We start from the raw sequence: 72,089 nt of genomic DNA on the forward strand, positions 1-72,089 counted from the left end.
GGGGAGTTGCGGCAATTAAAAGGAGGGATTGGGAAATTTTGGGTAGATATTTGGGTCTTATAAGATGCAGTGGTGGGGATAAAGGTGGGGTTTTTAGGGGAAAGAAAAGAGAAACAGAGGTAGAAGATGAGGATGAGGATGAGGAGGGAAAGAAGGGTTTTGGGTGAGAGGAGCTTTTGGGTTTTGCTGTGTTCTCGCTTCCATGCGTTTGCCATGGGAAATGAGTTATTTTCTCGTTAATGGATTTTCCGGGAAAATTGTGCAGTTTGATAGATCGGATCTCTGGTAGTGTGGAAAAATTAGAGTGAGATTTCGAGTCATTGAGTAAAGGAGTTGGAGAGGGGAGTGTGCTGGTTACCAATGATGAGTTGCCACGTCTAGAATAAAGGAATTTCTTTTGGGTTCATGAATAATGAATAATCCAAAAGATGGAACTTGTAGCAATATCAATATGGGTGGAATGTGAAGCCCAGCCAGAGAGGCTTCAACAAAATACAATACCCAAAAAGCCCGGACCAACTCGGGAAGCCGAACAACAACATAAAATAAAGGTTCCGAACCCAAAGTCTCCATTTCAAAGGAACCAACCACCACACCCGCGGGAGTTTCGGGACAGAAGACGGCGTTGCCAACCATGGAGACAGGATAGGAAAAAAGAAAGTGAAAGGTTCCATTGTTGAAGTGGCAAACAACTTAATAAGCGGGAGGTGTAATTAAAGAAAAGCTTGTTCAACTTTGTTAGATGTTTTATTATTGAACTAACTCTTTTTGAAGTGATGGTTAAAGTGTCAATGGTAGTATCTATTAATGCTAGCATTGCGACAGGCAACATAATTTTTTATTTTTAGAGTTGGTAATCTTTTCAACAAAATTAATTGGGCAACGACTTGATGATTTTGTGGACGTGTTGGCTCTTACTTGAAGATCCATATTTTGAAAATCTATTTTATATATTAACAAGTATTTGAAGATTGAATCAATTGGAATCAAGTAAATCGAATCCCTTATTTTATTGAATCAATTGGAATCAGGTACTATATATGCATTAATATTCGGGCAAATGACCAAAAAAAGCCTTTTTTTTTTTAAATTACCGAAATGGGCCAATTATTTAATTATTTACCGGAATGGTCCATTTTCCACGAAATCGCGTCCACGTCAACGCGATGCAGGGTACGCGCCAGGAAATCGCGTCCACGTACAAAAAAGTACAAAAAAGATTCAAATGGCACATCACATTCCTCAACAGTCAACTCTTTTAGCATAGAAAATGAATTCTTATGAAATTTGCTGTGCCATATCCTCTTTGCGTTCCTCAAATGGCAGATTGTGATTTTCTCCAAGTTAGGAAAAGCAACCTGCGTAATGATAGAAAGTGCTAATTACAATTAGAAATAACTTATATAAAATGTTAGCTCATCGATGCTTAGGCAAAGGCATCGGTAACTCATATAATTAAGACAGTTAGAATCATTGGTCGTTTGAGAAGAACTTAAATGAATTTAATATAAAATTATATTCAGTTGACTTTTCTGTACGTAACTATTAACATATACACACACTACAAATAATGATTTGAATGTTTCAAAATTTAATTTTAAATCGAAAAAATCAAAATTTAGGGACAAAAAGGGATCTTTTTTGACGAAAAGTGTGGCAAACCACCTTCGGCAGTTTGTCAGCGCGTAGATCTCGAAAATTTATTCGAAATAAAAAAAATCGTCTCAATCGGACAACCGAGCCAAAAGTTATGGCCTTTCAAAGTTTTCCAAGCTAAAAATGAGAAACTGTTCATCCACGTCAGCAAAATCGCGTCCTAGAGGGCGCGATTTGTGTCCACGTAAGCAAATCGCGCTGACGTGGACGCGATTTCGTGGAAAATGGACTATTTCGGTAAATAATTAAATAATTGGCCCATTTCGATAATTTTTGAAAAAAAAAGACTTTTTTTGATCATATGCCCGAATATTAATGCATATATAGTACCTGAATGAAATTCTCGCTTTAGTCTTCACTCCACATTTTACAATTGTCGTTTTAACAGTCTCCGATCACTAAATCAGCAGTCGGCGTTCTTTCTCAGAGAAAACAAACTTCAACCTCCTCATTACATCTAGGTAAGACGCTCAAAATCAATCCCCATAAGTAAACAACAATTATAACTTGCATTTTCTTAACCTATTTCAAAATAGAAAACAGTCAGACCTGAAGAAATTTAGGATTGAACAGAGATTAACACAGCCAGTCTTCTAGGCTTTTGTTTTCTCTACTGCCGAGGAAAATCTAAGATATATAAGATTTGGGTCTGATCAAGTGTAACATTTTCTAGACACCAAAGGGGAAAACTTAGACTATGAAAATCTTAAAAAAAATCATGAAAACAAAAAACACAAGTGAAGTCAAAAGAAAAGGAAGAAAACTTAGATTAGCATTTGATCTCTCAAATAATAATATAAAATTCCAACCTTAGTGAATAAACAAGACAAAGAAAGAACAAATGTAGAAAATAAAAATCAGGAAAGGAAGAAATAATATACCTAAATAGAAGGGCTTGAATAGATTTGATTAAATTACATAAATGAGACAAAATCTAATGTTGGAGTACGGTTCGGTGAGTGAGAGGCTTGATTTGATAAGGGTGAAGAATCAAAGAAAATGAGAAGAAAGATTGAGAGGTTCCTTTTTTCATAATCTCAAATTTAGTTTTTAATCTTTATTTTTTTTTTTTGTCGATTTTACTTTTAATCTTTTTTTAGTTAAATTCAACATTCAATCTTTTAAAAGATTCAAATTTAACCATAATTTTTTATAAAAGAATCGAAATGATGTTTTTTAATGAAAATATTGATTTCATTGTTATTTTTTAAACAAACATTTTGCATGATAATCCACATATATTTCATACCTTTTTTTTTGAATTTTTATGAACTTTTTATATTTTTAAAATTTTGATGTATTTTTATTTTTATAATTTATGAATTATTTGTTCACAAATGATGTGCATATGGACTGCCATGTGAATTGTCACACTAACAACATTAAAATTAATATTTTAATCGTAATTTCTATTAAAAAGTAATTTGACTATTTTTGAAAGGTTAAGGGCTAAATTTAATTTAAAAATAATAATCAAATTGACACAAAATGTAAATGTTAATGGCTTAATTCATCATTATGCTTTTTTTTAATTTTAATTTTTTATTTATTTAGGAATTTTTTACAACTTATTTAGGATTTTTTAAATAATATAGTAACAATGGTGTTTGATTTCAACTTTTTAAATGGGCTTTTCTTTAAAATGGATTAGTCCAACACTAATTTTTTAAAATAGATTTGTTTTATTTGATTTGATTTGGATAAATCAAGTTTTATATGGAAAAATTGAATCTGAATCAAATTATTAGGTTTAGGTAACAACATCAACTTCAAACCAAACATAATATTGTATAACTCAAATTGAACCAAACTGAATGTATCAGTTTGAATCTATTTTCTGTTTGTTCAGTTTCTTTACTTAGCTCTATCTATTGTTAGCGTCGTTAGTGAATTTCTAAATCAACTAATGAAAATTTGATATGTAGATTTTTTCCAAATCATCAAATCTACATTGAATAATATAACATCATGTGAAAATTTAAATGAAATAAAAAATTAATTAAATAACAAATAACAAAACATATAGTTAATAAAAAGAAATAAATACTTACATGAAAGTACTTTCATGGATAATAAAAATATTATTTTAAAATCAATTAAAATATTACTTGAAATGGAAAACTCTTTGAAGAAGATCACCAGTTAATAAAATGGAGAAGATGATGTTTTGCTTTTATAAGTTTTGTATTTACTTTTTTTATTAATAATATGTTTAGTTATTTGTTTTTAATTTAATTATTTTGTTTTATTTAGTTTTTCACATAACGTTATATTATCCATGTGGAATTGATTTGGAAAAAAATTACGTATCGAATTTTCTTGGTTGATTTAGCAATTCACTAATGGTGTTAATTCTATATACTATAATAAAACACATGTTGATAGTTCAAGTACTACATTATTAGACATTTTCAAAGTACAAATGCTACATTGGGTATTTTACGAAAGTGCATATACCATAAGAAATCACATATTGATAGTTCAAGTACTATATTAGACATTTTCAAAGTACATATATCAGATTAAATATTTTATGAAAGTATGTGTATCATAATAAAACTAATATTAATAGTTCAAAGTACATGTACTACATTCAATATTTTATGAAAGTATTAAGTAAGGAATATGATATTATCCCGAAGAAAAGTAAAAATAGATTCAATATTTATTTAATATAAAATATGATTAAAAACAATCCTGACACGTTCGACATGTAGGAATTGAATGATTTTTATTTTGGAAGAATTTAAAAGTTTACGATTAGGTCATTTCCTACTTCATATATTTATACCATGGTCCTTAATTTGGTTTTAATTTATTTAATTTAATCTTTGACTTTATTTTATTTTATATTGAATTTCATTTATAGTTGATACGATGATTTGATTTATTATGCTCTTGTACGTGTTTAACCAAGATACCATTATTATATGATTTAGTTAGTTTGAGTTATATTTTGCATGATTTAATATTTATAAGGATAAATTACTTGGTTAATCTGTTTTCATTTTATTAAAAAAAATCCTTTCAATTTCTTTATCGCTATTAGAAAATATTTTATTTAATCACCTAAACATTAAATTCTCATTTTGAAATTATTTTCTTAACTCATTTTTTTTTCTACGCGACTCTTTCACGCCCTTACGAAACTTGTAACTCATTTTGTTTGCTCATGTATGTAACTTGGCAACAAAATTATTTGGAATATGGACCATATGTTACTTCAAAAGAAGCAATTGCCATTTATACCACAACTGTGCATTGGTTGGAATCAAGAAATTTTTCTCCTATTCCATTTCTTCCTTTTTCTTACAAGTATGATACGAAGCTACTTATTCTTGCTCTAGAAAGGTTAAATGAACCTTATAGTGTAACGGTGGGATTAAACCAACTCCAAAGAGAAGAATTGGGGCTAATTAAATAGGATTATGATAACCCTTTGTTGATATACAGTATCAATAGAGATCAAAATTGAAGGTCAAGATGGAGGGGATGGTGTTTTGATCCAGAAAATAGAGAAGAAGCCCCCTCAAATGAAATGCCTAAGGTTACTTAAACTATGGGTATTTTGAATCGGATAATCAGGTCGGATCCCGAGTGGAATTCTTATATACTTTTTTATAGTTGTATAACAATTTGTCCTCATCTTATCAAAGAAAAGTTATAAAGTGACACAACTATAACAAAATATATAAGATCACTATTATGGGTAACTTTTATTTTGCATATGAACTTCTTTATATTTTATATCTTATTTGCCGGTTGGGATAGAGTTCATGGATTTGTGATTTAATTTTTATATTTTTATTTTTAATGATTTTATATTTTTATAAGAGGTGGGATCCAATTTATACTACTTTTTAATATATTTTTGTACAATTAATATTTTAACGATGCAACGTTTGAATTTATTGATATAATTGTACTTGTCATGCATGTAAATTTTCTAATTGATTCGATATCTCTATCATATCGATCTAAAATAATGTATAAATTAATATTTATTGAATGATTAAAGTTTTCTTTTACATAGAACAAATAGTTAGAAAATTTTAATTTATGTCAAATTTGACATACATAATCTATATGAATAGAATATGAAATATGACAGTTGGATCGTTAAAATATTAATCGTACAAAAATATATGATAGGATGTAAAACGTGTTTAGTTTTATATTGGTGTAAGTGGATCTCTTCCTTCTTATAATGTTATTAATTAGTCAAAATAGTTAATATAATCAACTATTTCAATTAAATTGTTGAAGTGAAAATTTTAAAATACTATTCTAACAAAAAGGTTCCATTTAGTATAATAAATGGGAGAAGTGTTTTTTTCAATTTATAATAATAGAGGGACCAAATTAGGTCAAATAAAATATACAGATTAAATCATAAATTTAAGCATAGTAAGGTGATCAATACCATAATATAGTCATTGAATGTATAATAAAAATTTAATTATTCAATTTATTTTTTACGAATTTATATATTACATATTTGAATATTAAGAGTGTGTTTGGTAAATAGAGTTTTGAGCCTTTTTTTAGTTGATTTGGGCACAAATGGAGGATTGGGTAATCAAACTCTCTAATTGTAGTATTTGGTGAATAGAGGTTTATAAGAGCTTATTGAGCTAAAACCTCCAAATCAGAAAACGCAGGGATGGATAATTTTTTTCACAGTTGATAAGGGATGAGATATGTAAAATGACATATTTGACCATGCTTTCTAAAAAATTACTCCATTTACCACATGCTCTCAAACCTAATAGGGGTGCCAAGATATCACCAGCCTCTATTGTAAAAAATATTCACTAATTAATTTATATACTCCTAATTTATTTTCAATTTACTTGTATAAAATGATTTTTTATGCAACTTAATTCTTTGGTTATAGTGTTTTATTTCAATAATTTCACTCAATAAAGACTAAAGTATTATAAACAAATAAATACTTAACAGTAAAATGTGTCATGCCCTTATTTGTCATTTTACACATATCAGCTTTCAGTTATCAGCTAAGTTTTACCAAATATTTTTAAATAAACAGTTAATAGAATCAATTAGTCAAACCAACCATTGTAATCAACAATCAATTATCACTATCGACCAATTGCCAAATAAAGCCTAAATTTATTATTTGGTATTAATTTATAGGAGTAGGAATATAAAGCATAGACTATTCATTATTACTTAAATTTATTTTGATTTTAAAATAGAAGTTTGACAAATAAATTTTAAATATATAAAGAATATAAAGAATTAAAATAAATTGTACCATTTAATTTTTATTCAATAATTCAACCAAAACAATTAACCTGACCCGAAGTTGAGAATCATATTAATCGTATTTTAAAAGAAAAGTTAAGTAAAGTTACACATAAGTTGTTTAAATGAATAGTTAATTTTAATGGGAGTTATTAAATATATAAATATAAATACCCTAATAATATTTTATTTTTATATTTTTAATTTATCATTCTTATATTATGTTTAATTATTGATATTTCCAACGTGATATTAAATTAAATAAAAAAATATTCTAATTGTGTAGATAAATAATAATATAGATTTAATATTGTTGAGGGGATTTATCTTTCGAGGGAGAAGTTTTCGAAGTATTGTTTTTCGAGAGTTGATGGACCTCTCAGTGTACTGATACTAGGCCGAAGGTGTCTACACTTGGTTTTATCCTTGAACTTTATATTCTACCTCCGCCAAGAACCTTGACGAGTTTACGAAGGGCTAGCACCTTCACCCACTAGCAAAATCACAAATTGGGCTTGGTGGGCTTTGAGCCCATGTCCTACAACTAGAATATAGGAGTTGAATGGAAAATTGGATACTAGCTCAAGTGGTAGCGTAATTACCCACAAGTGCCCTATATGTTGTAAGTACGAGTTCAAACCCTACCAAGTGCAAATGCTCATATTTCTTTGAAAGGAAGTTATGTGCTATGTACGGCCCAACCTGAAATGACACTCCCACTCTACTCAACCCCTTGCTTCTTTAGAAAACCTCAGGCACTCGGCCTTTTCACAAAGTTAGGAGGCAAAACCCTGATCAATGATAATACCAACACAGATGGATTCATATAATTCTTATATATATATATAATTCATCCTAGGTCTTCCTGTTCCATTATTTGGCTTATGTTTTTCATGTAACATTCAGACTGAATGACTTTATATTATGGATAACATAGGAGACATCTCAATTTCCCCCCAGAGAATCTTTAGAATTACCACTGCTTAGCTTTCAATTCGCCTCTGATCATCAAATGAAATGTGAATAACTCATCCTTCTCTCTTTGAAACAAGGGGTGCTTTTGATTCTGTCAGTGCTTGAAACAATTTTGTCTTCTCCATATTACTATATCTCTAGAGTCAATAATTTTATATGAGAAACTATTAAACTCAATCACTTTATGTCGTTACTCTTCTATTTTTTTAAACATTTGTACTTGATAAGATTTAAACCTGTACACATTTGTAAACAATTATACTACTCTCTACAAACAAAAAATGAAAGACAAAACCCGACCTAAGATAATATAACCTATTAAAAAATATATCAATTCTGAACAAACAATATGATTGACAAAAAGAAAACAAAAAACCACATAATCTTAAACATCCTTAAAAGGAATTCCCAAGATATGGCCACCCACTATCTATATCAGTGGCTGCAGTGCAGGCCATTAGACTAAGTGAAAGAACCCATTCCAAGATAATAATGTATCATCAACCGGCAAAGAAAGCAAATCAAACTGTCCATTTGTCAGTCGCTCTTTGTTTCACTAAAATTCAACAAAGCAGAATTTGTGTCATCATTAAAGTAATATTCAATGAATCTAACATTTTGAATATCAACCTCTGCACTCCATCCATTATAGGGTAATACAGATTTCATATTCCATGTCCCTGATGACTTTTTTCACATTCCATCATTTGAAATCATTAAGACAAGAGTAAACCAATTAAGTGAAATTGGATTCAATTCAAGGTGGTTTGAGTTGGATGGTCTTGAAGTTCAATAAGAACTTAAAAAGGGGGAGGGTTTAGTATATAGAAATGGTTGGATAAGCATGGCATCACCTAGATTGAGTGAAAAGAAAAACATATGTCAGCAAGAAGATCAATTTATTGGATTATTTCTTTTTGGCTTATGACGATTTTCTTAATTCGGATAACTTTTCTTTTTTGAATTTCGAGTAGAATCTAATGATTAAAACATGGTATGAAAGTAATTTTGTTTTAAATCAAAATATCATCATCTTCCTTTACATACATGCTTTTTTAAGATTAAATTAAGTTATTAGTCATTATACTTTCTAAAATTATAGATTTAACCCTTATATTTTAATTTGATCAACTTTAGTCTTTATACTTTTCGAGTTAATTAATTTTAGTTCTTATACTTTTAAAAATTTAAAATTTTAGTCCGACTCAAATAATAATATTTAAATCTATTTGGTTAAATCCAATTACTAATCTAGTATATACACACAATTGTAGTAGATTTGGTCCATATTTCAATTGAATAATTTTAAATCCCTATACTTTTCAAATTTTAGAATTTCAATCTTAACACAAATGGCAATCATTAACCCATTAACTGAATTTTTAGTAAGTAATTTGTGGAAATAATAAGTTAAAATGGCATTACACATATAATGATATACTTAGCTCATCGATTTTGAAAATAGTGAAGCTTAACTTAATTAATTTAACACTTATCGTTTCTTTGGTGATTGAAATTTTAGAATTTAAAAATAAAAAACTAAGAATATTATTAAAATAGAAATATTAAATCTAATTAAAAAAGTTAACTGTTTTAATTAACGGGTTTATATTTTATTACGTTATTGTAAATTTTTTATAATAATACGTTCTTTAAGATTTATTTTCTCAATATATATATTTTTAAGGTTAGTTGGAAAATAATGGATGCCATCACTTCTACACCTATGGACTCTTTGAATTTAAGTAAATTATTTGAAATGATTACATCACTTCCACACTTATGGGGTCTAATTCTTTTAAAAATATTTAAATTTTTATTGTAACAATATGATATAATTTTTAGCGGTCGGAATTTGATACTTAGGGATATCAAACTCTTAGTAAAATTTAAAAACATATAATTCATAATTCATAACCATTTATTTGAAGAAGAAATAGAAATTTTAATTGATCTTACCATCTATGGGTGTTGAGATTATCTTAAAAATATTAATTTTAAAACTTATAAATAGGCCATCCAACTTCTTAGTTTTTAATAGAAAATCCAAAATATTCCTCCTCTACATTCTACACTATCCTACACACTTAAGTATTTCTAAACTCTAATTTCCAATCATATCGTAATGGTTGTCAACTTATTGAGACGCGAACAAGGACATGTTGCTCAGAATGCAACATAATTAGACTATTCTCTTATGGTTTGAGGTCACAATAATAAAATAAATTTGCCTAACAACAAAATATTCCCTTAATTAACACAAGTCGTTTTCTCCCAATCTAGCCAAATTGGACAAGTTGTTTTCTTGTCGACATTCATATCCGCTTTGATTGAGCGATAGAGACCTAGGGCCTATGTGATTCATCTCCCATGTTGGATCCAGTATGTCCAGTATGTTGGTTTAATAAAATTACCCATAAATTACTTAATACCCTTTATATATTGTCATCAATGATTTTTGCACGCAAAGAAAAATGGAAGCAAATATTGGTTCACTGGTTATCTAATGTTTAACTAATACTAAACGATATTATATAGTTAGGTCGTAATATGGAAAGACAATTTATATTAGTAGATTGAACCTATACATGTTCTTAGCGTAATTGGAAATGAGCAAACCGATTGAAAGACTAATATGTCATATATCGAGTCCAATTAAAGAGATGTTTTATCTTGAGAATCGGAGCGGATGACTCCCAGAAGATAAATACATAAATGTTACTAACTAGACTAACAGTACATTGGATAGGACCCAAGTAGAATAGATTCTGAATCCGTTTATGGATTTATTCACTTGTGACATTTATAGTGTGACATACATTAATCCTAAGTGGATGATGGACTATGTATGTGTGACTTGTATACTTTGGTGTAAGTAAGAGTCTGAGTTCAAATAGGTAATGAATCAAAAGTTGGTGCGTTAGGTATATGACTTCTGCAGTATATAACATCATTTAAAATAGTGGAATTCATAGCCCAAGAAATGGGTATATGATATCCTCTCATTGGCATTACATGATAAATGAAAAGTAAACGTGACCATAAGTCATTTGTCTTTGTAATAAATGATTTAATTACTATTTGATAGTAATTGACTTTTTATAAAGGAAGATGTAATGATTATCATGAGATAAAATAGGATCATATTGGGAGAATGAATTTATCCTAAAGAGATTAAGAGTATCCTATGAGGGTAACATACTTATGACAAGGTCATTGGGCGAATACTAATCGAGTAGCTTTTGTAATGATATGTAATTAAGGAGAGCTTAGTCACAATACTATAGTGGAATGACTTCGTGACTAAATAAGTTTATAATTCATAGGAAAAAAGCTGGAACTTAATTAGAAATCATTTGAGCCCTAATTATATATGCCCAACCAGTCCCTTTGCTAGCTCATTGAAACAAAAAATGAATTGCATAAAGAATCAAATGAACAGAAATGGATGGAAACAATAGAGTTAAATAAATAGGTCACATTTGAAAATGAATGTGTTTTCTCACTAAGTAAAGAAATGACTTGAGAATTAATTTTGTAATAACCCATTTTGCCCGGGCCCAGAACTGATTAAACCCAATAATAATAATAAAATAGTCTCAGTCCATTACAACTAAATTAGCCCAAAATACAAACGGCCCAAATGGCCCAATGAAAGAAACCCTAGCTCAGCAGAATGGAAAAAAAATAGCAAACCCTAAGCCTAAGCGCCGCATGCCCAGGCTCCAGCGCCGCATGCCTTTGCCAGCCTCACGCACGCCGCCACCGCTCGAGATTCACCTATCACCGGCCATCCACGCGTCTGACATCTACAAAGCAAACCACACGCAACAACAGATAACTTAAATAGCAGGACGACAAAAAAGATAGAGACGAAAGGGCTGTAATTCGACTATAAAAGCCGAAATATATTCTTTGTATTTTCTTTTACACACATCAGGAAATTGAAAAAGCAGAAACCAAAATCAAAAAGGTTGATTGTAGTTATTTCTCTTCGTTTTTTATCCTTTTATTTGTTTTTTTTAACCCTTTTTTTAAAAAAATATATCAAAGAAAGTGAAAAGAAAAGGGTTACCTGAATCGGCCCTTAGGCACGCCGTCGATGGTCCTTCGCCGTCGCCAGATGTGGGTTTAGGGAGGGGCCAAAGCTTTTCTTTTTTTTTCTTTCTTTTTCGTTTCCCTATTCCAGGGCCTTGATCTAACACGCTTCAACGCACTGATAGGAGGCGCCCTCGCATAACTTCGACCACCGGGCAGTGGGGAAGTGGGACGGCGACAGGGTTCCAAGGCTAGGCCTGGAACCCTAGCAGAGAAAGGGGAGCCTCCCTTTTATTTTTTTGTGTTCTTTGCAGAAAATGAAACAGCAGAAAAAGTTAAATTTTTAGCTTTTATGGTGATTGTAAAACGGCGCCGTTTGAAGGAGGGAGATCTGCGCATTCTTGCCCTAATGGCTAATTTACGCAATTGGTCCCTCCAATTCTGCGGCACATTCAATGCATCCTTTTTATTTTACTTAATTTCAGCCACAGAATTTTGCTCCTGTTCCAATCTAGTCCTGCGCAAAACGATGCGCATAAGGGACGGGGATATTGCACAGTCAGTCCCTCATGTCATTAGCGCATCTTACTTCGGTCCTCTGTCACTTATTTATAAATCTGCAATTAAAGCCCCGAATCTTAGTCCATTTTTTAATTCAGTCCCTAGCCTGTTTATTTTTATTTTTATTTCATTTTAAAAAAAATAAACACAAAAAAGTTTTATTTAATATTCCATTTATTTACTTATTTATTTTCAATTTTTGGTCAAAATTACATTAGTTTTATTTTTAATTTGGCTTGTTTATTTTATTTTGTCATTATCATTACAATTTTATTCCATCATTTATTTATTTGTTATTTTAAATACTTTTCGGACTTTAGATTCATTAGTATTATATTTATTGTGGTTGTTATTATTGTTGATGTTATATTGTCATTTGCATTATTATTATTATTCACGCATGTTAACATTAGGATTTATTAGTATTAGTGCTATGTGTATATTTTATGATGCATATTATGTTATGGATTTTATATGTATGTTGTATATTCATTATAGGTCGTGTATGGCATCCTTTCCGTTTTAAACAATTTCTTTTCAAATATAATCAAAATTGCACGCATTTGGTTTTTAAATATTCCATTAATTCGTACTCAAAATTCAAAAGGGTAAAATTTCGAAAATAAAGGCAATATTTCGTATTTAGAAAATTCGAGAAATCGTGCCCTAACTTACTGAGCTTCGATTTTTCTCGCGTTGATCCTAAATAACCTAATATCCTTTTAAAATTAAAACAAATGAGGTTTAAATAAAAAATAAAAGGCAAACTTACTCTCAAAATACGAGATGTCGGGTCCTAACTTACTGGATGTGACATCTTATTACTTCGAGATAAGGAGGCATTTTCCATTTTTGATTTATTCGAGTAATTTTAAAATAACACAATATAAAGAGGGATCATATTTCTAAATTCTTTTCGAGTTTTTAATTTTTGACACCAATACATTAATTAATCAACTAGGTACAAATTTTTGGGCGTTACGAGGGTGCTAATCCTTCCTCGTACGTAACCGACTCTCGAGCCCGTTTTTTCTGAATTTCGCAGACCAAAAGCATTATTTTAATAAATCTAAACAATTTATTAAAACAACCATTTTACAATGTGACCCGATCACACCTCATCAAAAAAGATTGGTTGCGACTCCCATATTCGTTTTCATTTTTAAAATCCAAGTCAACCCCGTTTTCAAAAAAAATGGTGCCAACAAATTTAAGTTTTTTGAATTATTATTTAATCAAATAATTGAAATTAAAAAGTAGAATTTGTAACACCCTCACTCGATTGTTCGACGAATCTAGGTATGGAGTGTCACAAACAGGGCTTATTTGATTTGATGACCAAATTATTACTAACTAAATCAATTATAAGTGGTTTTATTAAATAAATACATATTCCACCCAAGAAAAACCTTAAAGAAAAGTTTACTAGCTCGAGTTTCCAGATTCTAAGGTGACTACTTATTTACAATACATTCAACCTTCAAGCAGAGTCCCTAATGGTACACCCTTCCTATTTGCATGACTTCAACAATGACAATGTATCCATGATTTCCACATAGTCTGGCTTGGTCCCTCCTCAAGTTCTTTGTCCTGCAAATCCTACAGCCACATGTCATAGCCTTGTAAGTTCGAATGAACTTATTTAGTTTCTTTATTATGTAAAATATACCCTGCCTTGTCTGTGATTCGAATAAATAATAATAGTAATAATTATACAACAAACTCCTTGTTTGTTAGAAACATTTTTCTTAGTCTGTCGTAGTGGACTTTTTCCTATTCCCAATCCTAACCTATGGCAGATAGATTGTTTCGTGATTTCTTTCTGGCTATTTTACTAGCCATTAACCAACCTTGATAGTTCCACTGAGTGTCTTGCCATTTCTATGGACTCTACCATTTCCTTTACTTAATTTCTTCCTACCACTTGTACTCAATGTGGGTGTCTTCTTCCTACCATTATGCCCTATTAATGAGGCCTTCTGGCCTATCTTTCGAAGACTCTTGGTGAGTATTTTCAACATCTTTAGCCCGTAGCAGACTCTTTCCTTATCTTAATCCTGTATAACTTGCTTACCTTCCATCCATTGGTATGACTAACACGGTCCCACGCCAACCTGGTAGATTAAATTCTATTTGGATTAAATAGAGTTCAAATTCTTCTTCGTATTCTGCTTTAGTCGTATGACCTTTCCTTTAAGCGTAGCACACCTATCTGCTACGATCCACTATGGCCTTCAGTACTCAGCCGAATGCCGCTGTGTGGCCATCTGAGTTCACAAGTCATCTTTCTTACTGCATTCCCACATGGCTAGCCATTTAGCTGATACTTCCTCGATGGTTTTTTTCCTTTAAGAGACATAGTCTTGACAGACACTTCTACTATCATGTGTGTTCTTCTTTGTCAATGGGTTCTAATCACCTGTCCCTTCTTTAGGGGCTAACCAGCGTATATATGATACACTACTAGTCTATACAATTTCTCTGAATGCCCTCGGCGTTTCTTAATAACGGATCCTTATCTACAATCTTTGGTTAAACAATTTTTCATTTTCCTGTACATTAGGCACCACTAGTACGTCAACTTCCATGACTACTTTTCGCTGGACTAACATCCTTATGCCTTATTGATTTACACGGCTACTATTTCCACAGTTCTTTCTAGCTTCCATTACATTTCGATTCATTAGTGGATTCTTTCGGCTCACTGCTAGACCATTGCAAGTTCATACTTTTATTTTCCTTGTTTGTAAGTTATCCCACGATTTCTATTCTGATTTTTGACTCGTGTTTATTATCTCAACGAACTCTCTATGTTGCCATAGTTAACATATGGTCTTACTCGTCAAATTCCAGGTCTGCTGTCCTGACAGACTCCATTGGTTGCCATAGCCGAACTATGGTCTTACCCTCATAATCTTCGTGTTTACTGTCTCAACAGATTATCCCGTGTTTAATGTCCAGTTAGACTATTTTGTGTTTAACATCTCGTCGAATTATCCAGTGTTCAATGTCCTATTAGTTTATCTCGTGTTTAACATCTCATCGAACTATCTCATGTTTAACATCCCGTTGGACTATCCCGTGTTTAACTTCCCGTTAAACTATCTCATATTTAACATCCCATTAAACTATCTATGATGTCGTAACATCTTTCAGCTAGGGTCTTACACAGTATAATCCCCATGTTTACTGTCCCAGCAGACTATCAAAGGATGCCATAATGTCTTTCAGCCATCGTTTTACTCATTTTCATCATGATGCCATAGCATCTTTCAGCTATGGTCTTACTAATTTCCATTCTGATGCTATAGTGCCTTTCAACTATGGTTTTACTCATTTTAGGCTTATAGTCTTCGATCGAATCCATGAAGTAGCCCTGATCTTTACTCTTCTCATCTCAATCTATCCATTCTTCCATTTCACTATCCTATACCTTGATGCTCAAAAACCGCAGTGTCTCATCTACAAGGCCTAGAGCTTCACTCATTACGGGTGCGCACAACAACACCGTATGGAGGTATCTAATAGAATTATCCCATTTCCCTTCTGAACTTTGCCTAAACCCAACAATGTTTCTCATACATACATTATATACATTTCATGGACGTAATATCATGGAATTATAGCTAATTCATGCTTACTAGGTTACTTTAGAAGATACTCATAGACCCATGCAACCTTTCAACATACTTAACAGTGGGTTTGAGTATAGAAACTCATTTGATACTCCTTCGTCTTGTTTTCTTAGCTCTTCCAAACGTCAAAGCTTCCATTCTCCCAAAAACTAAGTAAGAAAATCAATTTATAGGATAAACTTAGTGTTTTTGCTTTAAAACCTCAAATTTTTAGAAACTTGCAGAACCCTTAAAGTGGTTCTAAAAACTCTTAACTTTGTTTCCTAAGTCTTACGTACATTGAAGGGCTCAGAACCTTACCAGCTTATTGGGTTCTCTACTTTTCTGACTTTAACCTCACGATCATTGCTCAATGTAGAGCTTTCCAATACCTTTGCTTCCTTGGAGCAACCATGGAAGATAAAGAAGAGAGGAAAATGAAACAAATTGGAGAAAAAGTCTCTCAGGAAGTCACTCTCCAGTTATTTATAGCCCTTCTTGCGTGGTTTTCCACTGTATAACAACCATTCATCCATAATCATTTTATCCCCCCTAAGGAACTGATTGGTTCAAATCCAACCAAACCAGATTTGAATCTCAACTATGCTCAAACTAGCATATATATTTCTCAAATTTTCTAGTAGAGACCGGTAGCTTACAGTCTCTTTTAATTTAACCCTTAAAGGTTCAATTTTTCAGGTTTCAAGGGAAACTGGATGTGATAGAATCGGGTTGAAAAAATTATTTAATATATTTTTTATAGATTCTATTACAGTAAAATTACTAGGATTTTAAGGGTATGAGAGGCGACAACCCTTGTGTATTTAACTAGGGTGTTTCACCCTTTTCTCCTAGTTAAACTAAGAGATTTTTTTTCTATCAAATAAATATCATTCATGTTCTACTAATTCAACTAGAAGTTTTTTTATCTCTCCCTAAATTCACACATTATGAATTTAGCAAGTAAAAACACAACATTAAGGTTTTACTATTAAGATGCACTCATACAATAAAATTCCTCACATGAGTAGATTAAGTGCTTAGTTCTCTCTATACATTAACCCATACAAATCTCTCAACTAAATAGATTATTTTAATACTTACTAACATAAAATGATCTATCACAATCCCATTAAAATAGTAATAAGATAAGTTGAAGACAATATAATAACAAGTAATGTAAACATGGACACCTCTTTTGTTTTAGGAATCCAGATATATCAAGACTAATCTCGAGGTATTCTTGGATTGTCACAAAAGAGTTATATCGATAAAGTACTCAAAAGATTTGGCATGCAAGGTTGCAGACCAAGTGACACCCTTGTTGCTAAAGGAGACAAATTTAATCTTACTCAAAGCCCTAAAAGTAACCTTGAAATTTAGGAAATGCAAAAGATTCCCTATGCATCAACTATTGGGAGTCTAATGTATGATCAAGTATGTACGCATCTAAATATTACATACATTGTTGGAATGTTAGGCAGACATTTAAGCAACCCTGGGATGGACCATTGGATAGTAGCCAAGAGGGTTATAAGGTATCTTTAGATAACAAAAAATTTTCTACTCACATATCAGAGGTCTAGTAAGTTAGAGATCATCAGGTATACAGACTCCAATTTTGATGAAATATTGATGCAAAATTTTGTCATTATGGTGCAAATTGTGACAATAATTGGTAGCTTTTATTCCAATAACAACAGGAGCACATCAAAATCAAAGCACATAGACTTTACGTTTCTGGTTGTTAAAGTAAAAGTTAAGAGTGATTAAGTATCTATAAAGCATATTTGGACAAACTCCATAATTGCGAACCCACTTACTAAGGGGCTACACCCAAGGTGTTATAAGAGCACACTGCTCATATGGGTGCAATGTCATTCCAGGATATTCAGTTTTAATGGGAATTTGTAATTTTAAATGCTTTTCTGTTACAGACACATTTTCGGTTATTTTAACTTAAGGTTATTTTCTGTAGAAATAAAATTTATTTGGTTTATTCACACTCTAATTTTTGCAAGATTTGATCTTACCAAGGCTAAGGAGGACCAGTTGGAAATAGGCATGTTTGGATCATATTGCATTTAATTTCCATGCAGCACATCCATACTTGTTCTATGTCATTTGGTTGTGTTAATGTATGTGGTCAAGGATGGATTTAACTACGATATATCTAACGAAAGTCGCCTCGGTTCTATGTTAACATAATTAATGGACCAGATTATTCAAAATACCTTTTGGACATGATAGTAAAGTTTTAAGCTCATAAGGTTATATAATAACATGTCATTATAGAGTAATTAATATATATGTGTGGTCCAAGTGGAAGATTGTTGGAAAATATGGACATCACATATATAATAATAATAATTATATGTTATTATTTACTATCATAAAAGATTAGCCCAAATTCAAAGTGATCCAATTTGGTTAAGGTTTATTAAACTGTAGTTATTAAATAAAGTATGGGTCAAATACGTGTGGATAATTTCGTAATTAATTTCTAATTGATGATAGGTGATTAGAAATTAGGGTTAATGTGCAAAAGTTATAAAAGTTATATATTAGGGTTATGATCTCCAAATTACACATACGTAATTTTTCTAAAATGCCATTTTAGAAAAAAGAGTCACATTCTCTAAATTATTTGTATGCTAATTTGGAAGATCAAAATCACAAGAGTGAAAATTTCAATAAATCAATGGATTCGTATACTTACGCATATAGTTTTGTTCTTGACGATTTGATATGATAAATCTGATTAATTAAGTTTTATATCAAATCTTATTTTACGATTCGACATTTTTATTATTTATTTATTTTTATGTTTATATTTTGCATTAATTGATTTAAAGTCTTATGACGCAATTCAATTTTAAAAAGTATATATGTTTTAATGTTTATGATTTCATAATTCTTTGATTTTAAATTATTTAATCAATCTAATTAACTATAGAAAATATATTGCTTAATTAATATTTATTACTTAATTATTTGTTTTGGTACCTTTTACATAATTATTTTTATTTTATGTTTAAAATTATGTTATTTAAAGGATTTGGTGTGTTATATTTTGCATGATAATATTGCAATTATTCAATATTAAAATTATGTTGTTGAAAAGGGGCAATTTACACAAAAAACCCATTTTTTTAAATTACCGAAATGGGCCCGGTATTTAATTATTTATCGGAATGGGCCATTTTCTGACAAATCGCGTCCACGTCAGCGTGATGTCAGGGGACGCACCAGCAAGTTGCGGCCACGTCAGCGCGCAACGGTAAAAAATTTGACCGTTGCCCCCCCCAACGGTAAAAAAAAACTATAAATACCTCCACCCCATTTTTTTCACAAACTTATCCTCTCTCAAATTTCCTCTCAATTTGCTCTCAAATTCCTTCCAAATTTCTCTCAAATCCATATTTAATCTCAATTTGCTCTCAAGTTCCTCTTAAATTTCTCTTAACTCTTTTTTTAAATAATTTAAAAAATTTTTGTTTTAAATTTTTTTGAACCGTAAAAATTTCTAAATTTCTCTTCATTTTTTTAAATAATTTTAAAATTTTGTTTTAAATGGTCGAGAATTGACTCCTCTTGATAAGCATCACATATCGATTGGAACAAAAAAATTGTAAGTGCTAAATTTAATTTCTAAATATTATTTAAGAATTTTTTATTTATGCATTTTTAGATCATTATTAATTTATTATTTCACTACACCAAAACAGACTTTTAGCTGCACTTTTAGCCGCGTTTGGATAAAAAATACTGGTAAAAATCGAGCATTAGCGGCGTTTTAAGAAAATCGCCACTAAAGATCGAGCATTAGCGGCGTTTTTCAAAAAATGCCGCTAAAAATGAGCATTAGCGGCGTTAACCAAAGCCCAACGGCGTCGTTTTCTTACCTTTGGGGGCTTTAGCGGCGTTTTCGTAAAAGCGCTGCTAATGCTGGGGTTTTTAGCGGCGTCTTTGGAAAAGCGCCGCTAATGCTGGTGTCTTTAGCGGCGTTTTTGAGAAAGCACGCCGCTAAAAATATTTTGTTTATTTATATTAATTAAAATACAAATGAAATAATTTTTGTTCAAAATGACCATAGCGGCGTTTTTTTTAGAAAAAGAAGCAAAAATCATTTAACTTTATAAAATCCCGCCATTTTACCACAATTTTCCCCCCTGAAATCCCTAATCTTCAGACTTTTCTTCACTCTCATTTTTTTCAGACTTTTCATATCCCGCTTCCTTCTCATTATCTCTCTCTCTCTCGGTTTCATTTCAATATTTCCCCTCATTCTTTTTCGTGAGAGGGAGAAACCCAAAGATTTTGTCTGTCGTTTCTTTTTTTTGGTGATATTGAAATCCCCTGTTTTCGATATTTTTTTGAAATCTATTGTTGTCGGCCTGTCTGTTTCTTTTTGGTTTTTTATTTGTCTACTTTCGTGAGGGATAATCCCTAAGCTTTCTATTGCAAAACTCACTGTTTCACTCTTTGTTTGAAATCTATTGTTGTGGGTCTGTCTGTTTCTTTTTGGTTGCTTTGTCGAAGACTAATTTCAGGTATGAATCTTTACTTGTGTTTGCGTTTTCATTTCTGTCTTTCTCTTTGTCTTTTGCCTTTTCATTTCTATTTTTAGTTTTAGAACTATGTTTTTTTTTACTTCTACTTCAGTTGGTTTACTTTATGATTATTAGTTTTCAGGTTTAGGCATCTGAGCTTTTGGAGCCGTTCGACCTTAACTCTTTGGATTGTAAGTACAATCAGATAAACATTTGAACTTTTTTTCATATAATTGGAGGGCCCGACTTCTACGAAAAAACTTGAGTATTTCAAGAAAAATGAAAAATCCGAGTCCCTTCTGTAAAAGAAGTCCAGCAACCATTGAATTTATAGCATAGGATTCTTTTTCTTTAGGTGACATTTTATGGTTATGAATTCTGATTCGATTCTTTATTTATAGGTCTGTTTCTTTAGACAATTCTTTGGGTCAGTCACAAAGGTTGATTACCTGACATTGAGGCATGGATTTATCATGGTAAGCTAAGCCATGGATTTCTATGGAGTTTTATGCTATTTTATTTTTCCTATTTTCTTGTTTCTAATTGAAACTTCAATCTGCAATACTTTCAGGCACATTTGGCACCTGAAAACGAAACAAAATTCGATTTCCAGAAATACATCAAGAGATCATTAGAGGATGATTTTAAAGTTGTTGTAGGGATCAGGTTGGTAGTCTCAAGCTAACCAAGAGTTCTTCAATTTTATTAGTTAAAACTTTACGATGCTAAGTTAATGATTGTGTTTGCAGTCCAATCATCTGGTTCATTGCTATCTTGTTCTTGCTTGCCTATACACATGGTAAGTATCTCATCATATTCATAAAGAATTGAGTTCAATAGTGTCATCATATGAACATAGTGATGGATATTTTTGAGCTTACTAATGATTAATGATCAATTTGCTCTTCATCAACAGGATGGTATTCATATTTATGGCTACCTTTTATCCCCTTAATTGTAAGTACAATAGCATGTTTGATTCATTTGTACATGTATTTCTGGTTTGGGATTATGAGCAAATTGTTTGATATGCAAATTTGTACATGTAGTTCTTTCCTTTCTGTTGCGTGTTTCATATGCAATTGTTTGATCACCTTATCTAATAAGTCATTTTTTTCATCAAATTTCAGTATGAATTTACGATAAGATCTTGCTACCATGAACATATTGAACAGTTTGAATAAATGCTTATTTTTGCAAAAAAAAAAAAACTGTGGATATAATTTATCCATGTATTTTCTACTTTAGCATGGCCTTGCTGTCATTATTTTCATAACAACTAATTTACTTGTATTCCATTCATTAGTTTATTTTTCATAGAATGTTTTAGTACTTTCTTCCCTAGTTCTAGGTTACTACCGATTGTTCTTTGAAGCTCATTGCTAAAGCATAATTGTTGGATCTTTTTCAGCTGTGGATTTCTTCAATCAGGTGAATCTGCTCTATGGTACCCTCACTAAGTTTTGTACTCCTGAGAATTGCCCTACAATGACTGCAGGACCTAAGTAAGAGATATAAACTAGATTCCTTTTGCCCTTTTCAATAAATTAGGCGTACAATTCCTAAATATTATTGTTTTCCCTCATGACCTCTGTCGTGTTTGGATCCATTGATGGTATTGAAACCTTTTCTCTCAAACAATGCATGTGTTCAGTCTCTAAGGATCTAGATAAATCAAAACTCCCTCAACTTGAATTTAGGTTCTTTATCTATTTGAGCTAGATGATACTGTATTAATTTATTTTTGTTAAAGTTATATATATCTGCCTTTTTTTTTTTTTTTGAATTTTGATGTCAAAATATATCATATAATCTTGGCTGATTAGTGGGATAAGAGTTTGACTTTATATCATGTTTTCTTTGATTTGATAGTCCTAGGTTATGATGACATGATGTTTATTATTATTATGATTTGCCTTTGTCTTTTGTAATAATTTGATTTTTGCCATATTTTAAATGTCAGTAGAAAGACATCAAATATGTTAAAGCTAAAACTATTATATTATTGATATTTAAATATCTTTTGCTTTAATTATGAAATTTTCAAACTTACTAAATATGAGATTCGTATTGATAGCTTAGAATATTTGTCTTGTAAAGAAGAGTTTATGTATTTGTATTGATATTTAAATATTTTTCTTGTAAAGCAGTGCTTCGTGTGACAACAAACATCGCTCGGGAAGGTCTCGTTATTGGTTCCTAACGGTGAGTTTTATATCGACCATATATCAGTTTGTAGCTTTCCGTGTTTAAGAAATAAATTCAGTTAGTTACAGATTATATGTTGTTCTTTGAATCTGATCAATGAAGTTAATATAAACCATGCTAAGCAGTGGAATAAATTCAGCTAGCCTTGTGCAGACCCTTTAACCTTCTTTTTCTTTTTTACTTTGTTGTTTAATACAGTTTATAGGACTAATGGTTTTGGGTTTGGTGCAGTTTTTGCACTTGCAAAGCTTATGAATGTCAGTGAAGATGAGAGTCAACTTTCTGCTATAGCTAGGTATGGCCTTTTTTACTTATAGAGATGCAAGAATTTTAGTTGTAATTCAATTGATGATTTATTGATTTTTTAAAAATATTTTGTAGGCAAGGTTCAGGTAGTGCTTGTCGGAGTTTGTTTGGTGGATTCGTTAAGTGGATTATGGGAAAAGTAAGTTCTTTCTGTATGTGTTGAACGGTTCATTTCTGCATGTATTTAACAGTTCATCTTTCATCAAGAAAGGTAGTACCTTTGAGTAACTAATTCTTATATTTTCTTCTTTTTTAATACCTCTAGGAGGATGATGGAAGTGATAGTCTTGCAGTTCAACTAGTAGATGAAAAACACTAGGAAGATCTCTTCATCATTATTGCTGTGGTGAGTATTTTCTCCAATCCTCATGTTTTACATTTTTCCAACTATAGGTTTATAGTTGCTACTCTGCAGGGAGATAATTTTTTCCCCACAAGAACATGAAATATACTTACGATTAGATTTTGCAAGATTCTGTCTCAATTAATCTGCATCCTTTCTCGTGGTTTGGTATTATTGATTGCTAAGAGATTGACTTGCAGGAGAGGTGCAGAGGATAGAGCTGCAGAGCTTTTGGGTTTGCGTGCATGCAATTTTCGCCACGACACTCAAGCAAACTTGGAAATGAGTTTGGTGTTCACAAACTATGACCCTGGGAGAGATTAGGAGGATGGGAGCAAGAACAATAGGTGCCTTTTTCTTGCCATCGTTTGCTAGGAATATTTTCTCATGGATGAGCTTCATGCAACCTAATTTTTATCCATTATCAAGGCATTTCCAACACTTACCCTTGGAAAAATTAACCAACCTTTCTGCTAATTTTCCCAGAGAAAACATGAAAACATGTAGATGAGAAGACTTCCAAGCAAGTTCATCCTCATATTATGCATTTTGGTCTACTTTTTTAAACTAGAGCAAATTTCCTCACTTGTGTAGATTTCGTAATACATAAAACTATTTAAGGTTGTCTAAAGTTGAACTGACTCATGCCTACTCATTGACATTTTGAAATGTAATTAGGAAGTTGTTCCAAAACGCACAATACAGATGGAAGAAGCCATACAAGTTTCTCATATGTATTATTTAATTTAGTTTTGATTCTAAATTTTTATTTTTACTTTAATATTTACGACAACTTGAGTTTTAACTTTTGTATTTTAATTGTGTTATTAATTTATTATTTTAAATTCTAAAATTAAATTCATTAATTTTTATATTTAGTTTTAAAGTTAAAATTTTCACAAAAATTTAATTTAAATAATATTTTTATTTATCCTTAAAAGTATATTTAAAGTTCAAATTTAGAAAATAAAAACATAATATAATATTTATTAAAAAATAAATATAATTTGATTAAAATAAATTTTTTAAAAGTTATATTTTTAGCGGCGTTTATGGGAAAAGCGCTGCTAAAGGTCATGGTCTTTAGCGGCGTTTGTGGGAAAAGCGTCGCTAAAGGTCATGGTCTTTAGCGGCGTTTGTGGAAAAAGCGCCGCTAAAGGTCTTGGTCTTTAGCGGTGTTATTTTCTAAAAACGCCGCTAAAGTTAGCGACGTCATTAGCGGCGTTTTTTGCGGCGCTTCTAAAAGCGCCGCAAATAGCGACGCTAAAGGCCTAAAAAAGCGTTGCTAAAAGCCTGTTTTGGTGTAGTGTTTGTTATAAAAGTTTGTAGATCGGGTATTGGAATGCAATATCCGAAATATGCATGGTCCTCCATTATCGTTGGTAGAGAACTACCTGCGGGAAGCGGGTTTTTGGCACGTGGCGACGGTAGGCCGAGGATGCAAGGTGGACCCGAAACTAATCAGTGCGTTGATCGAGAGGTGGAGACTCGAGACGCACACATTCCATCTTCCATGTGGAGAGTGCACTATCACTCTAGAAGATGTCAGTTTGCAATTGGGATTGCCGGTGGACAGGTACCCAGTCACCGGGTCTGCTCAATCTAGCGATTGGGGGGCAGTGTGCTACAAGCTTTTGGGCGCTATTCCGGAGAAAATGGAGGGAAGTAAGATCGAGATGGGCTGGTTACGTGACACATTCCCTGATCCGAATGAAGATTCAATCGAAATTGAAAGAATCTGATATGCTCGGGCATACATTCTTTAATTAATTGGAGGTTATCTGATGCCCAACACGTCACAGAGACGCGTACATCTAAGATGGCTACTGAAACTCATTGATGTTAGAGGAGCTGATGAATTGAGTTGGGGGTCTGCCGTCTTGGCAACGTTATATCGGGAGATGTGCGGAGCGACGCGACCGAGGAGAGCAAAAATCGGAGGTTGTCTGTCACTACTGCAGTCATAGGCACGGTTTCGCTTTCCATTTCTACGTCCTCGAGTGGACCACCCATATACATTCCCACTCATAACGAGGTAAATTTTATATTAGATTTTATAATTACTATTTAGATTTTTAAAAATAAAAGTATGCTAAAAATTTATTAAATTAGGTGGAACTAGCCGGCAAGTCATGCTCGAGTACCTACCTCTCTTGAAGATATACAGCTTCTATTGGACCAACGGTCGGAAGCACAAGTAAGTATTAAATAAAATAGATATTTCCATACATTCGCTAGTTGATTGCTATTTAGTATTTAGTATTTAGTATTATGTATATAACTAATATTTCTATCATGTTCATATAGTTTCAATGGACACCATACGAGGATCCGGTAATTCGAGCAGTAATTCCGAAAGAGTTCTTACAAAATCTACAAGCTTGGCACGTGAAAGTCGTGTTGATCAACTACGCAACCGTGGAGCCGCACCAGTCAGACAGAGTGCTACGACAGTTTGGATATAGACAACCGAGTCCCGTAGATCCTGAGGTGTTTGACGATCAACACAAAGTCGACCTTCGGCAATTGAATATGGATTGGCCGAGATACTGGTCCGAGTACATGGAAATGTGGGAAGATCAGTATGAATATATACCAACTCGAGAACCAATCATCGTTCCAGAGTTAGTGTGCGTTCCAGAATACATGCCATGGTTTAGGATCCATGGCAAGTCATATTTACTGACGCCAGAAGAGAGGCAGCGACAAATACGTGTCGAAAGGGAAAGGCGCGGGCCTCTAAATCCAAGAGGACAAGACGACGAAGGCAGCCCCTCAACGAGGCCCAGACATTCACCCGACTCATCATCAGCGGCCATGTAATCACCAAGCCCAACGAGTTCACCGACACAGTCACCCGACGCAGCAGTTCAACCGATGATACCCACGCAACCGCCTTTTCAGATGATGCTAGGTGCGTTTCCTAGTATGTATCCTTTTTCGAGTTCTATGGCAGGTTGGAGCCAAATGCCCGGTCCAGCTTCATTTCCTGTTATGCCGAGTGGACCGCCGATGTATAGGCCAGCGACGCACGAGGGATCGCAAGAGGGGCCGTCGGAGAGCTCTCCTTTTTACCAATCCCCACCAACGTATGGGTTTCAAACACTGTCCCCGTTCATGATGCAAACACCTCCACATACACTATTCTTTGAAGGTGGATCATCGTCCCAAGTCCGGCAACTAGATGTCGTACTGGAAGAAACAGAATCCCCGCCGGAAAAACAACTGCCGCTAGAAGCTAGAGAAAGGAGGAATCCAACGCAGAATCGGTACGCCATGTGGCATCGAATCCCCGGGCATAGACATTGATTGCCGTATTTAAATTTATTTGTACAAATATTTTGAATATTTTGATATTATTTTATGTAATAAAATAATAAATTTTTTGAGTTATTTTGATATTATTTGATGTAATAAAATAGAAGTTTATTTGATGTAATAAAATAGAAATTTTTTTGAGTTATTTTGATATTATTTGATGTAATAACATGAGATTAATTAATTTGTACAAATATTTTGAATATTTTGATATTATTTGAGAATTCTACTAACCATTAATACAATTATCAGTTAATATTTTTACATTCACATAATGTTAGATTTGAAAAAATGTTTTGATTGTTACTAACAATTAATACAATTATCAATAAATAATTGAAAAAATATAATTTATTTACAATTACATTCAACTATTCCGATTAGGGCATGATCGGCTTGTATGGCCTGGATTCCTACACCATCCGCATAACTTCTGTTGACTGGCTGTTTCTCGGATATCCATATTGTTACGTATTCTAGTCGAGCAAGGTTGACCCTTTGGTTTACGACGCAATTCTCTATCCGGTAACAACTTAAAAGGAGCAAGAGATACGGGCGACCACTTACGTTCATCTAGGACCGGTGGGAAAACGTGTCTCCAGACACTGTACATGTTTTCTAATTTGTACACTTCGTCCACATAGCTCATCAGATCCACACGGAGATTCTGACAAGCTGCAATAACGTGAGCGCATAAATAACAAAGTGCATCAAACATCCCACAGTCACAAGTCCTATTTCGCAAGTGTACACGATATTGCCCGCCAACAACACCTTGGTGCGGTCTGTCAAACTCTGTCACGCGAAACCATAAATTATCTCGATCGTGACACACTGTGTGCATGGTGTTTGCCCTCGCCTTGGCTTTGTTAATTTCTTGAACTACCTTACTGCACCATACATGGCCTCCCTGCATCTGACCTGCATAACTTGCTGCTCGCTTTGGAAATAGTGCTGCCAAACGAAAATATGTCTCTCGCACAACCGATGTTATCGGTAGATGGCGCGTTCCTTTAAGAACAGAATTTATGCATTCAGCCAGGTTTGACGTCATATGGCCATATCGTAGGCCGCCGTCGTATGCTTGTGCCTACTGTTCGAAACGTATGTTACAAAGGTAGTTCGCCCCTTCTCCGTTAATTGAACGTAAAATTGCCAACATCTCATGAAAACGATCTTTATTTATTTCATACCTTGCCAATATAAGATCATAGCGAATAATTTATACCACTTCTATCAATAAAACTAATTCAAATTGACAAACGAAATAACACAGATATAGACTAAATACCCATGTTGGTCACTTGTCGTCGTTCGCTCTTAGATGGATATTGCCTGTAGTAGTTCGAAGCAACGTGTCTTAGACAATATTTATGGTGTGTGCGCTGCCATAAGCTTCCCTATCGATCAAATGCAGCTAGTATACCGGCGCCCCGATCTGAAATAACACAGATATCAGGTTGGGGGCACACATGCCTACTTAACCTAGAGAGAAAGAAATCCCAGTCATCAGACGACTCCCCCGGTGTTATTGCAAATGCAATTGGAAGAATTCTCCCACCGTCATCCTGTACCACCGAAAGCAATAGCCGATGAGTATACCTACCGAACATAAAGGTACCGTCAATTTGTACCAACGGCTTGCAGTATGGAAATGCATCTCGGCATTGCTTAAAGGTCCAAAACAGGCGTTTGAACACTTGGCATCCATGTAGCAATCGGTTGTTGTAGTACGCATGTTCTGTTTCAAGGTATGTGATGGCACCTAGGACGTATCTCTCTAGCACCTGACATCACTGCCATATTTCATTATATGAGGCGTCCCACCCATTATGTATCTTTTCCAACGCCTTTTGCTTAGCTACCCAAGTCTTGCGGTAAGAGGGCATGTACCCCATTTGGCTACGAATATTGGCAATTAACACCGGCACTGAAGTCTTGAGATCTGCTTTAACTGTGGGCAGTATCAAGCTAGCTAACATAGCTGAATCAATCTTGAGATGATCTTATGGAACACTTATAAACCGAGTACATTAAATAATGCAACATTGCATAATAAAAGTATTATTCAAAAACCGTCAATACTGTACCTGCAGCACATGTATGTGGACCTTTGTACTTTTTAATCTCCCACAACCCTGTCCTTTTCCTTAACGAGGCATAGATTTTCCATGAACATGTGTCGTCTTGGACCGCACACTTTGCCTCAAAATTATCAGATTTGGATTTAACGACGTGGTAGTTAACGCCGTTTTTGATGCTATGTTGTTTCAAATCACCAATAAAACTATCCTTGTTGGTAAAATGATTACCAACTTCAAATTCACCGGAATCTACCCCCGAACTTGTACGATCACGCAACCGGTGTGGTAGATCTGGAAACTTTAATGCATCATCTACAGATAGTTTGACATTATGCATGTGGGCTAGAGGTGAGTATGTTCTGAATCGTGGATTTTCTTCTTCATCTGAACTCCTTTCAGCATCTTCAGGTTCTGTTGGAATAGGCTTTGGTTCAGAAAATAAGCCAACTTCTACACCATCCAGCCCGGGCTCTCGAGGTGGATCCACATCGGAGTCATCTTCTAACCCACAATCATCTGCAGCATACGAGGTCCCCTGTCATGTCCCAAATTTAAGGTTGTCGAAATAGTGGTTTCGTAACCACAAATCCGATGAAAAAAATTATTTTTCTTATATTTTTATGGTCTATGATTTCACAAAATGATTTTGTGAAAATTTCGTTCGAAAATTTTGACGTTTGGGCACTCAATTTAGTCAAAAGAACTAAATTGTAAAAAGTGCAAAAGTTGAGTTCTACATGTTAGAGGTGTCCAATTGTTATGAAACTTTAAATTGGAGGTTCTTATATGATAATTAGACCATTGGTTAAGTTGTTAGACAAAAATGGACATGAAATAAGTGAAATAGAAAATTTTTAAGTTAGGGGCAATTTGGTAATCTAGTAATTAAAATGAATTAAAAGGGAAAAAGATGGAAAATTGTGCTCATCTTCTTCATTTGGATGAAATCAGCAAGGGGGGAAGCCATAGTTAGGGTTTTCAAGCTACCAAGCTCCATAGTAAGTGATCCCAAGCCCTGTTTTTAATGTTCTTTACGTTTTTAGAGTCCTGGTAGCTTAATTTAGCTTATTCTAGCAATAATTTAACCTAGGGTTTATATTTGGAAAAACACCCATAGGTGAAAAGTGTTTATTTTGATGTTTTATGATAGAATATGAAGCTAGAAATTATGTTAAACAGCTTTTGCTAGCCGATTTTAAGCGCAAACGAGTAAGTTGACATAATCGATAAAAATCCCTAATGTACATAAGTAAGTGTTAGAGTGAGAATTTGATGTTGTCATAGAAGAGAAAAATGTTCATCATGTCATAAAACATAATAATATGAGATGAAATTTAATTTCCGAGCCTTGGGGCAAAAATGTAATTATGTAAAAGTTTATGGGCAAAATTGTAATTTTGAAAAAGTTAGAGTCGAGGGCTGTTTTGATGAATGTGAGTATTAAATAAGTTAAATTTGCTATTTTAGATCAAGAAGAATGAAACTCGAGGTTAGACAAAGGGAAGAATAAAGTTGAAGACTAAGTTGGTGATTTGGGCTATATTTGGTACCGAGGTAAGTTTACGGTAAACAAAATGAAATATTTCAATAATTATTATTAATGCTGCTATTTTCCAGTAGCTATGAATTTATTCCATGAATTTATTTGATGTTGATTCAAGTATAAAATGATAAAGAATTAATATTAAAAAGTCCCGTTGATACATAAGGAAAGTACTGGATACAAACGTCATTACATTTGGGTAAAGAGATCCCATATAAGACCATGTCTGGGACATGACATTGACATCCTTGAGATCATGAGAGGTCCCCTATAAGACCATGTCTGGGACATGGCATGGGCACCGACATGAGAACATCCCATGTAAGACCATGTCTGGGACATGGCTTTGGCATGTTTTTACCAGAAGAGACCCGAGTATCCTTATTGTTCCAATGTAACTCAACGGGCTAATAAACGAATCATGGTCAGGAAAGTTCAGTTAAAAACATAAATGGCAAGCTCAGGTAAGTTATAGGAGTTAAGAATTTATTATATTATCAATTGATATTCAATGATGCAGCAAGAGAAGAGTAAGTTATGCATACAAGTATACTAAGAAAACAAACAAGAGAACTAGAATGAGATTATCTAAAGAGTAAACTAGAGATATAGACACTTGAGTTTAATTATTTGTGTTTAATGTTGTTATTTATTTGCTAGTAAACTTACTAAGCTTTATGCTTACTTCTTTTATTTCTCTTTCTCTTATAGTATTGCAAGGCTACTTCAAGGATCCTAAAGAAGTCGTTGATCGTCCACACTATCAACCACAACTGCTCGGTATTTTATGATGAAACTCGTTTGAGTTATGGCATGTATAGGGATTTAGTTATTTTGCATGTTTGTAATTATGATTTTGCTAAAGAATGAGGTGTAAGTATTTGATGATGAATGATTATTAAAAATGGTTAAGTATGAAGGTGTTTGTTGTTATAAGAGTCTAGGTGATAAATTATGCATGGAAATCATGAAATGGGTAAAATTTTGTAGAGAAACAGAATTCAGGCAGCACAGTGATGTGACTTTGAAAAATCACCTAGGATGGTATAAAATGAATTAGATAGTGAATGATATATGGAATTAAATCTTGTTGAGTCTATTTTCATGGAAAAATAACGGTTTATCAAAATAAATTTTATATTTTGAGATGTGTGAATTTTAGTGAGACAGGGTCAGATCTATTTTTGGAGTCCCCTGTTCTGAGTTTAGAAAATCATTAAAAATTATAAAAAAATGGTTATGAGTTATAGTTTATATTCTTAGATTCCTTAATGATTCTATTTTCTGTAGGAACAAGTAGGAACACCATATGAAAATCCTATAATGATAAAATTTATTTTTAGTAACAAGAGGTCAGAACAGTCGAATGGTGAAACAGGGGAGACTTTAACTAATAAACTGTACTAATTGGCTAAGCCAAAAATTCTAAAAATTTTATGGTACAAAGATATATGAGTCTAATTTTAGGGAAAATTTATGGAATTAAATTTTGAGTCCTGTAGCTCGAGTTATAATCAATTTAGTAACTTCTACGTGATTGGACAGGTTTGCTGTAAATAGTGAAATTAATTTTCAAAGTAAATTTTTATGCTCTGAATTAGTAAGATAAGCTAAGTAATGCTTCGTGCTTGACTCCGAAAACGGTCTCGAGTAAGGGGTGTTACATCCCCTCACCAGTTGATGTTGTAGGGAGTACATCATCCCTTCTTCTGGGCATTTGATAACGTCCCCAATTGGATGTAGATTGCCCCACACTAGAACTTGATGCCGTTCCCCAGAATGTATTTCCAGCATCAAACATCAAGCCACCGACGTACATGTCCCATCCACCGACAGAGTGTCTTGCAGGGGATGTGCATTCGACACCGCTACCAAACATGGGCTGTTCCGTATTTTGTAACCCGCTAACCGAGTGTCGGCCAGGGGTCGTGTATACATCTCGAACACCGGTCGCAAGTACATCATTTGGCGATGTAAATTGTACATATAACTCAATATAAAGTGCTCCACTAGCAAGATGAGTCTACACCATTGCCTCCAAGCTACGAGCACCTTTTATGTCAAACGAGTCATATGTCACCGGATCAACAGAAGAACAAAATCGATACGTGATAGACAAAACTTTCATTGGCGTCGTTCCGAAAATTTTACACCTAATTCTTTTACGAAGTTTTGTCAAATCTATATTCTGGTTAAAAACCAGTCGCACCGTATTCTCCGACAAAAAACAACACCATTCTCGGTGTGGCAAACCTCACCATCGTAGTAAATAACAGCACTAATACGTTCACTCATATTTGAAACTCTAACCTTCTTAGCCTCTCTAAATTGTTTCTGCTGTGACTTATGCATTCTGAGAACATTTTTTGCCTCATTTATAGCATCAGCCCAAACATGCTACTGTAGCAAAAGCGCGTCCACGTGGGTGCAATTTCATAAATTCTTCTCATAAAGCATCATGGTAGAAGCGATTTTAAACTATTTGCTCAGAAACGTCAACTCGAAATTATTTCTTCTAGGACCAACTGTAGCAAAAGCGCGTCCACGAGGGCGCGATTTTAGAAATTCTTCTGAAATAGCATCCTGCTTGAAGCGTTTTTTATACTATTTGCTCAGAAACGTCAACTCGAAATAATTTTTTCAGACTCATCAGAGCAAAAGCGTCCACGTATGGTAGCGATTTAACAAATTCTTCTCATAAAGCATCTTGTAAAAGCGATTTTATACTATTTGCTCAGAAATGTCAACTCGAAATTATTTCTTCCAGGACCTAAAAATCCTAAAAAAGCCTGAACCCTAAACCCTAAAAGCCAAAAAAACCTAACATGGGAAAAACGACAAAATTGCGTCCCCCGAAACGCACTACGTGGCATGAAGTCGCGTCCACGTCAATGGCCCATTCCGGTAAATAATTAAATACCGGGCCCATTTCAGTAATTAAAAAAAAAGAGCTTTTTTGTGTAAATTGCCCGTTGAAAAGATTTGATTTGTTTATTCTATTTCTTGGGATATATTTATATTTGTATTTAGTATAATTCGATGGTGCGGTAATAAATTACGTAGCTTACTGTGCAAATGGGATAAATAGATTGAGTTATTGATTTAGCATATCTTCATTTATCAATGTTCAAATGTTGGTGATGGGTGACAATAATGGTGGAAAATGATTTACTTGCGGAAAAGAGTAAAGAAGGTGAGCAACAATGATGAAATGTACTTAAAAATTTGCTTTTCTATTAAAAAGAAGAAAAAGAGAGAGAAATGGAACCAAATCTTAATACACAAAGGCGAAAAACAAGCTTAAAAAAAAACACCCATATATTGCAATCCCTGAAGTAGTTTAGCACTTATTCTCAGCAGTAGAGGAGCCATTAACAATGGTGTCCATTTGTAGAGTAGCTGGTTTGGATTTCCTGGGCTTGAACCATACTGCTGAAACAATATATAGAGCAAAATTTATGACCCCCAAAACGGCTAAAAGTCCATAGAAGCAGTCAAGTCTGCCGTGGTTTATGTTATCAGCCAGCCATCCTTGTCCACCATTGCTGCCTCCCATCACGCTTTTCACCACTGATACCAGCAGACTGCTGACGAAGAAACCCAGAGACAGTGTTGTGAGGAACAAACCAGTGCTCATGGTTTTCATTCCTTTGGGAGATTGAGTGATGAAGAAATCAAGCTGGCCTGTGTAAATGAAAGCCTCACCGGCACCCACTAGGAAGAACTGTGGGATCAATATGAACACTGTTACAGGCAGGGTTCCAGTCGTTGCACTTGCACCCGTGGCTCGAGCCACTTCCAGTCTTTTCACCTCGGCTACTGCGGCAGATGCCATTCCCATAGTTGATAGTGCTAAGCCTAAGGCAATTCTCTGTAGGCTGCTGAAACCTGTAGCACCAGAAAGAATTGAAATGGTAATTATATTGAAATAAATTATAGCATGATTTAGTATGTCATTTATTATTTTCCTAATACATACATACCTGGTTTTCCTTTCCATTTCTTCCATAATGGCATAACGAGACGGTCATAAACAGCCAGAGTGATCAATATAGCTGCCACAAAGAAGACAGTGAGGGAACCTGCAGGAATTTGGAAACCTCCAACTGATCTTTCCATGGTGGAGGCTTGCTCCACTGAAAAGGTCATCATTTGTGCGTAAGTGGTCCAAAATAAGATGGTTGTGGCCCATATTGGGAGAAGCGCCGCCATCATTTTCACTTCCTCGACCCTTGTGACTGGGCTAAGTTTCCAAGGATTTGGAGCAGCAGCAGGCCCAACGTTTCTCTCAAGATCACCTTCCCCAACAATGGCGGCCTTGTCCAAGAACCTAGGATTTAGCACATATGAACGAAACAAGGGGAAAAACCGTTAAAAGCAATGAAATAAATGATTAAGTTATGTATACAGAAGACTGAGTAGATTGGAAAACCCACCGAAATCGATCTGTATGATGGATTCTTGAAGTTTCAGGAGTGTCTTCGTATAATAATTCGACATTGTAAGGTAGTTTCATCTTCCTCTTATTTATTGCAGCTACAATAACTTGGAAAATCTGAACTATTGGACTTCCCAAGCTTTTCTTGTATCTGTATCTTTTGGTCCCTGATAAAAATATCAAAACGGCTACAAACATGGAGACTGAGCAGATCCCGTAAGCCCAGCTCCGACCAACTTCATCTTGTATGTAAACAAGCACTGTGACCGCCATCAAGGTTCCAGTACTGATGAAAAAGAAGAACCTGTTGAAAAAATAAGCCATTTGGGATTTCTCCTTTTCATCTTTTTCATCGAACTGATCAGTTCCAAATCCTGAGACACTGGATTTCAGGCCACCAGTGCCTAGTGCAATTAGATACAGAGCGATGTATAAAATCCCCATCTGAAATCCATTGGCTTGTTTGCATGTATGGGATCCATGGCATGGTGGTGGGCGTAGCTGTGGCAGCTTTGTAGCCAATGCTAATGTGCCAGTCCCCTACATCACCATATACATCATAATCACAGTCAAAAACTGATCAATTAAAGATTGAAATGAAAATTTTCTTTTCTTTGTTTCTTTCTTTAACACTTACAAGTGTTTGTATGATGGAAAATATGGCAATTGTCTTGTATCTGCCGAGGAATGTATCAGCAAGAAAGCCACCAAGCAAACACAAGAGAAAAGATGTGCCCATGAAATCTGTGACTACGTTGGCTGAAGTTGAACTTGGCAAATGCAGTGTTCCTCCCAAGTATGTCACAAGGTTAACTGCAATCCCCATTGTTGACAACCTCTCACAGATCTCAATCCCTATGAAATGGTTTCAACAAATCAGCATTATTACATGTTTCACAAATTATTTTATTATCAGCTTTTTTTTCTAGTGGGGGGAGTCGACGATTGTAATTTGATGACTAAGAAGCAGAGATTTATTAAGTACTTCAATTACATTAAATAATCAAAAAGGTAAGTGAACCTTTTTCTTTCTTTCTTAAAGGAATGTTAATGGTCAGCAGAAAGTGAAACCTATATAATAATGCTATAAAAGTGGAGTTATTTAATAACATAAAGAATTATGGTGGAAAGTAAATGGTGAAATTCTGCTATTATTCATTTTACTTTGCATAAGTTATAGATTTAATATATGTACCATAATTTGATTAAATTTAGTTTTATATTTTTAAATTGATCAATTTTAGTCACTATATTTTTTCGATTTTGAAATTTTAGTCTTGACCAAACAGTAATAATTAAACCTATTGGATTTGCTATTAATATTATATTATGTGCAAAGTTGTAGATTTAGTCCATGTTCACCAAATGGGTTATTTTTAATCGCTATATTTTTGGATTTTCAAATTTTCAACCTTATTATAATAAGTAACCATCATTAAATTCATCAATTAATTTTCTTGTAAGTAACATGTGAATATAACAAGTTAATAGAACATTACATGTACAATAATATTATCGCGTTGGTTTTTAAAAATAATATAACTTAATTAATGAATTAGTGTGAGGAAGTCTAAAATTTCAAAAATCTAAAAGTGAAGATTAAATTCACAAAATCCAACAAAAAGTAAATTGGGGTCGAAGACATTGCCCTCAGTCATAACTTTCAAGCATGATTGGCACTAGATATATGGAATATCTTCCTTATTCCATAATCCAAACAGAAAATGACATGAACTTTATCCTCATTGTAAGTATTTATGAATTGCAGCTCTGACGGGTCCCCTCTGTGTAACTCAAATTTTGGTAAGTGTCTGATAGAGCCAGGTGTCTAATTTGTTTTCCCATGTTTTGAGGACTAGCGTTAAGTTTTTCTCTTACTTGTCAAAGGCTTTCATGTATTAGTGCTGAATTTGCTAGTAAATTTTTGTGTTTAATTCCCCGGTTAAAAAAATTTGGACTTATTGTACCAGATATATATATATATAGGCTTAAAAGCCCCAACACCTTTGCATGAACTAACCGCCTGTTGCTTTGATGGAATATCACCATCCCCTTTCACACATTCACCAGCAATATTTACTCTCTATTTATAATTTATACTTTTTTCTTGAAATACTCATTTTTAACACTAATATTCAATGGATATCTAAATATAAGCTATAAACATCTGTTGGACGTATTTATGTATCCAACACTAGTAACAGAGATTCTATATGATAATATGATGTCAAATGGAATGCTGAATGCTTGTCCAGCAAAATAGTGGTAAGCCAAAATGTGTAAAGCTGTCTTAAGTTCATCTCAAACCAGCTCAAGTAATGATGGTGAAACAAAATTCAATGGCAGATGGTATAAATAAGGAGCAAACCTAGAATGAGTGCAGCTGGCATCCAACCACCAGTTTTGGATCTGTCAGCCGGGAAACCCTTGTAGTCCACCGCATCCGCCACCGTCCAACTCATCTTCCCTTCCTGATCAGCGCATCAACAAAATATTTTAGAAGCATTGAACCAAATGATCATGTTCACAAAACAAAGAAGGAAAATGGGTTGTCAGCCATTGTTCATATATAGTGTGCATGGAAACTAAAAACCCACCATGTTTCTGAATATTTTAGCTGTTAAAGAAAGAAAGAAGCACCACAATACTGAAAAAGAAAGACAGGAAAAGGAGAGTAAGGTTGTAATAAATGCCTTTGTCTTTCTATGGTTGCTTAAACTCGCAACTTGGAAGTCTTGGAAATTAGCTTCCCTTTTTATAGGCAAGAAGATTACAAGTGTAACAAACAATGTTGAAGTTAAAAAACTAAAAAGTGGCTCTCCACTAAGTAAATAAGACAGATTACTAGTCTTATTTTATAGATATATATTATTATATTTGTATGTTAAGGGATTAGGTTTATCGCATTTTTTTTGTGTGGTGGAAGGTTCTGGCACTGATTAAAACCATCTTTTTCTTTTTGTTATTAGCAGATATTTTTTGAGAAAATATAAGGAAAATTGTAAAAAGGTGATGGTGATTGAAGAGGGTTAAAGAGGAAAAATGGAATCTGCAACATGCAAAATCACACCTTCAATCATCTCACCTATTCTATGTGGTAGTGAACGTTTTGAACAACAGCACCCTGGCCTACGCTTTTTTAGTGCCTTTGATGCCCCACATCCCGATACCACATATCCAATTTAATGTATTGTATTTTACTAAAGGCAAGCTTAAATTTCTACGTATATACCATAGCTGATATAGGAAACTATTGAGTTGAAAACATTAATATTATTACAACCGATCCAAAAAAAGAGAAAGCAAAGGTTTTCCTGGAAAAGAGCCAAAAGAGAGTGGGGTTAAAGGTTTCAACACTGAAATGAATTGCGATATGTGACCTTTTTTTGACATGAAAAGAATGTTGCAAAGGTGCATAAAGGATTATGTCTATCATACACCTCAAAGTAGTAGTTCTTTATGCTTTTCAACTGTCAATTTTGGTGAAAGAAAAGGGTATTGCCGACTTCCTTTAGTGTGAGAAGATCAGGTATGTTTCAATCATGAAAAGTTACAGTTGTGAGGTATATATGTTAGACCCTAAAAAGGATTAGAACCCTAGAGAGGCACTGGTAAGCCACAGTTCTGAGGTTTATATCTTTTAACAAAAATTAATGAGTGTTACGTGTAACGGTAATGATGAGATATATTATATTGCTATGAAGTAAATTCAAATTCAAATCCTAAAAACGATATCAGCAACTAAACTTGAAAAAGATACAAAGATGTCTTGATTATGTTAGACCCTAGAAATTTCCTTACCAAAGCCCTAGCAAATTAACCAAAGAAAAGTCCTTTCTCATCACCTGATATATCATACATATATAGCAGAAACTTGTATAGCAGCAATCAAGCAAAGAGTCTCCTGAAATCACACGCAATTGTCTGGATATACTCAATCCAACAGCAGTCTACCTTTTTATTGTACTTAAAAAGAGAACATAAGGAACACGAGTACTGCAATCATTTGAACAACATTACGAGTAACAAGTGTGTATAAGTTGATAATGTTTGTTAATGTTTGTTCTTCTCTTATGGATTATTTAGCTCTTATGTTAATGGCCGCAAATATAACCTTTATTTGTTGTTGTTTTTTCCCGTAGAATAAAACTTTTATTAATAACAAGCAGTCAATTGCCATGTTTGTTAACAAAACATAACATGGGAAGAACCCACAAATACAATCAGAACCATATTCCCACAATCAACACCCAAAACAAGTTTAGAGAGATCACCAATAGAAATCCAACAAACTTTATTTGTAATAGGAAACTAGATTTACAGAGTCCATATATTTCGGATGTGTTCTTTCCTTTTATATGAGATATCAATCAAGTTAATTCTGAAGATTAAGGATGTGATCCAAGGATACTTTTAGGCAATACAATTCCTATTGTCAATAGGATGACTTCGTCACCATATGGAGTTGCATCGAAGACATTATTTAAGGGATCTTCATCCTCATTAGAAAAGAGAATTTGAGAGTGCACATTAATGTTCAATTAGGAACTTTTAGCCGTGCAATTCAAGAGCTTGATTCGCTCTTTTGAGAGTTAATCGGCACCTTCCGTAGGAAAAGTTTTGAGTTCTTAAATACATAACTCTCATATTTAGAGTTATATTACTATAGTTTTTATAATATTTTAGGAGGTAATGTTATCACTTAGTTTTATTACATTTTATTGTTTTTTAGCTAAAATATGTTTTGTTTATTTTTATTAACTTTAGAGTTAGTTTGGATTTACTTGGCATTTTCTTCTTTAAATTGTAGGTTTCGACTAAAACATGGAAGGCTTGGAGCATAGACTTTAGTGTGATGGAGCTCAATCTTCAATTGAGAATTTCCAAATAGCAACTAGTCCACTCCACCGCAGTTCTGCATTCAGTGGAATGGAATGATTAAAACCTTAAAAACAACGGGGGACCTGATTTAAAAGGAAAAGAGATAATAATAAAAAAAGAGTGAAAAAACTAACTTGGAGGCTAAGAAACAATTCTCTCACACCAAGGGAAACTTCAAGCATGCAAATACGAGAAGGAAAATAGATCTGGAGTATTCGACATTAGTTTGATAACTAATTTTATCTCTAGATTATTTCTTTTTACTTTTTCTCAATGCAAGTTTGTTCTAAAATTCTTGTTATGTTTTCTCAAATCAACATGAACTAAACTCTGATTTCTTAGAATGATAATGGATCCTATTTTTAGATCATTTATTTATTTTTCTCTTTAACTGTTTCGATCCTTGTTAATTATTTATTCATTCTTGTGCTTATTTAATTTGCTTGTCTAGTGACCAAGTTGTATTAATTTGATAATCTAGATTTGTCTTGGAAGAGATAATTAATATTTAGAACTCGATTAAATGGATCAGGATTAAGTTTAGTAGCGTCGACGAATGAGTTAATTTTCGGTTAGGATAGGAATATACTTGATGCCCTGATCAACCAAATAGGTTTGTTCTTAGGCACTTCACCCAACTTGCCTAGCATTAGAATATAGCTAGTGGGAAAGGGGGATTCACTTAGCTAGATACTAGAAGAGTCTAATTAATGTCATTGAATCCTAGGTTAGTGATTACATAGCTTGAACGATTGAATGAGAGATAATCAATTAACTCAATTAGGTGAAGTTAAAGTTCCAATATCTTTAAAAATTGATTGAGAAGCTTAGTAATTTTCATCGTTTTACTTTATTAAAATCTCTTTAGTTCTTTCAGTTTAATTTTAGTTGTAATTAGAATTTATTTTATTGATCCGGATTAGATAATATTTGATATTTGATATTTAACAGCTTAGAATTTGGTCCTCATGGGAATGATATCTTCTTATCACTTTATTACTTGATTCAACATGTGCATTTGCATAACAAATTTCTACAATAATCCTCGTATTAATTGAGTTGTATTTAATAGTTGTAATGTTGACTTGTTAGTAGATTCAATCTCTAAGCAATACTTCATAGATGTAAGGGTGTTCACTAAACTGCTTTTGGTATTTACTTGTTCTCACTAATACTTGTTCATCTCGTGTAACACTTCAAATAACTAGAAGTTACTTTATTAGAGTCTACCACCAAACATACATTGTGTGATCATGTGTTTAGTTGATATCCATGGAGTCCACGAAAAAAAAAGTTCAATTTCTTGACCACCATTGTTAGATTGTTCTAACTATGCCTATTAGAAAGCTCATATTAGAGTTTTAATTAAAGCCCTTGATGAAAGGGACTGGAGACATGTTTTCACATAGTGGACAGAACCTGTAGCAACCAGTGAAGATGACACTAGATCTGTGAAGTTTGAAGAAACTTGGACCTTTAAGAAAGAAAAGATTGCAAACTAAAATTCTACATTAAATGTTATTTTCAGTAGCATGGATACTCACCAGTTCAAACAAATCTTCAAATATGTTGCAGCACAAGATGCACGAGCCAGTCTCAAAACCCAGCATGAAGTGACCATATCTATCCAAATGTCAAAACTATAAATACTCACATCCATGTTTGAAATTTTTAGATTAATCAATTATTGAATTTTATGCTAAACTTTGTGACATTTCTAATGAAGCCTTTTCCTTTGGTGAACAATTTTCTTAGGTGAAACGAGTTGGAAAAGTGCTACAATCTCTTCTTGAAAAATTTGCCATCAAAATTATAGTTATACAATAGGCCAAAGACATCAACACTATGAGGTTGTATGAACTTATTGGTTCATTATGAACTTTTGATATGAGTTTAGAGAAAAGCAAAAGACAGAAAGTGAAAGTCAAAAATAGTGTTGCCTTCATTGTTAAAAACACAGATGCAACTAATACATCAACATGTACCTCAATAATGTGTGTATTCGATCTTAAGTTCTAGTCTGGTTAATAGGGGATAAAATGATTGTTATGATATGTAATGATGGTGGAACATTGATATGAACTATGAGTGATATAAAGAAATGAATTTGGTTTACTCAATTTGTATAAATGAAAAGGAGATCCAATAAGCATGTGAAATATCATGTGAAATATGAACTAAGAGCCTTGAGGGCCAAATGATAAAATTTATGCATTTCCATTCAAATGTCATTCTTGTTATGGTAAATTTTTTTATGCCTCATAACTTTACTCAAAACATTTACTCGATTGTTTAGTGTTATGCAAGTTAAGAATTCAAATTATGTTAGCACCATTGAACTCCTTATGTTAAGTGTACGGATATGTTTGTTTCATGCACAGGTAACGAATAAGTTTTGATAGCTTGCGACACTTTAACAACACCAAGTTCCTCATATTAGCTTAAGCAATGTTTGTTTTACGTTTTTTTTAACTTAGTTATGTATTGACATGTACCTAAGCTAGTAGAAATGGTTAGTGCCACTCATGCTAAGTTTGTTTTTTTTTTTTATGTTGATGAATGTGTAATTAAGCCTAAAGTATGTTTTGTGTATGTTGGTTATGTCATGTAAATGTATAAGAATTAAAGTTATGTATGCACTTATGCTATAACATTTATGGTTTGGGTAAGCTAGCATAATAATGAAATTTGGTATTTCTTATAGCATGAAAGAGTTCATTAGGTTAGTAGGTGTTATGTTGGATTAGATTCATCATGTTTTATAAATATATCATACTTATAAATGAATGTTCTCTGAGCATGTTTCAAATTACTATGTTTGGAGGCAATTTTTTATATGCATTTTTGGTGTTCTAAATTTGGTTTTTAAGCCTTATTAGTGCAAATTGTTGTAAAACACTTTTAGGTACCAAAATAAGGGAGTTACATGATAATTTTTTTACTCTAATGGGCTAGGGTTTGATACCCTTACCTTAGGTATCGGTACTCAACTTGGTAAAATGCCAAAATATATAATACGCTGACCTACATACTGATACATATGCCCTAGGTACTAAAACATAGGCCCCTGAACAAGGCCATTATTCTGTTTTGAGCCTCTTTTAACCTCCAAAGACCATATTCGATCCTGGACACCTTCAAACACATAAAAATTGAATGTAAATGATTTCAAAATTATTTTAAAGTCGTGTGATTGATTTTATTTTTCATAATTTTGTAAAATTGTTCTGAAAGTTGATTTCTTAACCCGATTACTGAATGAACGACATCTAAGTTGCTTCAGCAAATAATATGACAGTTCATACTTGGACTCACATTTCATGTCGAGTGTAGGCTGCCACAATCACTGTGATTTTCACATAATAAGCCAAGAATCATTCTCATGATGAGCCAGTCCAGTACATTATTCTTCTAACATATGACCTTGTGTTGATATGATATCTCACACGCATGATAACACCTTGCCCTCAAACAACCGCTCATTGGTCTCAACATATTATTGTTGCCATAGCCTACAAAAATACTCAAGCAATGACAACCCAAGAATATTCATACTATTCCAGGGACTTTATTATTTATATGTTTATTTAATACACAAAATTTATGAATGAACATAGTAATGGGATTGTCTTTATTAATAAAATAAGCTAAATGGTATCTTTTAAAGTTTTCTCATGATTGGTCTTTAGGCATACTCTAATAATGCCTTTTATACTTCTTCCATCAAACCAAAAAAAAATGTTGAAAAAGCATTAAAATAAGAAAGTTGGATCCATACAATGGAAGAAAAGCTTCAATAGTGTGCGAGAAATGATGTCTCAGAACTAGTATCTTGTTTATAAGGGTGTAATGCTATTGGCACCAAATGGATCTTCAATATAAGATAGATGAAAGTGGAAACATCATAAAAAACAAAGCCAAACTAGTAACATCGATGAAAATTTTACTCTTGTGGCATAACTGGAATCCATTATATTATTACTTGTAGTAACTAGTAGCCTAGGTATCAAACTATTCAAGATGGATGTATAAATGTCTTCTTCAATGAATTCTTAAATGAGGAAGTTATGTCACACCCCAAATCTGGCGAACCAGATTAGAAGGCGTGTAGATATGAAGATACATGTTTGATATAGTGTAGTCCGCCCATTTAGAGGTTATTAATGAATAAGAGTTGGCGTATGGTACTCGTCGTATAAGTAATTAATGATTCTATTTCGGGTTATTTTGCTATTTAAGAAAAGAATGTGTCAAGTAAAGAGTAAGCTTGGTAAGTGTTATCGCCAAATGTATAGTGTGCCAAGTTTTCGCAAGTACTATACTAATTGTGTTTGTAATGTGATCTAGTTAGGAACCAACTGAATTGACTAGTCAAACATCATCTATGCAAGATTTTCATTTATGTTTCTCTCAGATCTTGTAGATCATTTATTGAGACAAATTTCGGTCATCATTAACAGTTGTCAAGTTCGACTAAAGGAAACTGAGGATATATATATGTAGTGAAAGAGTTCGTGTGGAGGTTTTTATTTCTAGAAAATACTATTCTCTGGTTCTTCTTCCTAAACTTGTATGTCATCTTCTTCCTTATTAAGATGGAGTTAAGGTTTTTGAGTTAACCAGTGAACATTTTACCTTTTGGTAAGTCTAATAGCTTTACATGTTAAAGTTTTGAAAGAATAAGGTTGTTATTAAGCTTATGAAAAGTAGGTTATAAATACAAGGCCCTATATGAGGTCGTTTGAAATTGAGATGGTAGTCATTTGTATGAAAATGGGTTTTAATGGTGGTTCCATATTCTTTAAGTAGTTTTTGTTGTCGGTTCAAGACGGATGCTCAAGTTTTGGAACTCCAAGCTACAGTCCTAGTGAGTTTAAGGTGCGTCTCTATCTTGCTTTTTTCTGTGGACTGTTCAATTTAGAATACATATGAAGAAAACATCTAGAACAGTTGGTATGTCTATGAATTGAGATAATGACATTGCATGTTCACTTTAGAGATAAAAGTATCAGTGTATGATCAAAATGATGTGAGATATAATCGTAAATGAAATTGGTAGATCAATGTGAATTTTATTAAGAGAATACAAGCAAATCAGGTAAGAAAATGAATTGTGTAAATGTAATCTGCATGAGATAAACCAATATACATTTGTGATGCCTCTGGTAAGGAAAGAATATTGCTAACCAGACAGACAAATCATGTTGAAAGATAACAATCATGGTGATGCCTCTAATGAAATGTAGACTAGACTGGTAGATCACGACATCAAAGTAAGTATAAGTCCATGTGGTGGAGACCCATGGTATTGCATGACTATGAAAATGCTCATGGTGATGCCTTCAGTAGTTTGTAGACTAGACTAGCAGATCACAACATAGGAAATATATAAGTCATGTGGAAGAAACCTATGACACCTTCTATGAAAGTCTGTCAGGACAGTAAACACGTGATTCAATGTGTTGCCTGTGTTGCGTAATCTGCTAAGCTTTGAAGGCGTATCCTGTGTCGCCTTTGTGGCAAATTATGAAATGTGTATGTGTCATATTCGACCTATATGCACTTGATAGGGATTATAGACAAAACCCTCTTCACCAAGAAGATCGAAGGAGATATTATTTCTATGCATGTCTATGTTGAAAATGTTATTTATGCATTTACATCTTCAACTACAAAAGAAGAATTTATACAACTCATGAAATCTCCAGCTGAAATGAGCATGGTTGTAGAATTAATATTTTCTCTTTTCTTCCAAGTTAAACAACTCAAATATGGGATCTTTGTTTCACTGGAGAAATATGCCAAGAATATTAGGTGAAGATGGTTGGATTAGATGGTGTTGAACTAATGAGGGCACCTACTGGAACAAATGAAAAGCTATCTAAAGATAATCAAAGTGTTGCGACAAACCCAAAAAGATACTATAGCATCATTGGAAGCTTGTGTTTTCCACTACATGCAAGCATGCTATAAGTCTCATCTAAAGGTAATCAAACACATCATCAAATACATTTATAGGATGACTGATCTCAAAAATCTGGTTTTCTAAATAATCTAATATAAACCTAGTAAGTTATAGTAATGTTGATTGGACCAAAAGCAAAAATGATGGAAATAGTACATTTAGTTGTTACTTTTACCTTGGTAACAATTTGGTCTCCTGGTAAAATAAAAGAAAAGCTCCATCTTCTTATCAACTACTAAGGTCGAGCACATTATTGCTTGAAGTTGGTATACATGCTTCTCTAGATGAGATAGATGTTGTTGGATTATAACGTTAAAATAGGAATTGTAATAGTATTCAATTAAAACACCAGTGTGGTAAAAATTTCGTAGAATCCAACACTAGACTCTCACACTAAACGTATTGGCATCAAGCATCATTTTATCAGTAAGTTGGTTGAATTTAAATTTAATGGTTTTAGAATAAATACTAGTTAAAAAATAATTTATTGATGACTTTACAAAAAGACTCAATGCTAACAGGTTTGAAGGGTTGGGAAGTTCACTTTGAATATGTACAGTATAATATAGACTTGATTGTTATTTGAAGGGAGCAAGCAATTAATAAAAATATTTTATATTTATTATGTCATATTTTTCGGTGTTTTTCAAATATTTGTGATAATTTTGAAAGAATATTAATTGCATATTATAATCTCTAAAATTAAGTACTTTTTTCCCCAATTTTTTCCTGAGTTTTACATTCACTACTATATAAAGACCTAGTTTGATCTCTTGGAAATTCTTGAAATCATATTTGTTTCCTCTATCTCTTCAGTCAATACTTTTTTTTAAATGGCTAGAACTAGAGAGTCTAAAATCAATGCTATAAGTTGTTCTCCAACTCTAACTTTTAAAGCACAATGAACTTCCAAGATTGCTTATATAACACCTATCTCTATCATTGGATTTGAGTTACGGGATGCTACAACATGCAACAAATAAAAAACATACAATTCCATTCAAAAATTTAATTTAATTCAATTATCAATAATCATTCATTCAACAATCAAGTTATTTGTACTAAATCGTGATTTAAATCAAGTCTAAGATACTCTAAAAACAATTTGGGAACAAGCAAGGATTAGTTTGAAGCATCACATAAAAATGTTGGGAAAACATGTTTAGAAAATGCAGCGAAAAATAAATTTAGGGAAAGACTAAAGTTTTAAAAATTTTCCAAAACAAGATCTTGGTAAAGTAATAAACACTTAATCAAAATTTTACCTTTTCGATTCATCTAGGATGAGCGCTTCAACCGATTAATCTTCTCCACTATCCTCAAGCTCACATCTGCCAAATGTGGACTCGCTTCGAATTAGAAAATTTTTCACAAAAATTACCAGTGGGGTAATTTGCAATTTCTCTAAACTTTTGGGTCAAGTTTTAAATCAAAAAAATATCTCTAGAAATTTTTTAGAATAATCTCTTTAGAGAATTTTCTACTACAACTTTCTCTTAAGTTCAAGTGTGTGTAAATAATAACACGAGGCTCTCTTTATATAGAGAGAGTTTAAAGAGTTCAACTATGATTAAACTTAATCACTTTAATATTAAATTTAATCTAAATATTAGATTAAATTTAATATTAAATATTATTAAAATAATAGAATGTTTATCTTGTATATACATTAAATTTAATTTAATATTAAACTATTAAAATAATATTATTTTTGAAATGGTTAATCTGAAATCAAATTCTCTTGTAGAGTCCCAGCAAGAGTGTAACTCTTCCACTGCTCAACCACCGATGACCAACCGCCGCCGACCATCGGGACACCGCCATCACAGCCACCGACACTGCCATGTCCAGTGATGCAGGTGCAACACTCTCACGGCATCTCAAGCTGGTTCTGCTGCTGTTGGTTCGGTCTGGGTTAATGACGACCCAATCCGTTCGGTCTAGCCATCGGTTGGACCGTCAGCCCGATTTCACATACTAGGCCCGGTTCTATTTTTTTAGGTCTTGGTCTCGATTTTGGGCTCCTAGGCCCAATTTACGTCTCAGGTCCAATTTTGCAAGTTCAATTAACCATTAGGCCAATTGTCTGACTTGAAAATTAACTTCCAAAAATATCATATTAATTTTAATTGATTTGTTTAATTTAATTTTACTTGATCAAAGTTATTTTTTCCAAAAATCACTTAGATTTTCCAAATTAATTTTTCAAGAAAATTATTTAATTAAATTCTCTAGTTGAACAATTCTTATGACCACCTAATTTAATTCCACATTGAACAAATCGACTCAATTAAATTATTTCCAAAGTCATAAAATTTTCTTTTTATTCAAATGTAGTCCAATCGAGCTCTTTTTGAGCTAGTGGATGGACTAATTGGACATATACAATTAGGCTTTAGTGATTACAATTATGTCCAAAAGCATTGTTCCGATAATTCACAATTACTTAATCATGGAATCAGTCCACAAAAAGTACCATGATTAAAAACTCCTTATTATATACTCTTTACGAAAGCAATTCATCCAACTGCTATGTCCAATGACGTCGTCATGTGTGTGTTGCCCTCATGTGATATCCTTGATTCCTTTGAGTTAAATTCGTTCACTCAATACAATCCTATTTTTATCTCATTGTCACCATTGTGTCTTCTTAATGATTAATCTGACTACTGTTAACAAATGACTGAGATAAATTGCTCGTTCGAGAACAAGCAACCTGTGGCCATGTTCCATATTTATCAATCCACACAATGTCAATGAGAGGATATCATTAACTTTTTAATTGAGCTATGAATTCCACTATTGCTAGTAAAGCCATGTCATACACAAGTCATGTACCCAACATATATGCTATGAGCTCGATCATCTTTAAAGCATAAGCCTCCACTTATATCAAAGCATATGAGTTGCATACATATGGTCAATGACTAACTCAGAATTTAGGTAAATCAAAACTTAAATGTTACAAGTGAATTAATTTAAAAACGGATTCAGAATTAATTCATCTTGGGTCCAGCCCAATATATCATTCTACCAATGAATATATCTATGTCTCTACTCGTGGAGTCAACTGCTTTGATAGCCAAAACTAGTCATCTCCCCAATTAGAAATATTGTAGACGACATAGTAATCCTTCTCCGTATTTGAAACAAATGCTCACTTTGATTCTTTTATGGGATTATGGACTCATTTATATTATCTATTGAAGTAAGTTGTCTTTCTCGCAATGTAAACGTTCTTTACAATGCCACTTATCTTCAGTTTGAACTTTAGACAATAATTGAGCTAATAATTTCTTGTCACAATTTCGCTATGCATGTAAAACATAAAAGACAAAAATACAAGACATAATAGTGAAATATGAAATTAACTTTATTTATTTATTCATCATTCAAATAAATAGAAAATAGTTACATGTTTACTATAATATAGGCACATTTATCAACAATCTTCCACTTGCCCTAGTGAAGTAAATGTGTTATTTTTCACATTCTCATATCCTTGACGTGTTTGTTAAAACTCCTAGTTACAAGAGTCTTAGTAAATGGATCTGCAAGGTTATCTTCAGCAGCTCCACGGCCTAGAATGAATACATTTCCCTACGTCGATTTCCTAAAATCTTTATAGGTTTAGAAGTCTAAGTCTGTATATCCAACATGAGTAAGGTCTTCCCTAGAATAGATAAGCATATAATCCCTGGTTTTTTAAGATACCTTAATATATACTTTACAGCTTGCCAATGCCTGAGACCTAGATTCGCCTGATATTGACTAACCATTCCTACTACGAAATAGATATTTGGAAGTGCGCAAAAAATCGCATACATAAGGCTTCCAACTGCTAAAGCATATGGAACCTTACTCATATGCTTTTTTTCTTCTGCTATCTTAGGGCAATCATCTAAAGAAAGATGAAAATCTAATGCAGTCGGCTAAACGTCTGGCTTTGCATCGGTCATTGAAAAATGTTCCAGTACTTTATCGATGTATGAAGCTTGATATAGAGCTATCATTTTATTCTTTCAATCCCTAAGGATTCGAATCCTAAGAATATAACTAGCTTCACTCAAGTCCTTCATGCTAAACTGTTGAGCTAACCACAGTTTAATCGATGACAATTCTCCCACATTGTTTCCAATAAGTAGAATATTATTGACATACAAAACGAGAAAGACCACCTTTTTTTCATTTATATTCTTCTAAACACAAAGTTCATCAGTGTTTTGTCCGAATCCAAAAGTTTTGATCGTTTGATCAAATATTTTATTCCATGAGCGGAATGCCTGCTTAAGTTCGTAAATAGATCTTAGCAGTTTGTAAATTTTCTACTCCTTTCCTTTGACAACATAGCCAGTGGGTTGAGCCAAGTAAATGGTCCCATAAAGATAGTCATTCAAGAATGTTGTCTTGACATTCATTTACCAGATCTCTTAATCAAAAGCAGTGACAATGGATTAGAGTATGATGATAGACTTGAGCATGGCTACCGGAGAGAAGGTCTCATTGTAATCGATGCCTTCTTTCTGTATGTAGCCTTTCCTTACAAGTCTAGCTTTGTGTGTTTCCACATTCCCTTCTGCATATCTCTTCTTCTTGTAGATCCACTTACTCCTTATAGGTTTAATCCCAATCAGTAAGTCTACAAGTTCTTCAATTTATTACAAAAATTTGGGATTTCTTTTTTTATAGGTGGTCCTCTTGAAAAGAGTGCACTCATTAGTAATGGATGGTTTAACAAAGGATCCAACCGGGTGGTTAAGGACGGATAGACCACCCATGAATGGGGTATTAGGCATGAGGGTAGTTGATCACTAAGTGATCATCTGAACAATACAAGGTAAGGGTCGTTTTCAGGTCTCTCTGGTTGATTCTCGTGCTGCAATGTGTCTCAATCGGAATGAGGTTGGAAAAAGAGGAGGGGGTGGTGATGAGGGAGGTTGGTTCACCTATGTCAAGGTCAAGAGCCGAAAAAAATAGGTAGTGGAGAAGAGAATGGAAAGGAGAGGATGATGGCTTGACCTTTTAGACCTTGTTGGAAGGAAATGAGGAAAGTGCACTTGTTAGTAATGAATGGCTTAACAAAGGATTTGATAAGGTGGTTAAGGACAAACGGACCACCTATAGGGGAATACGAAGCACACGGGTAGTTTATCACTAAGTGGCCATCTGGACAGGACAAGGTGAGGGTTACTTGTGGGTCTCTCTGGTTGGTTCTCATACTGCCACGTGCGCAATTTGAAGAACAAAAATCCTTTTGTTTTGATTCATTGGGCTTCTATATTAGAAACCAAACCAATGTTGCTAAATTGAAAAAAAATGAAGCCCCAAAAAAGAAAGATTAAATGAAAGATTTAATATCACCAATGAAGCCTTAGCTTGTTGGTTAAGGCAAAAGTCTTAAAGCATTGAGTATTTAGATATGAGTCTCATCATGTACAATTGTGATATGTAGGTCTTGGTTCCATCATGTGCACATACTATGTGTAGGTTTTGTTTGATTCTTTTCGATACTCCGTCCACTATGCTTTGTATTGGTTTAATTTCACATTGTAGTTGATCAAACATATACTTATATTTGCATTTTAATAGTGAACTTTCATATAAAAAAGGCAAATTTTAATTAGGAAGCAGGCCAACTTCTCAATTTTTTTTAAACCAAACTGATGGTCAAATCGGTTAGGCCACCAGTTCGTTGGTCCGACCAGTCCAATTAAAAAATATTGAAAATTCAAAAAATTTCAAAAACACCGATTCAACCAGTTCGTACTGATTTTTAATCTAACTGGTTTAAAGTCAATGTCCAAACCGATATCCCAGTGGTTCGCATTTCAACCAGTCAATCCAGTCCGATCCAATCCAAACAATACTGCAACTTATTCATCATAGAAGCATTGGAAATTTTGAAGAGGTTTTAACTTTTTTTTTTAAATTTGTATTTTTAATAATTGTTGAAATTTGTAGATTCTTTTATATATTTTAATGTACTTTTATTTTAAAATTTAATATATTTACTAACATTACATATAAGAGGATAACATTACTAAAATTTAATATGTCAACGATAAAACATGCTAAAACCATCACGTAAACTGCCATGTTAAGCCAAATTTTAAAAAATTGTTAAAGTTGATAACTTAAAATATTATTTTATCCTTTTATTTTGAACATAAAAAGTGAATTATAATCATTCAAATTTTGTGAACATAGATATTGGAATAATAATTGAATGGGATTGAACAGGTTAAACAAATACCACTTATTTTACTCTCTTTTTTTCGTATTTGGGTGCTAATTATGAAAGTTGAATCTATTGAGAAAGAGATCCCTCTCTATCAACAATAAAACTATTCTATTTAGACCTACCACTAAATAAAAGACATTATATTGGGAATTTCATAAACAAAGTGAAGTTGACAAGAATAATAATGATTGCTCAGTAAGTAGGGTCAAGAAAGTTGACTATCAACTCCAAAACCTTGGACTACTCCCATACACAACAACAACATCAAAAGAAAATGAATAACCTGTAGTACCCAGCATTTCTCATTTCCTCCATGTGACCTGCACGTGCCACAGTGTTTTTGACTTCACACTTATAAAAAATGCAACACAGACACCACTGGAAAACTGATTCAAACCAAACCCACCGGACATTGCATCCCACTTGCTTCATCAAACAAATGAAAATCCCTTCCTACCTCCCATGGGCCCCTTTCCTCTCTTTTCACCCTCTTCAATGCCACTATCAATATTCTATTTAACACATGCTTGAACTCACATTCAATCTTCATATTGGATTGGTTTAAACTGTATCAAATAATAATTTCGGCTCAGTTTAATGTTTGATATCTAATCAGTTTAAAGTTTGAATTCAAAATTTATAACATGTTTTGATTTATTAACAAGAAGTCTATTGGAAGGCAAGCATATCAACCATGGAAAGCAAAATTACTATGGAGGTCATTATGTTAAGAGTTAGATTGCATTTTGCCCCTCTCTATTTAAAAAATGAGTAAATCAGTCCCTGTACATTAGATTAAAAAGTAAATTGGTTCTTTCTATTAAAAATTTCATCTATTTATACTGTTAAAAACTAGCGGGGTTGCAGAATAACTAGATATTAATATGTGACGTGCCATGTGTACATCATGCTGACGTACAAAGACTAATTTTTAACAGCGTAAATGGATGGAATTTTTAACAAAATGACATGTTTACTCTTTCGTTTAATGTATATGAACTAATTGACCCATTTTTTAAGTAAAGAGATAAAATGTAATCTAATTATTAATAAACGAACCTCCATAATACTTTTATCACCATAATACTTTTATTACCGTAAGATGTCTGTCTAATAGGAGCGGGGAGTGGCAATTTTGGTTAAATACATGTTCATTGCGGTTAAAAACAAAACATGGTATTCTGACGGCTATTTTAAATTGATTTCAGTCTTTTGTTGTAAAAGGTTGGAAGGAATATTCTTTTGGATCATGTCATCCGTATTGAAATTTTTCTCAGCAACAGCGGCAAGCTAACCTTCATCAAGTTGCAATTTTCTTTTATTTTCTTCACTTCCCTTTGGTCCGTTGCTTGCATGCAATATCCCTCCAGATCCAGGATTTAAAGCTGCATTTCCAATCACATGATCCCATATAAAATTAGTGGGTAGTAATTATTTGTTGGTGATAGTGGCGTGCGGTATCAGCTGTATTGTAGATGTCAAGCATTAGTTTCAAACGCATGTAGATCTTGTATGGGCCAACCAGAGCCACAAACTTCTCCATCTTGCAGCATGTTGTTATCCAAAATGGGAGAACCTCGAGATCAAAATGCTTGTCCACCTCTAATCTTCCTCTCAACTTGATAAACACTGAAATTAGGATATCATCATTTGACAAGTATCAATTGATGTTCATGTCTCATTTGATTACACCACCATGTTGTTTCACACCCTTGCTTAATTGAGATCAGAATGCTCCTCCACCTCTAATCTTCCTCGCAACTTGCAAACCACTGAAATTAGCATATCATCATTTGACAAATGCCTACTGATGTTCACCTTTCATTTGCTTTCCAACATTTCCAATAAAGTAAAATAAACCCAAAAGATTGCATTTAGAAATTAATTAAAAGGATATGTGAAACACCCAATTTAATGTTAATTGGCCTTAAGTGGAGTGGTTCACCATTTCATGAAAATAAATATCACAAGTATGCTTATCAGATATTTAACGAATTTTTAACCACTGCTCCTAATAAATATGGACTAAACTATCCAACATATAATATTTTAAAAATATATAATTATATATGTCCTCCATTATTCCAACCTAAAATCAAATGATAATAATAAGTGAATAGATAAAATTAGCTGCATTTAAGAATCTACAAAACCAAAATGAGGTATATGCTTGGCTTTTTAGTTATAATTGTAAAAGTTAAATATCCCACAAATCATCTTCAATTTCCTTCTCATCCGTATTGCACAATAAATAAGAATATCAAATCCCATTTAATGTTAATTAAAAACTTCCACGTTTTCACTTTGTAGAACAGCTTCGGGTCAGATTTTTTTTAATGAGATTTGCTCCTTAATGGATTCTTTCGTGCATCTTTATCATTTAGGATAATCATATCCATAAAGTTAAAGGATTCATGTTATTATTTGTTGATGTAAATTTTAATAACAGAAGAAAAAAAAAGTAGTGGTGGTGGTTTAAAAGAGGTTGATTCACATAAATAGATAGAAACGAAAAAAAGTAAGTGAACAAGGTAAATTGTTGTGAGGGTTAAAAGGCTGATTACAAGGAATAAGTGTTCAAGGTTGTTTAATGGGAAGAAGATCTTCTTCTCATTGTTTTGGAAGCTATTTATAAGAGATTCCTCTTGCTTAATAGTGGTGGCATGAAAAACTGGTTATCATCATGGATCATGGAGAACGTGAGAGATGTGTATGATGGGATCCATTTTGTTATTGTTTTTGAAGGACTATGAAGTTGTTATATTCAGGTAGACTCTAAGGATCCTTAAAAAGAGAAATATGAACACTAAAAAGCAGATAAAAAAAGACATTTTCTCTATCAATGAATAATCTCATTGTAAAAAATAGAATATCGGAAATGACAATATATCGCAAAGAAAATAGAAATAAAAATAAAGAACACACAGATTTTACGTAAAAACATAAAAGAAAAGAAGTATAATTCTATAGGAATTTTACTTTTATTTTATTTTACCACATATTTTATTTAAATAAGGATTCGAGTCACTTAATTCTAACAATTTTCACATTGACACGAATTTTTAATGAACAAGTTCTTCATTGCGAACTCTTAACGAACAAGTTCTCCACCTCTTCCATAAAACCCCTTAAGGGTTTATCTTCAACAATGAACACCAACCAAGTCTAAGCAATGCTCAAACTTGGTTATAGGATGTGACTTAGTCATCATATCTGCAGGATTTTCATGAGTACTAATTTTGCTCACAACAATATCACCACGAGCAATAATATCACGAACAAAATGATACCGAACATCAATGCGTTTTGTTCTCTCATGAAACATTTGATCTTTTGTAAGGAAGATGGCACTCTGACTGTCACAAAATACTGTACTGATTTGAAGGTCTTCATTGAGTGCACTAAAGAGTCCCTTCAACCAAATAGCTTCTTTACAAGCCTCAGTAATCGCCATGTACTCAGCTTCAGTGGTAGACAAAGCTACTGTAGTTTGCAAAGTGGCTTTCCAACTGATTGCACAACCTCCGATTGTAAAAACATAACCTATGAGAGATCTTCTTCTATCGAGGTCTCCAGCAAAATCAGCATCAACATACCCAATGACTCCATCTCTGGTTCTTCCAAACTGTAAGCAAACATTGGTAGTACCTCGAAAGTATCTTAAAACCCACTGAACTGCTTTCCAATGTTCTTTACCGGGATTCGTCATGTATCTACTAGCTGTACTAACTACATATGATAAATCTAAACGTGAACAAACTATGGCATACATGAGAGATCCCACTGCACTAGAGTATGGAACATGTGACATGTACTCAATCTCATCATCTGATTGTGGAGACAAAGTCGATGAAAGGCTGAAATGGGCTGCTAAAGGAGTACTAACAGGCTTAGCATTCTGCATATTGAATCTGCAAAGAACTTTCTCAATGTACCCCTTCTGACTTAGGTACAATTCACTTACTTTTCTATTGTACAAGCCTATTTTGCCCGGGGCCCTTACTAAAATACCCCGGCCCAAAAACAAGCCCAAGTTATTAAAACAATCCCTGTACAATTTACAATTCAGCAAATACCCATTAATCCGAGGCCCAACTATCTTGAACCCAAAATTAATGGACCAAACCCGAGGCCCAATACCCAATTGGCCCAAAATCCCAACAGTCAAGCTAGGGTTTCAGATAGCGCCACATTTGCTGACTTTAGGGCTTCTGCTATCGCCGCCGGACGTCCCATCCGCACCAACTCCACCGCCACTGTCCCATCGTCCCACTTGCATCGCTAGTTACCTGCAAAGAGAGAAACAAGCAACAAAAAGTAGCAACAAAAACAAACAGTAGCAATCGGCTATAAAAGCCGAAGAAAATGTAATTTACGTGGGCTTTTTTTTTTTTTTATTCCTTTCAACCTTTTGTAATCAAAGAGATATCAATAGAGAAATAAAAAACAGATTCAAGGTTGTTTTCTTCTCCTTTCAGTTTTGTAAATTTGTTTCTTCTATTCTATTTTATTTTCATTCACGCATATATACATATATAAAAGGCAGTAAATAAAGAGAAATGAGGTACCTTTCTTACAAAGTCACGCCGGAGGAGGGGGCAGCCGAGTGGTTTAGCCTCTATTTTCGCGTCTTCGGTCCGTTTTTCGTGAATTTTGGCCCTAGATCCATGGCCTAGAAGCAACCGGCCTAAAAAAGGAACCAAAAAGGTTCACTTTTAGACGTCCGGCCGCCACCCACGGCGATGCTACGACAAAGGCACACCAGTGATCTAGGCTGAACCATGGTGAATTTGATAGAGGGGAGGGAGCCTTCTCTGTTTTTTTTAAAAGAAAAAGGGAAAATAAAAAAATAAAAAAAGGAGCTTAAATAGGGAAAGGAAACGGCACCGTTTCGCCCCCAGATCAGCGCGTCGACCCGATCCGACCCGGAGGGTCTGCGTGTTTTCGCTGGAGAAGATAATTTCATAATTGGTCCCTCCGCTTTCGTGTTGCTTTTAATACAGTTTTTTTATATTTGCAATTTTGGCATCGAACTTTGCTTTTGTTTTGATTTGGTCCTTGGACCCTGCGCTTGGATTCCGCTAGAACGGCACCGTTTCAGTGACGTGGGATTATTTCCCATTTGCCCCTCTCAGTTTTTCAGCGCGTTCGATGTGGCCCTTCCTTTTTAATTTTTTTCAGATTTGATCCCAAATTTTGTTTTAAAATTTCAATTCGATCCTTTCTCATTATTTTGGGTTATTTTACTAATAAATCTATCATGATTATTAATATTTTTATTATTATCAATTATTATCATTATTAGTTTTATCTGCCCTTTTATTTATTCGTTAGTTGTGTTTTTTTTTGTTTTGTTTATTATTATTTATTATTCTATATCTATATATATGCATTATACTGTACATATGTTTTTATAATTTATTTATATATACATACAAACGCATTTTTATATTTTATAATTTATATATATATGTCTATATATATCTATATACCTTTTTATTATTTTCCTATTTACATATACATACATACATGTATCTTTTATATTTATAATTTCCAAAATATGTATATATACACATATATTTTACAATGCATACTTGCTTGTACATACTCCATTTTCGTATATAAACATACATACTTTTATATACACATGTTTTCATATTTTCATAATTTTATGTATATACATACATATATAGTTCCCTTATACGTACATACACATGTCCATATTTTATAATTTTCATCTATTTTCCTTTATTGTATTTTTATGTTCACTTATGTATTTATTTATATGTCCATTTTTATGTTTTAGTTTATTTATTCATTTATTTATTTGTTATGCTATATACATGATTGATTTGTTTTTTATTATTATTCGTTTTTGCTCATATTATTTTTTGTTCACATTATCATATTTATTATTCCATTATGCATATTAACACCATACTTCAAAAAAGGAAAGTTTTTCTAAATGAGGCAATATTTAGCGTTTAGAAATTCGAGAAAACGTGCCCTAGTGTGCTGGGTTTCGATTTTCTCGTTCAACCAAATAACTAAGTATCCTTTTAAAATTTTTAAAATAAGGCAATGTTTTCGTTTGGAAATTCGAGGAAACGCGCCTTAATGTGCTGGGTTTCGAATTTTTCTCATTCAACCAAATAGCCAAATATCCTTTCAAAAAATTTTTCAAAGTAAGACTATATTTTGCGTTTGGAAATTTGAGGAACGTGCACTAATGTGTGGGGTTTCGATTTCTCATTTAACCAAATAGTCAAATATCCTCTTGAATTTTAATCCATGTCATTCGAGTCTTTTAAGTATCGCATTTTAAATTTCTTTAAAGTTTTAAATTTTCGACATTAAGACATTAACTAATCAACTAGGTACCAATTTTGGGCGTTACGAGGGTGCTAATCCTTCCTCGTATGTAACCGACTCCCGAACCCATTTTCTGAATTACGTGAACCAAAATCATTGTTTTAATAAAATCAAATCGTTTATTAAAAACAAACACTTTTCGAGGTGATCTGATTACACCTCATCAAAAAAGATTGGTGGCGACTCCCACTTTCGTTTTCATTTTTCAAAACCCAAGTCGACCCCGTTTTTCATTAAAAAAATGGTGTCAACATCTATCTCTAAGAATCTCCGTACCAAGTATCTTCTTTGCTGGTCCCAAATCTTCCATCTCAAATTCTTCACTTAGTTGGGCTTTGACCTTTCTTATCTCGCATTTATCTTTCGTTGCTATCAACAAGTCATCAACAAGCAAATATAGTCATAAAGGACCATCACTATTTTTCTTAAAGTAAACACAACTACCAAAGCTACTTCTTTTAAAATCATGAGAAGTCATAAAGGAATCAAACCTCTAATACCATTGTCTTGGTGATTGTTTCAAACCGTAAAGGGACTTTCAGCAAGCAAATATAGTCTTCTTTTTCTAAGACTGTAAAACTCTCTGGTTGTTGCATGTAAATATCCTCCTCAAGTTCTCCATACAAAAATACAGTTTTTACATCTAACTGCTCAAACTCCAAATCATGCATGACCACAACACCAAGCAAAACTCGAATCAAACTATGCTTCACAACTGGAGAGAACACATCTGTGAAGTCCACTCTTGAAATTTGACTGTAACCCTTTGCAACAAGCCTTGCTTTATATTTAGGTTATTCAACTCTTGGAGTCCCCTCCTTCTTCTTAAACACCATTTACAACGAACAATCTTTTTACCTTTAGGAAGTTTCACAAGATCCCATGTTTTATTTTTGTATAGTGATTCCATCTCCTCTTGCATAGCAAACATCTACTTTTCTGAGTCTTCACAACTAACCGCCTCAGAATAATTAGATGGCTCTTGGTTTGCATCTATGTCTTCAGCCATATTTAAAGCATAAGCAACTAGATCAGCCTCAGCATACTTCTTTGGAGGTTTAATTTCTCTTCTAGTTTTGCTTTTGGAAATAGAGTATTATGGTGAAGAAGCAACTCTATTTTGAATTTTTATACTGGCTTCAGTAGTCGACTCTGTTGTAGATTTTGTATTAATCTAATACTCCACCTGTTTTTTATTTTCTTTATTCGAAGATTCTTTAAGAGATAAGTTAGGTAGCATAGCTGTAATAGCCCGATTTTAGGCTTAGTCGGAACAGTGGTTTCGGGACCACAAATCTGACGAAAAAAAAATGTAATGGCTTGAATTTTCAGAGGTGTCGGAACGGTGATTCGAGATCACTAAATTCGACAACCTGGGTAGAAAATATTATTAATTTAGTAAGTATAAGTTAAATATGAAGTTAGGAAAATTTTGAAATAGTGAATAGTGCACTAGAAATAAATATTAAAATAATTAGAATCGAAATGAGGTATCAAGACCTCGGGATTTTAAACTGAGCCATAAATATTTTATAAATATTTATGGAGTGTTAAAAGTTAGTATTAAAGTTTCGTTAAGAAATTTTAAAGTTCCGATAATTAATTGAACAAAAGGACTAAATTGTAACAAATGCAAAATTTTGGGAAATGATTAAATAGCTTAAATGATAAAAGGAAGAGGGCTTAAAAGACAAATAGACCCAAGGTCTATTTGGGCTGGACAACAGAGGCATGAAATCAGCAAGAAAGTAAGGAGAATTAAGGGCAAAATTGGAAAATTGCAAAATTTGCTTAATAAAGTTAGGACCCAAGTGGAATTATCTAGATTTCTCTTCATTTTCTGAATTCTCATCAGCTAAAACACCATGGAAGGGCTTCTTCAAGCTGGTTCTTCATATTTTATTACAAGTAAGTTCAATTCTTGACTATTTCTTGAAATTTTTGTATTTTTATGACTTTTACAACTAGGCCCACTTGTTAAATTCATTAGTTTTGATTTTATGAAAGAAGTTGAAAGTTGATATGAATATGTGCTGGAAGTATATGATGATTTAGCATGAAATTAGAGCTTTAAATTGTTCATATGCTGATTTGATTGAAAGAATTGAATAGAAAGTGAATGTTTGGGACCTAATAGTAAAAGAGTTTGAAGATAGAGTTATATGTGGAAATTCTGAATTTCAATAGTTGTGTAACAACTTATAATGTCTAGTAAAGTACTAATTGAGAAAATTAGATTAATTGAGGGTTAATTGAGAAAGGACCGAATTGTATAAACTGTGAAATTTGGGGCAAAATGGAAATCAACATTTTGCACTAAAGCAGTTTTGGACAGCAGCAGTAGTGTAACTTTGAAAAATCACCAAAATTGTAGAGATTGAATTAGAGGATGAATAAAATATGAAACTAAAGCTTATTGAGTCTAGTTTCTTATAAAAGAAATGATGTGAGCAATGGAATTGTAAATCATGAGATATAATAGATTTTGTGAGACAAGGTCAGAATGAATTCGGGTTCCCCTGTTCTGACTTTGGAAAATCATTAAAAATTGTAAAAAATGATTATGAGTTATAGTTTATATGGTTAGAATTCTTAATGAGTCTATTTTAGAAGAAACAAGCTAAAACATCATCCGAATTCTGTACAATGAGATAATTAATTTTTAGTGAAGAGTGGTCGGAACTGTCAGACAGCGAAACAGGGGAAACTTTAAAGAATAAACTGTACTATTTGGCTGAACCAAAAATTATGAAAATTTTATGGTATGAAGATATTTGAGTCTAATTTCAGGGAAAATTAACGGATCTTAATTTGGAGCTCTGTAGCTCCGGATAAAAATAATTTAGTGACTCTGACTCGGATAAACAGCTTTGAATATACATGTTAGTGAATATTGAAATTATGGTTAATGTTGTTTAAGTGTGTTATACACATTAAGGATGTGGAATGGAGAGGAGGAGGAGGAAAATGGGGAAATATATGAATGATTCGTGTATAAATGGTCATATGTTTGATTATAACTCATAAACGATGAAATATGAATGATGCTTATTTTTGTGCATTATTGGTCATGGTTTAAGCTCATGTGTGAAAATAAAGTTCCATAGTATGTGTGTATGGTATATTCAGTATATGAATTGGCATGAAATAATACCATGAATGGTTTATGAATTAACACATGTTGGTAAGCCTGATATATGAATAAATGATCAAATTGAGCGGAACGCCGGATTTGAGTACTTCTGATCAAGTGACAAAGTGATAAGTAATAGCTTTAGCTACACTTATCTGATCAAGAGACAAAGTGATAAGTGGCTACACTTATCTGATCAAGAAACAAAGTGATAAGTGGCTACACTTATCTGATCAAGAAACAAAGTGATAGGTGGCTACACTTATCTGATCAGGGACAAGTGATAAGTGATCATACGTAAGACCATAGTTATACTATGGCAAAGTGAAAGTGAAGTACTCAATTTTCCGTGACCGTTCCTAATTTGATTAAGGATGGTAAGTGACAAATGGGCCGAAAGAATTAAAGTAAATGGATAAGTGGTAGTGTATTTATATCGAGACGATGTTGTTATTCAAACTAAAGTGATATTTTCATTGCTAAATTGAGAATTTCATAAATGTGTTATTGAATGGTATAATCAATACACATTGAGTTAAATGGTAAATACGTATTAGTTTTGAATTTGATGTCATTGAATTGTATGTGAATTAAATGGAAATTGCTAGTGATATGATTTAAATTATGAGCATGAGAAATTGCGAATTGAATGAAATGGAAATGAAGCATTAAATTGCATGAGTATGTATCGGGTCTCGCAGGCCCTAATTATTATGATTATAATATTTTGAGGATATATTGTGAAAAGTTATAGAAACATGTTAATTATTTTGAAAGTTTTAATTTTGATGAAATTTTATAACTCGGTTAAATACGTTTACAAGTGTATGTGTTTTGGTAATGCCTCGTACCCTATTCCGGTGTTGGATACGGTTAAGGGGTGTTACAATAGCATTTTCATAAAAAACAATATCTCTACTAATCACAACTTTTCTATTTTCAGGACACCATAACTCATACCCTTTTACAATAGCTTTATAACCAAGAAAAACACATTTAATGGATCTCGGTTCCAATTTTCCATTATCAACATGAGCATACATAGGACAACTAAAGATCTTTAAATCAGAATAGTCAGCAGGATTACCAGACCATACCTCTTGTGGAGTCTTTTTCTCAATGGCAAGGGATGGAGATCGATTGATCAAAAAACATACAGTAGAGGCTGCTTCGGCCCAAAAAGACTTTGGTAAGTTGGCATTTGACAACATACATTGAACCTTCTCCATGATCATTCTGTTCATTCGTTCTGCAACACCGTTTTACTGTGGAGTATGACGAACTGTCAAGTGTCTCATGATCCTTTCTGACTAGCACAGTTTATTAAACTCATTAGAACAGAACTCTAAGCCATTGTCTGTGCAGAGATATTTTATTTACTTTCCCATCTATTTTTCAATCATGGTTTTCCAGGACTTAAATGTAAAAAACACATCACTTTTTTTGCTTCAGAAAGAACACCCACACTTTTATAAAAAAATCATCACTAAAAGTTAGCATATAATTAGCTCCACCTCTCGAAGGCACTCTAGATGTCCCCCATAGATCAGAATGAATATACTCCAACGTTCCTTTCGTGTTATGGATTCCTCTAGTGAATCGAACTCTCTTTTGCTTCCCAAAAACACAGTGCTCACAGAACTTCAGTTTGCAAATTCCTTGCCCATCAAGAAGTCCTCTTTTGCTCAATCCTGTCATGCCATTCTCACTCTTATGCCCTAGGCCCATATGCTAAAGTTTAGTAATATCATCATTTGATAAGGAAGAGGATGCGACAGCTACATCACCAGTAACAGTAGAACCCTGCAAAACATATAACTTGGTAGTCTTTCTCTGCCCTTTCATCACAACGAATGAACCTTTGGAAATCTGCAAAACCCTATTTTCAACTGTGTATTTGTTCCCTTTTGAATTAAGAGTACTCAACGAAAGTAAATTTCTCTTCAATTCAGGAACATGTCGTACGTCACTAAGTGTTCTGACAACTCCATTAAGCATCTTAACTTTAATTGTTCCAACACCTGTAATTCTACATGAAGCATTATTTCCCATCAAAACAACACCTTCAGACACTATTTCGTAAGTTGTAAACTAATCCCGATTGGGACTCATGTGGAAAGTGCAGCCCGAATCAAGGATCTACTCCTCGCTCACTTTAAAATTGTTGACAGAAGCGACTAGAAGTTCACCATCGCTGTAGTCTTCTACAACATCAACCTTACCAGAATTTTCTGTTTTTTTCCATTTTTATTCACAGCTTCCCTTTTGATCTTGTTCTGTAGCTTATAGCACTCAGATTTAATGTGCCCTTTCTTCTTGCAGAAGTTACAAGTTTTACCTCTGTTTGAATACTTCGATCTACCCTTAGATTTACCGCGAGGATTCCATTCCTGTGTCCTTCCACGATCATCATCAGCATTTCGATCTTGTCTCTTACGAACAATGAGACCCTCTCCTTGAGAATTGGTTTTAACCATAAGATGTTTCATTTTATCATACGAGGTTAAAAAATCATAAACCTCATCAACTGTGAGAAAGTTTTGGCTATATAAAATTGCATCTCTAAAGGTTGAATAAGACGGAGGCAACGAACAAAGTAGAATCAACCCTAGATCTTCCTTATCATACTGAACCTCCATGGCCTCCAAATTTGAGAGAATTTCTTCAAACACTATCAAGTGTTCGTGCACAGATGCACCTTCCTCCAAACGATGAGCATAAAGACGCTGCTTCATATGCAGCTTACTAGTTAGAGTTTTCGACATACATATTTGTTCCAACCTCTTCCATAATCCAGCGGAGGTCTTCTCCTTCATCACATCCTGTAAAATTTCATTAGACAAATGCAGATGTAACTATGTTAACGTCTTTCGATCCTTGCGCTTCTTCTCTTCCTCCGTCAATGTTGAAGGCATCTTATCTACCCCTAGCATGGCTTCCTCTAAGTCCATATGTGTAAGAATTGTTTGCATCTTCATCTGCCACAACACGAATCTAGTGTTGCGATCCAACAGCGAAATTTCATACTTCAAAGACACTATTACCATAATTGAGATGAACAACCCGAAAGCTTTGATACCAATTTGTAAAAAATAGAATATCGATAATGACAATATATCGCAAAGAAAATAGAAATAAAAATAAAAATAAAGAACACACAGATTTTACGTGGAAACCCTTTTGGAAAAAAATCACAGGCAGAAGAGAAGAAAATTCACTATGTCGAATTCGAATTAATTACAAGAGGAGTAGACTATGTCTATTTATAAGCTTGTAAAACCATATATTCTAATAGGACTGAAACACCTTATTCTAATCAATATCAAATAGATGGGGTTTAATAAGGTTTAAAAAATCTTATTCTAAAATAAAATAAAATAAAAGAAGTATGATTCTATAGGGATTTTATTTTTATTTTATTTTACCACAATATTTTATTTAAATAAGGATTCGGGTCACTTAATTCTAACACTCACAGTAATTAATTAATTCGGAAGGTTGAAAATTCAAAAACAACCTGATTGACAAGAGATGAAGAACAGTTTTTAAACATTATTTAATACATTTTGAGAGTGCTACATACCTAGTCTGAATGTGAAGTATTGCATAATAAACAAGAAAATCAAAAACCCATTTAATTTTAATTAAAAGCTTCCACTTTTTCACTTAGTAGAACACCTTTGGGTCAGATTTTTTTTTTTAATAAGATTTGCTCCTTAAAGTTAATGGATTCTAGGATCATCGTTTGCGTATAGAATAATCAAATACATAAAGTTAGGGGACTCATGTGTTATTAATGGGATTGGTTCCTCAAAGCAGTGTCAAATGCAGCCGTTCATGAGTTCCTATTTTATATTTTCACGTCCGTAACTTGTAAGCACTTATTGTTGTTGTTATTATATTTATTTATATCAAAAAAATATTATTATATGTTAGGATAAGCTTGATTGAGTAACGAATAAGTAAAATAATAAAGAAAACGTAAAGACAAACACAAATATTTTACGTGAAAAAATATTTTCGAAGAGAATAAAAAAATTACGAGTAAAGATAATCTATACAAAAAATATATCAACTTGACGGTGCATTTATACGAAAAAAATTTGAGATGACCAAAATTAAAATAGCCCTTATTTAGAGTGACTAATGTGAAAATACACTGTTTGGCTTTTGTTACTATTTAATGGTGAAGTGATCAATTTAGTTAATTTTAATGGTGAAGTGACCAAATTAACTAAAAAATTTTAAGATGACTAAAAAGAAATGATTATTTATTTAGAATGACTAATTTAGAATGATTAACGGGATAATTTATTTAAAATGCATTCTTAATTTATATTTTCATATAGTTTCTCTAAAACTCGATCTAGTCACCTTTGAATTTTATACTAACTCCTTGTTTTCATATTTTCTAAAAGTTTTTCACAATAATTTTTCATGTTAAATTTATACATATACCTTTCAAGTCTCTTATGGTTCCGTCCCTATCGATACGGATATACTCGATTCCCTTTTTCGTATTCTGACAATACATTGAACATTATTGATGTGAAAACACACACACACACAAATATAATGAGAAACCCGAGAGTAAAATAGGTTTTGGTGTTGTTGTGGCGACCGCACTGCATTTGTCGTTAGTTCGCGTATTTTGTTTGTGTATGAATCTGCGCATCAAAATGGCACATCATAGAGATTTGAGGGTTTGTATTTGCAGGTGGTGCTGATTGAATAGATGGTCCAAAAAAGAGTGATTTGTTTGTGTGAGTTTTTTAGTTGAATAAGGCTCAACATCCAACAAAATGGAAAAATGGTCCCTCCCAGTCCAACCCCAACCACATTTCGTCATCTCTTCCAAACCTTTGATATAGTGGAGGGGAGCTATATGAATAACATTATTATTAACAAATTTATTTTATGATTTGTTTATTATATTACTAACTAGTTTACATACTAGCGTGATGTATGGGTTAGTTGGATTAATCAATTTATATGTAAATTAATTTTGTAATTTCTCATAAATTTTATGAATTTTTTTATAATTAACTGGAAACATACTATATAATAATTTATTTTTAAAAGCAATCAATTAAATTATTGGGTGAAAATTAAAATAGATAGTTGAAGATTATAATAAAAGATTATGTTTTTTTTTTTAAATTCATGAAATAGATAGAACAGAAGCATATTGCATAGAACAAGTGATTCTGAACCATTTGTTAAATATCATACATAATTGTAATAGGCCAAATTTGCCCGGGGTCCATTCTGAATAAAAAAAGAAAAAAATCAAATTAAATCAAAAACAAAGAAAATAATAAATAAATTCAGTCCAAAAAACAGTCCATTTACAATTGGCTCAGATCAGTTTACCAAAAAATAAATGGCCCAGTACAAACCCAAATCCTGGTCTAAACACCTGATAGCCTAACTGGCCTAAACCCAAGCGGACCAATTACAGTGGCCTGATACACCTAGCCCAGAATTGAAACAAGCAGAAACCCTAGGGTTTCTAAGGTCTTCAGCCACCGCCTTCCCCGAGCCACTCCCTACACACGTAGCACCACTCGCACGCGGTCGCGCCCATCCATACATGCTACACCCCAAACCCTGCACTCCATACCTACAAAAGACGCACAAACTAGCATCGCAGCAGACTCTAACAGTACACAAAAAGGAGCAGAGAGAGAAAATGAAATGGGACAGAACGGGGTGATATTTTTGATTTTGTCATTATATTTTGTAAATAGAGACTATAAAAGATAGGAATAGGCTGCAACCTTTACATTTTTTTCGCAATCAGAATACAAAAACACCAAAAAAGGTGATTTCTGGGTTCACCCTCTCCTTTTTCTTCCTCGCAGTTCATGTTATTTTTATTTCTTTTGTTAAGTGTTTACTAACGAAATAAAAAAAAAGTAAAAGGAAAGGAAGGCGTACCTCTCGTCCGGACCTATTGCTCCTCCTCCGTTGTCATCGGAGACTGGGGTGGTTTGGAGAGCCTCGAAAGAAGGCAATGAACTGCCGAGCGGCGCCGAAAGAGTGAGAGAGCTTTTTCTTAAAAAAAGGGGAAAAAGCAAAGTGTTAGGTTAAAGTTTTTTTATTTTTTTAAGTTTTGACTGCTGGATTTAAAACGGCGTCTTTTGATGGCCAAACCGAGCGGTGACCCGACCCGGGAAAGGATCCGCACATTTCATTTAGCTTGGGGATATTACGCAAATGACCCTCGTAACTTTACGGGGTGCTGCAAATTAATCCTTTTCATTTCTTTAGATTTTAACTTTGCAATCTGCTTTTGTTTCGGTTTGGTCCATTTTGCAGTGCCGCGTTTTGGAAGGTGGGGAATATTCCCCTCTCAGTCCCCCATGTCGTTCGCACCTTATAATTTGGGCCTTTCTTTTCATTTATTTTACATTTTGTCCCTAAAATACTGTTTTGACGCCGATTTCGTCCTCCGTTTTATTATTGTTGGGCTTGTTTATTACCTTTACCATGGTTGTTATTGGTATTATTATCACCTTAGTTTATATATTCATTTATTCATATATATATATATATATATATATACCTATACATGACTTTATATTGTTATATACAGTTGCTTTAAATTTTTTATTCTAATACATTAGTACATATTTTGTGTTAATTATTATTATTTATACGTTTTAATGAGTCTGTTTTAAAAAATAATAATAATACATTTTTCTTAAATTTTTCTTTTCATATACACTTTTGTGCTAAAAATCAATAACATCTTTATATCATATTATTTTGTATATATAACTTGTATTAAGTGTTATTATACGAATATACCTAGTGTGTCATTGATTTCATATTTACGTTTCTCTACTTATTATATACATGACTTATTTCATTTAAAACTTTATTTTATTATACTTCATTCATATTACCCTTTATACATACTGCTATACATACGTATCAAAAGAATTTTCCAATCCATGTGTAATATTTTTTGTATATATTATTTCATGTATTTTGGGTTATCTTCATATGTAATATTCACTTAAAACTCTATTCGATATTTTGTTTTTCTTCAAGATTGGTTATTTTAAACTTATATGTTTATTGTTTATTCTAAAATGTTACATATATTTTGGTATTGATAATTCATCTATTCTTTGAATGTCGATATTATTGGTATTGATATAATGTATGATTGAGATTATTGTTACTATGCTTTGTTTGTGTTTGCCTATTGATTATTTGTAATTCTTTAGTGTATCACTCTTTATGTTGTTTATTATTCAATCGTTTTATTCATTCAAAAGTTTACAAAAAGTCAAAGCTATTTCATGCAAAATATTTTCGAATTAACGCCTTACTCGAAATTTGGAATCCTCGAGAAATTGGAGCCCTAACGTATTGGGTTCTAATTTTCCTCGTTGAATCTAATCGATCGAAAATTTTTGTAAACCAAAACACGTAAGTTAAAACTCATTCTCGGGAATTCGACACGTCGCGTCCTAATGTATTGGATGTGACATGTCGTTTTCCTCGAAATGAAGATTTAAAAAATAATAGGGGTCATATTCAATGCTAGGAATTTTGAGGAATCGTTCCCTAACGTATCAGACTTCGATTTTTCATCTGACTTAAGGCAATTGAATATTCTTTTTAAACTTCACCATACGAATTTTGAAAATCAAAAGACAAACTTATTTTTGAGGACTAAAATGCCGTACCCTAATGTATTGGGTGTGTCATTTCATTACTCTAAGACAATGAGGTCTTTGGTATTCGCATCGACTTATCCACGCATCTTTTATAAAGTTAACATTAAAAGAAGGGGGAATCGCATTTTAATATCTCTCCAAAATTCTCGACGCTAAGACATTAACAATCAAATCGATACCAATTTTGGACGCCACGAGGGTGCTAACCTCTCCTCGTGTGTAACCGACTCCCGAACTTGTTTTGTCAAAATTCGCAGACCTAAAATTATTTTCAAAGTGATCCGATCCCACCTCAATAAAAGATCGGTGGCAACTCCCAAATTTTCATTTTTAATAAGTCGATAACTAAATTTTTGATTTTTCAAAAATAGTGGTTTTGATAGATTGGCGACTCCACTGGGGACTCGTAGAGAGTCAAGCCGTAAAATTGATTGTTTTCTGTCTTATTGTCGAAAACTAAAAATTTGATTTGAAAAATTACGATCCTCTCATTGCATTTGTGTGTGGTACGATTACTGTAAATTAAGTTTTATATCCTAGCATCATATTGCATAAGATTGTTAGCCTTTCCCTCTTAAGTGGGAGTGAGAAACTACTCTTTCGTGAGGTTTTCACCTCCGTGCAAGATAGTGGATTGCTTCCGGGATACATCTGCACCTATGTCTTCGTGAGATTTTCATCTCCGTGCAGCCATAGGGAAATGTGTTCCCCTGAACCAAACTCGGTCTGTATGAGCCTATAATGGGTGAGGATCGAGGAATTTGCTGGTTTGGGTACCTCAACTCTAGAACCAAACTGCATATAGAAAACCCTAGGAGCCCACCTTTGATTATATTGCAGAAACCTTAGCGGTTACCCAGATATTTTTACTCGAAGTTGTGTTTCTATGTTGCGCTAACGTATGGTTTTTTTACTTTGTTTGCATATCATTTCATGTTCAAAAGAGCATCCATTCAAGTTCGATTACTAAATTAGAAAGCTTGGCATGGGGAACGGATTTCTTGATAAAGTAGAGGACAATGCTGTTGTCCGTATGTGGTCAGAGAAAACACAATTAGAGAGAGGAGATAGTCTAGCCGGGGGATACACATCGGAATTGTGGGACTACACCCGTATCAGCATAGCGCAAAATGGCCTTCAGGAATTAAAGGCAATATGGGCTCATTGGAATGACGAAACTAAGTAGCTATTCAACTCTAGTTATGGGGATTTGTCGTATCTACTCGACATTAAGATAGATGAGTATTTGTTTTGGGCTTTCGTTCAGAATTGGAACCCCGCATATAGTTGCTTTAACTTTGGAAGGGTTGATTTAGTACCCACTATAGAAGAATATACAACTTTGCTTCGTTGCCTGAAGATCCAAGTTGATAAAGTCTACTCTAGAGCCGTTAATGTCCCAACCTTTGTGAAGAAGTTGATGAACATCACTGGAATGGGTGAGCAGTGGGTCACGGCACGGATCAAGCAGAAGGGGAAAAGCAGATGCATCCCTTGAGAAAGCCTGCAAGAGTTGATTTTGGCACACCCTGATACAAGGAAAAAGGTCGACGTTTTTTCTCTAAGCATTTATGGGCTAGTAATTTTTCCTAAGGCACTAGGGCATGTAGATGAAGCCACCTCAGATCTCTTGACCGACTTGAAAAGATGGTTACACCAGTCCCGGCCATTCTGGCAGAAACCTTCAGGTCACTAAATGTGTGTAGAAGGACAGGTGAAGGCAGATTCATTGGATGGGCGTAGCTTCTACTTGCATGGTTCCACAGCCATTTTTGGAATGTTGATAAGGTTTCGTATCGAGTCTTTTCCAGAAACTATTTGCCATTAAAAGAGATAGCAGCTACACTAAGGAGAGATGACATCTCGGAAGAGAAATGGTTGGTCATTCTTCAGAATCTTCAGGAGGAGGACATTGAGTGGAGGGCCCCGTGGTTGCTTCCGAATGAGATCTTGTATCGATGTGGTAATTTTGATTGGGTCCCATTACTTGGAATCTGGGGAGCTGTTGTTTATGCTCCATTGATGGTGCTAAGGCAGTACAGGTCAAGGCAGTTTATACCTGCAACCCAAGGCCTAGCTGAGTTCGAATTCTCATATAAAGACGATGGCTATAAAAAAAAGATTCGAGAGATAACCAGGGCATGGGACCAAACTCGACGGATGAAGAGATTAGTCGTAGGCCCGACCGCGACTCCTGAATATAATGAATGGTGGGTTAAAAGGATCAATGATAACATCCCAAAGTCAAGTCAAGGAGATAGTTAATCGATAGAGGAACATTTGCGGGTTGTTCCCTCCGAATTAGAAATTATGAAACAAGATTTTGAAAAGAGGAATGCAGAGCTTGAAAAGAAGATTGAGTAGTTGGAAGAAGAAAAAATACACTTGGGATTAGATGTGGATGTTCAAAAGTTAGAGACTGAGAAATTAAGAAAAGGTAATAACAAGGCTGAGGAGGACCTGGACAATTTGAAGACGGACTATAAGAAGTTGAGGTTGTCAATAAGAACTGCTGGGTTAGGGAAAACTTCAGAACAATGGCGTCAAGAGATTCGGGAAGAAAAGGTCAAGGCTGATGGATGGGGAAAGAAATTTCGAGAGGTCCAAACGTGAAACGGAGCTTTAGAAAAGAGTTTATCAAAAAATCGAAAGGAAAATGTGAACTAAAAGACAGGGTGGCTGAGTTAGAAAGATCTCATCATCAGTATCAAATTCGAAATTTTGCAATGGAATTAAGGGCGAGCTTGAGCAAGATCGAAGAAATGAAAGGAAGAATAGAAGAGTTGGAATCAGCATTGCGAAGTTGTGAGATCTGGACTCGGTACGTGGAAACCAACGAAAGTCGTCAGAGTGAGCAGCTTTATCATCTTCAGAGTCAAGTTGAAAATAGAGATCGTA

General features: G+C 33.5%; 2 protein-coding genes and 3 long non-coding RNA genes across 7 annotated transcripts in view; 3 read left to right on the forward strand and 2 right to left on the reverse strand.

The window, feature by feature from the left end:
• The window catches only part of LOC105773139 (uncharacterized), a 2,576-nt gene extending 2,193 nt beyond the window's left edge, over nt 1-383 (reverse strand). The window contains exon 1 of the mRNA XM_012594815.2: nt 1-383. This exon is cut by the window's left edge and continues 394 nt beyond it. Within this exon, the coding sequence (XP_012450269.1) occupies nt 1-215 (215 nt within the window). The 5' untranslated portion in view covers nt 216-383.
• Nucleotides 384-20,265: 19,882 nt separating this feature from the next.
• Nucleotides 20,266-21,142, forward strand: LOC128041811 (uncharacterized). Its single transcript, XR_008196666.1, has 3 exons — nt 20,266-20,665; nt 20,808-20,856; nt 21,067-21,142. It is a non-coding gene; the product is annotated as an uncharacterized LOC128041811 (long non-coding RNA).
• A 150-nt stretch (nt 21,143-21,292) lies between these two features.
• On the forward strand, nt 21,293-23,750 carry LOC105774356 (uncharacterized). Of its 3 annotated transcripts, none has more exons than XR_008196665.1 (9): nt 21,293-21,331; nt 21,415-21,464; nt 21,582-21,622; nt 22,077-22,170; nt 22,813-22,870; nt 23,105-23,168; nt 23,255-23,318; nt 23,445-23,525; nt 23,723-23,750. It is a non-coding gene; the product is annotated as an uncharacterized LOC105774356 (long non-coding RNA). The 3 variants fall into 3 exon arrangements; XR_008196664.1 differs by having other exon boundaries at nt 22,816-22,870; XR_008196663.1 differs by having other exon boundaries at nt 22,077-22,870.
• An 859-nt stretch (nt 23,751-24,609) lies between these two features.
• Nucleotides 24,610-26,778, forward strand: LOC128041926 (uncharacterized). The gene is made up of 3 exons (XR_008197042.1): nt 24,610-25,557; nt 25,635-25,719; nt 25,830-26,778. It is a non-coding gene; the product is annotated as an uncharacterized LOC128041926 (long non-coding RNA).
• Nucleotides 26,779-33,679: 6,901 nt separating this feature from the next.
• LOC105774246 (protein NRT1/ PTR FAMILY 6.2) lies at nt 33,680-37,669 on the reverse strand. The gene is made up of 6 exons (XM_012596665.2): nt 37,503-37,669; nt 37,274-37,376; nt 35,543-35,760; nt 34,904-35,445; nt 34,451-34,797; nt 33,680-34,355 (listed from the first exon to the last, which is right to left on the reverse strand). Exons 1-6 carry the CDS (start codon nt 37,503-37,505, stop codon nt 33,808-33,810), a joined length of 1,761 nt encoding a protein of 586 aa, XP_012452119.1. The 5' UTR covers nt 37,506-37,669; the 3' UTR covers nt 33,680-33,807.
• Nucleotides 37,670-72,089: the final 34,420 nt, after the last annotated feature.

This window comes from Gossypium raimondii, chromosome 6 (genome assembly GCF_025698545.1).
Source record: "Gossypium raimondii isolate GPD5lz chromosome 6, ASM2569854v1, whole genome shotgun sequence".
In the NCBI taxonomy this organism is placed as follows: domain Eukaryota; kingdom Viridiplantae; phylum Streptophyta; class Magnoliopsida; order Malvales; family Malvaceae; genus Gossypium; species Gossypium raimondii.

Coding starts and splice junctions, on each gene's coding strand:
- LOC105774246 (XM_012596665.2), bottom strand. Junction 34,798..34,903: donor CATCATACAGATCGATTTCG/GTGGGTTTTCCA, acceptor GCTAAATCCTAG/GTTCTTGGACAAGGCCGCCA. Junction 34,356..34,450: donor GAAATGGAAAGGAAAACCAG/GTATGTATGTAT, acceptor CTGGTGCTACAG/GTTTCAGCAGCCTACAGAGA.